This window comes from Carassius gibelio, chromosome A20 (genome assembly GCF_023724105.1).
Source record: "Carassius gibelio isolate Cgi1373 ecotype wild population from Czech Republic chromosome A20, carGib1.2-hapl.c, whole genome shotgun sequence".
NCBI lineage: Eukaryota > Metazoa > Chordata > Actinopteri > Cypriniformes > Cyprinidae > Carassius > Carassius gibelio.
In genome coordinates, this window is record NC_068390.1 from 16,545,755 (window position 1) to 16,606,702 (window position 60,948).

Here is a 60,948-nt window from a genome sequence, read left to right on the forward strand (position 1 = left end):
AGTTGATGGAACCACATACGATGCATCATTTACCATTATATATTTGATCCAATTAAATTTTTGGTGGAATTATTACTTTAAGTCAATTTAGGGTGTATGAGAGTTTGTTATTGCATTTTTCTGTGATGTTCAAACACCAAGGTGCCTGCAATAAAAGACACAGTTTAAACATACATCTCTATGGTTATTGCTGTGTATTATAAATTGAATCATATTATCAAACATTAGCTCAAGTGATTCTGGAAGAAAAAAAATAGAAAGATGAAACATATGAAAAACGAAAGCATTTAATTTAAATGTTAATGCAGTCTATGGGGACATCTAAACATCCACCTGAATGACACTCAAGAACAAGTGCTGTCAATGTTGACAGTCTGTATTCCAATCTTCCAGTTATTTTGGACCTCAGAACAACCAATATCCAATGCCTAATGCTTTATGGTTTTCCTAATGCTTTATGGTTATGGAGTTTTTCTCCATCTGTATATTGACAACTGTAAAGTAAGGCTTTTGAAATTGAAATTATGTGGGGAAAAACTATTTTACTTGAGCAAATTTTTGGTTTATTTGAGAAACAGGCACCCTAAAACCATCTTTATAAAAATGACTTCCTAGCTGAAAAGCAAATGCCTTTACAGTATTATTCGCACCTGTCTGCTCTGGGAGAACTCTTTTACATTCAGTTAGCCTTCCTGAGCTCAACTGAAGAGTCTCCCCTGATGAGAAGCTCTCGGAGCAGTTTTTAATCATACCCTGTCATTCATTGTGATGAGGCTTGCATAGGTACAGCCCCAAAGGTGGTACTGAGGAACAGAGCAGTCACACCTGCCTGTAATAACACATCCAAACTCTAGAAAATCACAGCATGGGTGTAAAATGCAACTACAGGCTGCCAAAACCCAGTAGATGCTGGGTGCTGATGCACTATTTAGGGAGTCACGGGTTACGACAGCACATGAGATAATACTTGTTGACCCTTGGAGTGATTTGCTGAGAACTTTGTGTTACAGATTTTGAGAAAAAAGAAAAAGGACCTCTCTTTTCTCTGAGAGTGAATTTCTGTGGCAGAGTATGAATGCCACTGAAAAATAAAATGGCAGAAGCAATTATTTATTGTCTTGGGTCCAAAACAAAAATGTAATTACATTAAGTTACTTTTCAAATTGATAAATTATATTTTAAATGCAACATTTAAGCTGCATTTGTACGAAGCAGTTACAAATTGCTTTTAAAATTCAGTGGAAAGTTCACTTGCTGTTCTCACATGTGAATGGTCCAATTTTAATTCACCCGATAAATGGATAAAGAAAAGCATTTTGCAAAATAATAAAGAAAGGCAGTTGGCAAGTGTATTAAGAAAATAAACAGGCAAATGCATTTGCAACAAAGTAATTTTTAGGTTAATTAGTAAATACTAATTACTTTTAAATGTCATTTTAAGCATGAATTAAATTTAAAGATTTAAATGCCAGTTGGAAAAGTGGCTTGTCAGTCACCTTACTGTTTTATTTATTATTATTTTGTTGTTGTTGTTGTTCTTGTTATAATTAACTATATTGTGAATTTAAAGGAAAAGATTACTCTGGTCTGTTTTCAGGAAAAAAAAAGATAAACTTGTCAAGTTCTTGCAAAACTCAAATGGAGCAGATTAGTGAAAAATGATGGTACTTTGGCAAATAGGTGAAAGTACTTTTGGACTGTCAGTTGTGAAATGCATCTCTCTAAAGATGTGGAATGCCATTATGATGGTAATATCCATTGTGTTATGAGTATCCTCTTATACGCCACATGGCTCATCTCAGTAGCAGTTCCCAAGATGCTCTCGACTCTAATTAAATTTCTCACAAACAGAAGTAGGACACCTCACCTCTCGCATACATTAAACCAATGGGTCTCATTCTGTCATTTGTGTATATATATATAACTGCATAAAAAATAATTCATAAATCATAAAGTTAAAAAAGGTGTTCAATATATATATATATATATATATATATATATATATATATATATATATATATATATATATATATATATAGTGTGTGTGTGTATGCAAATCATATCAAATCAAGCTGCAATGCGAAGCGTATGCACATCTAAAACATAAGAGCCATTACACCCGACAACTCTATTTTCTCACTCTTTATTTTTTGTAATGTTTCCATCATTTGACACTGATGATGTGAGAATTAAAAAAAAAAACGAGAAGTGGGTTGCTTCGCAAAATCTGCTGAAATCTACATTCCATTGTTGCTAATGTCAGAGCACTCAATCACCGTAAGTACTGTTACAAATGTAGTAGGTGCAGAACGCATCGGTGCTGTTAATTATTCTGTTTATAAGCTATAATTGAGGATAATTTTGTTTTGTGCAGGTGCGACAGCCTTAAAACTATTCTAACATTTCTGTGCCATTACAAGCATGTCTATTTTGTCTCATCAGAAAAGATAAGGTTCCCGATGCAATTACAAACACATAATTAGATATCCTATCATAATGGATTTCACAGCTTGCATTGAGACCCATGCTGACTAATGTGAACAGACACAAACAATTCCTCTTCATTAAATCTTTCCTTCCTCCTTTACAACCGTAACCCCAGAGAGGGATTTTCATGACATTGTGACCTTCTCCTTCTATTTGTATCCTCCTCATTGCACCATAATGTCTTCATCAGGTTCTGAAGGCATGGCATCGGTGCAGTGCATCTGTACTGCCAGGACGAGGGTGGAGAACACGAGTCCCTGAAGCAGGTGTAACATTGGCCATAAAAAGCAATTAGTTGGGTGAAATCATCAGGACTGACCAAACACTTGAGTGCTAATCAACACTAAGCACTTGTCCAGAGCAAGATTTGCAAGTTTGCCTTTGGTAAATAAAGTTAAACATGTATGCATTAATGCATAAACAGAAGAACAGGGTTGTGCAAAATTCATAAATGAAGACTTGTCTTCTTTCCAATTCATATTGGCTATACCCTACAGGAAGTTGAATTGGAATGTATTTTAGTTCATCGTAAATACAATGCTGGTCAGAGGTATAGAATAACGGAAATTTCTTCTTTTTTATGTTCATAAACTGTAAATATAATCAGACACAAATCAGTTATTTTAAATTGTAATAATATTTCACAATATTACTATTTTTACAGTACTTTTGTTCAAATAAATGCAGCTTTGGTTAGATCTTAATTATTACAAACATTTGACTGGATGTGTATGATGAAGTAAAAGCAAAATTTATAGAAAATCTTAAGTTCAATTCAAATCCCAGAATTAAAAAGCATTATCAGTTCTATTCTGATATACACAACACTGATGATAAAATGTATACCGTCTTATTTTGAGCTTTTCAATTTTAATTGAATATTAATTTCACGTAGTGTGTATATATATACAGTATATTTATATGTGTGTGTGTGTGTGTGCGTGTGTGTGTGAACTGAAATCAAAAAATAAATTAAAAGTTAAACATATTAATGAAACTATTAATCGTATATAAATAATCATAAAATTACACTGACCCTGGTTCACAACCAAAATAATATTTACAGTAAATACTGCATTTTGTCTGTGCAGATTTGACTGAGATTGAAAGGTTGATGTACAGCTCATAGAGGCAGTAGAACTTTTTTTTTGTCAGGCCCATAAAATGGCTGAAGAAGTGCCAGGGGGGTCATCAGCACTCATTCATCTGACTTACGACTGTTTCCTCACAGGAGAGAGCAACAAGAAAACGGTTAAAGTGGGCCATTTGTATGTGCCAGACAGTGAGTTCACGCAGCCTACTTCTTTTCACTGTGCCCAGTGGTCTGTAGCAGAGCCCCCTGGGAGCGATGTGTGGCTGCGCTGAGGAGCTGACACCAGCTGAAACACCTGATAAACTAGGTGTGCCATCAAACCCAAACCTGAGGTATTATATAGGGCTGATGAATACGGGTGCAGGCACAGTCTCTCACCCTTTGTGCTATCAAAAGATCTTCTGTGATTTTTCAAGTTGGCAAAGGCTTTGAAATTGTTCTACTGTGTTTTCTTCGGTCTGTTAAAGGGGTCTGCTACACTGTGGGAGTGTGAACTGGTATTCTCAGTTCAGTCATCTATCCACAGACCAATTATTGACATCGGTCAATTAATACATCAAGCACAATTATGTGACCTTTAGTGAAAACTACATATAATTAACTGGTGCATACTGCTTCAGAGCCATTCTGCTTAGTGTGGGAAGTGTTACAGTACATTCAAGAAGTGTACATACAAATTCAGTACAGTATACAGTATAGCATATTCTTAAATGGTACTTAAATTGTAAGTTCCTTTTCACAGAAATCACAGTTGTTACTGAGACGAGCTACTGAGAAGGAAGCTACAGAGAGTAAGGTGTAAGTTGTAATCATTGGGGGGAAAATTCAAACAAGGATCTACATTTACAGTAATTACCTATCTGCTCTGTGTCTGCTCGCTCATATAAATGGTACAAAAATAGAGTTGCTGAAAAGGGCTGTGCAAAACAACTTAAGAATAATAATTACACTGAAGCAATCTTTCCTGGACTTATAATGGATTTGACAGCCATGTGAACAAAGCATCCTGGGAATCTGGTTTAAAAAAAAAAAAAAAAAGGAAGACAATTTTGTTATAACGTCCAGGACACAAAAAACTGTACAACAGTGATACATTCTCTGTAACAAGGGTCATCTAGAGACATGGATAAAGAAGATAAAACTACCTCCATTGGCTTTACCTCTGATGAAAAAAAAAACAAAAAACAAAAAACAGGAAATCCAATGTACAGAAACTACTTAAAATAATCAAATAAAATTTCATATCACAGCTAAATTGGTCAGGACCTTGAGTCAGCATGATATCACACAAACAGTAGAATGAGTCACTAGAACATGTTTCAATAAAGGAGAGTTTGCATAGTTCATGACCTGCTTCAGCATTAACCACATCACAGCAGCAGTGCCCACTGGATCAGCGCAGAGCAAAACAAACCTTAACAGAACGGTTGACAAAGAACAAAGAAGGAAATCTTCAAACTAAAATAATGGCACACTTGTTCAGCTACAAAATCAAGCTGTCATAGGGAAATCTCCAGCAGTGCTGAGATACATCATGGACCTCATTGGCTTGGAATGCATCTGTTATTCTCTGGTGAATTTTCATGATGGAAACAGTGACTTATTAACAAGTTTTACTCAGATTGCCTCAACTAATACTTGACCTGATTTAATCCTTGGGTACCTGATTTGCATATATATATATATATATATATATATATATATATATATATATATATATATATATATATATATATATATATATATATGCTACTAATAAAAAGTTTGTGGTCTCTTATGCTCATCAAGGTTTCATTTATTTAATCAAAGATACAGTAAAATTAAAATAACTGCTTTCTACTTTAATATATTGTATATATGGTATATAAAATGTAATACATTCCTGTAATGTCAAAGCTGAATTTTAATCAGCCATTTCTCCAGCCAGTGTCATATGAAACTTTATACATTTTTTTAAGGTTTATTTCATTAATAGAAAGTTCAAAAGAACAACAATTTCTATTTGTCATAGAAATCGTATGTAACATTGTAAAATATTTTTGCTGCACATTTGGTCAATTTAATGCATCATTGATGAATAAAAGCATTAGTAATAATAAAAATAAATAAATACTGACCCCAAACTTTTGAACAACATACATAAAATAAAGGAAACCTGAAAACTAAGAATTATGATCTGGATGTCAAAATTTTCCATTGAAACCAAAATTGCAATAAAATAAAAAAAAATCTTTGTCTTTTTGATGTGACTACTTCTTTGAATTTAGTATAAACTGAAACAGCATCAGGTAGTCTGTACTGAATAATGCTTGATCAATCAGTATATGAAAGAGGCAAATGACTCACTGTGGTCAGTGTCAATCTGCATGTGAAGGAATGAGTGCAGGCACAGTTCCAGACTAATAACAGAAAAACACAATTATTGCCCAGTAATGAGCTATTGCCACCAGTTTCTGTTCATGCCAGGTACTAAGAAGCCCTTTCTTCTCTTTCATATTCCATGTGTGCATGAAAAACGTACCATACTGCCACATCAGATAGTTCCAACTCTCCTTGTAAGACCTTATATGCACAGAGGCTTGCCAGCACTCACCACTGACAACAGAACTGCTTGTTTGGACACACAACATAACCGTGGTTGGATTCACTACCAAATCTGCAGCTTTAAAGGTGCCATATGCAAAAATTGAGGTAAAAATATCCATAACATGACCTACACGCATCAAAAGAATGAGAAGAAATAAGGGCGATGATGTCGTAAATAAAAATGTCAAGTTATAGTGCTGCAGAGATATCAACCTTAATTAGCATTAGCATTACTAGCCCCGGCCCGACAGGTGTCGTAATACCAGTTTCGGCCATGGGAGGCGGTATGCGGGCAACATAACCACCAGCCAACCTGCAATACACAAATAACTTGCACGGCTTGTGGGCGTGTACTTGAACCTGATGTCAATCGTGTGGAAAGTACAGCCCACTACTTCATTTCAATTCAGGGAAGAGAGAGAAATGATGTCTCAAGCCCTTGGCAAGAGACCCCTACCACCACCACCCGCTACAGGGAAACAACCGCGCTCGGAATCACAAATCAAATCCGATAAGAAAAGGAGCCGAACCAGAGTAAACATCGGCACTGCTTTCAATCGCTGGAGACAACTGATGGACCATAAAGAAATGAGGCTCGACTCCGAACTTGCAACATTTCTAACAGTAAGTTAGATGCTGTTAGTATTTCGCTAGAAGTTTGTTTTATATGTTTGTGTATTTGTTTTCGGGAAGTTATAACATAGCAATGTATCGAAGGCTGTTCGATAAACGTGCTAATGTTAGCGATGGCTAACCGTAGCTGCATTTGATAATTAGCTAGCTATAACTTAACGTTACCCATTTTATTATATCATAACTAACCTGCTCTGTCTAGTCTGTTGGTCTCCATGTCCTCTTTGCTTCGTGGTTTTTCTGTGCGTGAAAAAATTGATGTGTGGCATGAAAGCGAGTGAAAAGAGTCAATTGCGTGTGTCTCACGCTGAATGCTTGAGAGTTGGCACATTATTTCCCAAGCAGAATAGAGGACAGGTTGATTATTGCTGTTTAGCGTTTGTATTAATCCATGATGTGTCCCTGTTTGCGTACAAGGACATAAAAAATTAATTAAAAGTGATACGTGGACCAAGGTGTCTGAGATTGTTCATTTTAAGTAAAGGATCATAATATTTCTGCAGCGTCGTGAGCAGAGAGGCAAGAGCGATGAACGCACAGTTAGGCTTCGGCTATGGCTGTAGTGTTGTTGTGAAAGTAGGGGCGGAGCATAGAGACTATGCCGTTTCTCGTTTGTTACTCGAGTGTAGAACAATTCACTTTATTGAGGCATACTGCCCCCATCTGTTATGGAATGTGGAGTATGACTTGATTTATTTTGCCAAACATTACAGATGGCACCTTTAAGGGTAGAAACACCAAGCATACGATGCACCCAGCCAAATAAGCGATCTGCTTACAAAAACATGAAACAATACAGCTGCTTTATTTGCGTTCATTTCAGAGAACATACATTATGCATCAGAAAACATGCATAATTTAGGGGAACAAGCAGAGGATATGTCTGGTGCTTAGCCAAAGCTGCTACCTCCTTATAGAGCGACACAAAAACAAATTCCATCTTGTGGAGGCAGATGGTGGACAAGGTGACAGGGTGCCTCTTATCCAAATTGCAAGCACTTGAGTTAATGTTGTCATGAGAACCTTGGCAAAAGGCCATTTTCAGATATCCCTTGAGCTCAGCCCTGGCAAAGATGCCAAAGGTGATCTGGTGGTAAGGCTGTGGAGATGTTGAAAAGTAGAAAATCTGCTGTGTCTATTCCTTGTAAAATAGACTTTATCTGATTGCTGCTAATACATGTAAAACCATTCAGTCTTATAATTCTCTGATGGGTTTTAGCTGCTATAGACCTTAATCTTATGCATAAAAGAGCATGCTTGGAGCTATTTTGTTGAAGTCTCTTGGAACTCCGAAAAGCTAACATTCTGTTTACTGTACATTCTGAAAAACTGCCAATGTATCCCACTTGTCATTGGGAGTTTACACAAATGCATAATTTTCATTTTTTATCTAAGCATTCTGCCTTTTCATTTGAGCTCATCTGATTGGATTCAACAGAGTCATTAAAATCATGGCAGATGAAAGACATCCCTAAGAACAATGATGTGTAAATATAAATATGATGATAGCTCTGTGAGGGACCCCTTTCCTTTAATATAAAGGCCCATTTATACATTTGAGGAAAAGCATGATTTTATAAGACAACATGCTGCAAAATTAAGACAGTAAATTTCACAATAAACATTGTTATGGGGCATCCCCTTAATGCACAATGCACCTCCCTAGATACAACACAAATACAATGTTATTGAACATTCACTTTCTGACCTGGCTTTAAAAAAAACAATAAAACTATAAAATAATTTGTACTCATAAAACATTTCAAAAGCACTTTAATGTTTTTTTTTTTTTACTTTTCAAAGCAGACTCCAGCACTCTCTTCATTTCCAAAGCAAAAACACTTTAGATGGTGCTAAGAGCTTCCCTGCATTAGTGAAAACATGTAGCGCAGATGAGTGGTGACACTGGGTCACTCTGCCTTCGGGACACCCTGACTCACCACAGCTGTCACTATTTACTGAGAAAAATAAATAAATAATAATAAAAAACGAGTACAATCAAAACAAAGAATCAAATGGGCGTAGGAGCCTACTGAAAACCTATAGATGTTGACTGAATATGAACTCTGAAGTTCATTTAAAAGGCAAAACTCAAAACCATGAACTAGCAATTGAAAAAGACTGACATGAATCATTCAAGCAAGCTTGATTTTGCACTATGAAAAAAGTGGTTGTGTTCTTTAAAACGTCAAGTTGAAAACATTACAGCCTAAACAGCACATGCTGGTAACACTTTAAATTAGGGAACATATATTCACCATATACATATATTGATCATATACCATATATATATATATATATATATATATATATATATATATGAACATATATTCATAATATATTAACCTAAACCTATCTGAAATTAAAATCATGAAAATTGTTATTTTATTACTTATTTATATATATTGTATTTAACAAAAATGTTTCGCTTTTCATAAGAAAAACTGGTTGTCTATAAGCTGGTCCAGTCCACACATCACACATTTAAAATGACTGAAATAATTGAAATGTACAGAAATGTAAATTAAAATAAATATTTTTTTTTTACATTTGCTACAGACTTGTTTTCTCCTCAATTATCTCTATATAAATATCACTGTCCTTCTCCTCATGACGTCACAGCTCTGCAACATGTGTATCATCTTGAATTTCTGAGTGTTGCACTTTAAATACAACTTTGCACAGCCCTTGATATGCCCAAAACTATTACAATTACAATATTCCGGACCTCAACTAAAGGGCACACGAGTTGAAGCAGGAAAGATCTTTGCAAATTCTGAACAAGAATCTTTGTTTTGTTTGCAAATATTGCAATCAGATACATGTAGTCTCCTTCATGAGGTGTGCTGTTAATCAATTAGAGCAGCTTAGCCTTGACAATGAGCAAATTACCATCCCTAATGAAATAAAAGGTTTTTTTAATACATAGATGGCATAGCATTCTTTATATTGTTAACTTAAAAATGAGGCATAATGGCTGATTTGCCCTCATCCGACTTTTTAAAACGAGGTGCACTGCAGCATCATGAACATTTGCCAGAAATTGACTGAATTAATATCATTCCCTGATTACAATTGAAAATAGTCCAGTCTGAAAGCCCCTGATAATACGCAGCTGTGCTTGGCGTTAGTTTATAAGAGCGCCGTTTGTCAGTTTCCTAGCAACCAAAAGTACTATATTTTCACTGCATGTTGTTCCTCTTTCCCCCGTGATGTACTCACTTGATATTTATAGTGTTGGCCGAACTGCATACAGTATGGTATCTGCAAACCAAGCATTGTTGTCAGACCTATCTGTATAGGAAGTCTTTCACTGCGAATTTCTTTAAATGCACGTTTTTTTTTGTTTTTTTTTTAAATATAAGGCAATATACATGATGGTGTAAAATAAGCGCAACAGATATTACAAGTAAAGTGAGAGTTTGTTTAAAGATCCCACTTTATTTATCACACAGTACCTCCATAATGACTGAGGTCACATCTGAAACTCAGTGAATGTATTACGAATAAAATACGGCACACTATGAACTATTGTTAGGATATGCATAATCGCACATTTCTAATCATGTAAAAGTATTACGATCTGTAAATTGATAATATGGAACTCATGTAAAATGATTCAGCTAGAGACATGCATGGTGGATCCCATGCAGTTGCATTCATCATGATTGCTGGAACGGAAGCAAGGGACAGTCAAACCGTCTCAAGCGAGTCTGTTACAACATGGCTGTCCTCTACATATCTTTCCAGCCTCAGGGCAGCATTGCTGTACTTCACCAAATGCTTCCGTTTAGCACCTCATGATGGTTTTGCACCCATCATGTTGCTAACCCGCTGGCTATTTCTGCTCCATCTGCCTCCTACCGCCAACAGACCAGCTGACTGTATAACACAGGGATGGAAATACATGCAGGTGCGTGTCTCTGAATGTCAGTCGCAACTCTTGACTATTACAGCGGCACATTTCAAAATGTCAAATGTTTGTTTGGGTGTAGTGTTTTAGTTTGACACGTTTGTCAAAAAAAAAGAAGACAAAACTTTCTCCCTGAAGCCAGTGACTAGTGATCACATTTATAGCACTGCATGGCCTGATTATTTACTCAGCTCTAGCTTAGGGGGAGGGCATTGTGATGAGGGTCATTTTTACTTCTCAGGTATGTACTGACCTAAATCTGCTTCGATAAAAGGCATTGCCTTACAATGAAATCACAACAAGCCCCCTTCACTGCCTCTTTGACTAAATCATCCCCAACAATGTGAAGGGCTACACCGTGAATATGGAAAGGTATGACAACATCATGCAAATTAAAATTCATATATACTGGATAAGTGTCTGGAGATGGAGCTTTGCTAAATTTGTGCAAAGCTGAATAACTTAAAATGCCTACAATGGTAGAAATATTTAGAATAATGATTAACTATTGGGGAGCAAATGCTAAATTGGCAAAATAGTGTAACATCTTCAGTAAAAGCTATTTATATGTAATGATTTTAAAAGCTTATTGGAAAGCAAATATTTTATTTGTCAAATGTGCAATAATCAAGCAAACAGTGGTACATATGTTGACAAAGAAAAAGTATTTTTCTGCAAGTGGCCTAGTGGTTCAGTACAATAAAACACTGCATTGCTGTGTCACATTGTATTGTGCACATTGCCATTCAACAAACTGAGCTGAGGCAATTGTTTAACACACTCTCTTAAAATGTCTTTCTTAAAAACAGCTTTAATCACTTTAGCGGAACAGTTCTGACGGTTCCTTTAAAAACAAATGTTTATAAAAATAATCACTCAGTTTTGTTCCTGGAGCTTCCTGCACTGTAAAAAAAAAAAAAAAAAGAGAAAAGTCCCATTTTTTTTTTTTTTTTACCGGTATCACGGCTGCGGAAAAATAAATAAAAATCAAATTAAAGTAAAATATCGTAATTGAAACAAGGAAAAAATATGTAAAATATATATTTTTTTTCTGTAAAACCTTTAATGAAAATTTATTTCAAATTATTGTTTTTACACTTTATTTATTTTATTAAGATATTTTACTTTAATTGTATATTTAGGACAGCTTTTAATGTTCCACATAAATTTTGCAGAATTATACACTACAGTTTGGGAACAGTAAAGTTTGGGAACAGTAAAAAGAAAACAAAAAAAATTATGTATATAATTATAATATATATATAATTATAATATGTATATAATAATATGTATAATATATGATTATGTATATATATATATATATATATATATATATATATATATATATATATATATATATATATACAAACACACACACACACACACACATATGTTTCTAACAGAAAAGGCTTTCATTTCATATATATGTATATATATATATATATATATATATATATATATATATATATATATATACATATATATGAAATGAAAGCCTTTTCTGTTAGAAACACATTGTTGCCTACTATATTTGAAAGTATAGCATGATTATTATTGATTATTATTGTTTTAAATGATTGTTTTATCAGATTAATTGTAGCTTCCTCTACAATCTGTTATGCTGGAGAAGCATTGTGACATACGTTAGGTATGGAAAGACTTCCTACCATGTTAGGGATGCAAAGGTTGCCAGGGGTTAATTAAAACCACTAACCCACTGAGGAGGAAAAGGTACGCAGCTCTTGGCATCACGGATGACTTGTGCAAATGATGCTCCGCCTGTCATGTTCAAAGGCAATTTACAGCCCTCTTGAAACTGTGCAGCTGTCAAGCAACATTCCTGAGGCCACTGCTGTCGCTTCAATTATCACAACCTTAGGTGCAGAGTAGTGCCCTCCAATTCCTGTCCCATCTGGATTGCCCAGGAGTAAGGCATTGTACTGATGAACTCTGTCAGTAGAAAGAGAAAGACAGGAGTACATCAGCGAGACAGAAGAGGATTCACTGAAAAGTAGACAGATATGTGGGCACAAATGTGGGAGAAAATAACACTGCTTCAAATGATCAGTCAACAGCAGTGGTTTACTGGCAACATTTAACTGTAGTGAATAGTGAGTATGTTTCATAAGAACACAACCCAAAGACTATTTGACAACACTATTGCTGACATTTATAGTAGCATTTGAGCAACTCATGTCACGGTAGAGCTATCGGCCTCAATAGAGCTGTCTCAAAGTTTTTATTAAATAACCACAGAAATATAAAAAAATTGTATTTAAAGCAAATACATGCAAACAATAATACTGTAGCAGATAAAATAAAATAAAAATGTTCAATATTAAAGCTGCAGTAGGGAACTTTTGACGCTCTAGCGGTTTATAAACAGAACTGCTTGCGTCTTGCGGAAGAACATTGTAGCCGGAGCTACTTCTCTCTGTCTATGTCTATGAAGAATCACAAAGGTACTGGGTTACTCCGCCGCGGTACCCCCGAAGCAATCTAAAATAGTCTGAATATAAACACTTATTATAGGTGTACCGTAGTGATTCAGGACAAGCTAAAAACACGGTTTGGAAAATGGATTCATGGTGTACTCGCTTATTATGTTCATTTGTTCTACATTTTGAACACAAACAAAGTTACGGACCGCAGCTCTGATTGGTTGTTTTTACCGGGAGCGCATGGCTTTCTGCAAATGGCAATAGGACCACTGGGAGGAGCCAGAGGAGCTTGATTTTTTTCACAGATTATCTGTCTCATATTCTACTGGCAGGACATAATGACAGGTTAAATAAATATGTAAAAAATATTTTTTTACAAAAGTTCCCTACAGCACCTTTAAAAGAAGGAGTTCATTATCAGAGAGACCTTTGTTTTTAAAGCAAAAACATGCAAACAAGAATGCTGGGAAATAAAATAAAATAAAAATTATTTAACTAAACCACAGGAATATTGCAAATATTTTAAAACCTGCACCTGAGTTTATAATAATGCAAAATGATACAAATGATGTTGTGAAATAAAATAAAAAATAAAATGATTAATTATTTCAATAATAAAACTATTTATAATACATAAACAATAAACAATATTTATGTTTTCATAAATAACCATTTAACCATTTCATTAAAAAAATACATTTTAATGCAAAATCATGCAAGAATGCTGTGGTAAGATAAAATTAAATAATTTACCTAAAATTGTATAATAATTTTTATATAAATATAGAGATGTGGTACTGGGTTGGATTTTAATATCAAAAGACGAGGAGTTGATTATGAGAGTGGCCATCTTTAGGGGTCAAGGATGAATTTGATTGCAATCAGTAGGACACATCTCATCTGGTTTTTCCTCATCCTTAACGTTTTTTACTGCCATTCTATCTTCAAATAAAGTAAAATGCAGAAATGTGTTGAGGAGAGTCCTCGTGGGCTTGCGCTGGATAAACATGCATATTGTGTTTTGGAGTGGAGGGCCATGAGAAACCTTCTGAAGGGATGGCAGTAGGTCAAGATGTACTTCACGAGTCTCCTTAAAATGAGAATGTCAAATAAGTGATACGGTCTCATTCAAAAAGAAGAGAAAGCAGAGCAGAGTGAAACACACAGAGGGAGAAATTTGCAGCTGTTCATTTATCTGACATGGATCATTTGTGATCTTATGAGAGATTTTTTACAGCTTCTGTTTTTGCCCCCGAACAGCGATTGAAGTGCGGAGGGGGATTTTCTGTAATGTGTCTGAATCAATTCTCGAAACATAAAGAGTCAATCTCTGGTTTGATGGGCTGAAGTACAGACTCGATATGAGGAATCCACAGCAAGATAGCAATTTTGTTCCTATAATTTAGGGAATAATCAATACATGGAATGCACTTGATTTCTCTGATTCTTTACATTACAATAGATGTTGAGGGTATTGATCAAAATGCAGGTGAAATTATATATTAAAATATATTATCTATGTATATGTCTGGGGGGAAAAACATGAAGAAAAAAAAAACGGGCTGATCAAAGCTCTGCCAGACAACTGGTGGTGAAAGGGGGAGAAACAGGATGAACACAGACAAAGCACAATAAAATGAGATACATTCTCTGACAAAGTCTAATAAACACCAATATATGCTCTGTCCTTTCCTCTCAAAAACAAAATAAACACATAACCACATGACAGCAGTGAGAAAGCAGCAGTTAAGAAAGCATCTAACTATAGTCATGGATTCGATTGCATGAGCTCAATGCAATTCAGCACTTCAGTCAAGTAAAGTCACATCATGTTTATTTATATAGCATTTTCTACAATAAATTGTTTTAAACCAAACAGCTTTAAAGTGTCTGTGTTGTTATCGAATATAATAATACTTCAGTTTCTGACCTTGAACGACTCAACAGAGGAAATGAGCTGGAGAAGATTTCCACATCACAGAGGACAGACTCTCAGAGCAGACCTACTTATTACGTTATCGCCACGGACCAAAGGTAGTACAAAAAGTTGTTTACCAGCTGGAGCCAGAACTGTCCCTTTTTCTGGAAAGTTTTATTTGGCAAGCTCTTTTGAAGGCCTGAAACAAACTCCCAAAAAATTGCATTTTTCTTTTCATTTTCTTTCACAGATAACAGCAATAATTATATTATAGCATTAAAAATAGCTGTATACTGTTATTAAAAAGTTTACGCATATTGGAGGCCTAACCAATACAGAAAGCTAAACAGTTATTTTGGTAATTACCAGTTAAGCGCAGCAGTAGCACAAACCTTACAAAATTGGTTAAAAACCTTACATAAATTTGTTTTAATAAATGTGTTAATCACAGTAGGCTACATAGTGAATATAGTTTAAATCTCTTGATCAAAAATTAAAACAATAAAGATAATAAAGATGAATAAAATCACAGTAATGCTTTGCAGGAACATGCGTGGCATGCACTGTGATAACAGTCAGTCTGCTGTTGTTTTCTATCCTATAAAAGCGTCTGATATTTATATTCAGACAATTACATGCTGCTATCCCTTCACAGTTCCTACTCTGGTAAATTACTTGACTATTAAACCTAAATGTTAAACAATAGATATTTCAGCACAATGAATGTTTTTGCGCTGAATATTGTCTCTTTTGCCTCCCTGTTCACCGCGCTAGCGCTTTTTCAGTAAAGATTTCAACTTAATGATGACTCTCATAGCGAGCCTTTATGCAAAAATGGAAAGGCTTATGTGAATTTGTTACATTTACAGATAAGGATATGACTGGTAACTAAAAAAAAATGTTGCATTGAGGACGCACACACGTAACTTTAAAAGCATTTGTCATGTTTTGGGCAGCTTGGATCACATGATCACATCATATGATTTTTTTTCCTGCAGGAGCTCATTCTGTTTCCTCCGATATTTGTAACTGCATTTTTTTTCCATAGAAAAGTGTTATTCAGTGCTGTAATTTGATGCGACCGGCTGCAGTTGTACATGCACAACTAATCGATAATGAGAATCGATTTTCACTATCGATAATAATTGATTTTATCGATTAGCTGTTGCAGCCCTACTATTTATCATCTCTAGTATTAGTTGGTAAAGTATATACTTTTCAAAAGCAGTCTATCTGTGAAGGAAAAAAAAAAGAAAACAAATAGGCTACTTGTTTTTATACAGTACCCCAGAAGAGGCACTTCATGTTCTCATTTCCATGAGAATGAGTGTCTGCTTTGTCTCTTCTGTGTTATCAGAGGCTTACAATGACTTAGGATTAAATGTCTCTGTTTTTCAATTTTAGTGCTTGGTGTCTCAATGTGTCTTTGAAAGCTCCTCAAAATAGACAAATCCTTGGATCTCTCAAAAACAAGCACTTGAAGATGCAATCATTCAAACCGTGTCGATTGCTGTTACTCATTCTATACCTAAAACTTCAAACAAATAACTAGAGCTGACGATTTAACACTTTGATTTAGTTCATAAAAAAAGAAAGAACAATGTGCATTTAATCAAGACCTGCATTTACTGTAAATTCCACACAGTGACCAAATAATCAATTTGATGCATGTTTACATAGATTAAAAATGGCACATTAGATGCAAGAATGTGTCCCTGCATCAACCTTAGAAACACTATAAAACGCAAAAGGCATTAAAAGCACCATTTGGGTTCCTTAGACCACCACAGTAGCAGAACCCTCTGGAGAACCTCCAGGCACCCTCTCAAACGGGACAATCCTTTGAAGAACTGCATTACTGCCAGACCTCTAAATAGTGTCAATGTTTCCTTCAGTTAAAGGAAACCTCATTAAAGGAAAGACTCTGAGGTACTTGAAATACGTAATACGTAAAAGTTCCTCAAGTGCACAATACCTTATGCAAGTTTTTTTAATTATATTTTAACATTTATTTTATTCCCGTGATGGCAAAGCTTAATTTTCAGCACCCATTACTCCAGTGAGTATGATCCTTTAGAAATGTTTCTAATATTATTGTGGAAACTATTATTTTTATCATGTTCAAAAGTATGAACAGTATTCATTTAAAATACATTTTTTAATGTTGTACTGCCAGTTTTTATCAATTTGATGCATGCTTATTGAATTAAAGCAATAATACTAATAATAATAAAAAAATGGACATGCCCCAAGCTTATATATGCATACACACATAGACATACACACATAGTCAATCCACCTATACAAATAGGTATTTCATATTATTTGCAATTTATTAGATAATAATATGGATCAGTAATATCATGTATAAAAAAGCTATTTTTACCGGTCATCTTTCACATTGTTTACAGATAGCCCACAACAGCTACATCATTTATCCTTGCATTCAAACATTCAAAACACTCATTAAATTCAGGAGAAATGTCACCACAGAGATGTTACTAATTCAAGCGTACTGTAAAAGATAAACACTATTTTTTAGATTCATATTTCAGTGTGTTATTCATATAATGCTCTGGAAGCATAGATCAAATGAGACTTGTTGATGCCACACAGTTGTGCAGACAAAAGACACTGTAATTCAGAAGTGTTTCATGTATTGCTGGGAGATCAAAGGCTTGAAGGCAGTGGATTTATAGTAACAGAGTTCCTGCCCACTCACAGAGCAGTCTGAGCTGCTGTGGAATCCATTAGCACATTACACTGTGATCTGGAGAAGACGGCCAGAAAAACCCATCTCACCAACTCCCATCTTTTCTGCCTTAATGCAACAATAATAAAGAATTCTGCTCAGACCAAACCATTGTGAAGAGAAGGAATGGAGGAGTATACGGAGAACAAGAGATCATTTTCCCATGTAATGTGCCGACTACTGTACATGTTTTAAGGCTTATATGCTTGATAGAAGGGAGGAAAAAAACTGACATATTCTGAGATGATAGTGGCGTTTAGATGTCAGGTCAGTCTCTAAATCATTTATCAGCAATTACTAAGCATTTTCTCTCTCATGCCTCAGTACATACCAAAAAAAGGTTGTATTTCATATCTAATGAAAAAAAAAATGAAAAAAAGATAACCCTAATATCAAAAAAGCTCTTGCTAAGCATTAACTGTCTACATTCACGCTATACATCATGCAGAGAATCAAGATGAAAGGTCGTCCCTAATTAATAATGACCCCTTTTCTGAGCTATTATGGTGAATGATGACATCAGGGCAGGTAGGAGTTTCATTTCCCAGTGGAGACTATGCTCAACTCCTTCCCGTGTATAAATGAGTGGCCCTCCCTTTCCGCACCTGAAGATGAATGTGCCTGAGCCTATGTTCAGAATTAATAACAAGCTGCAAAGCACCGCAAAGCCCCATTGTGCATGATGGAGACTTCAAAATGACTTTTAAATTAATGCCTTATCCATCAGTGATGTGAGATCGCCCTAATACAGGACATTTTTGGTGTATTTCTCATTCTCTCACCCTTTCACGTTTGGTTTGTGCTCTTATTTGCAGCAGTGTGCTTTGCATGGCTATAAGGAAGGTATAAGGAAGGTATATGCGCATGAAGCACCAAAGTATGGTAAGGAAATGGTGGGAAATGTTCCACTCCAGTGGGTGCTGTATACTTGAATTCAAATATTTCATGACTGAATGACACCTTATAATACCCAATGTTCAAATAAACACAGTATGAGAAAAGTCAGCGAAGACTTTTTGCTATAAATGTATAGATATATTTTAAAACATTTACTGTCATATTTTGTTAATATGATTTTATTTTATGATGTTGGTGCTGTACAAAGTATAATTTTTGCTATACAGTTTTGTTTTGTTATTGTACATGACTGTACATTGGGAAAAAAGTAAGGTAACACTTCAGTATATAGACTATTTCTCACTATTAACTAGTTGTTTATTACCATGCATATTATTAACATACTTGCTGTTTATTAGCACTTATAAAGCACACATTCTGCATGACCATTATTCTACATCCCTAATCCTACCCAATACCTAAACTAAACACCTACCTTACTATTAATAAGCAACAAATTAGGAGTCTACTGAGGCAAAAGTCATAGCTAATTAATAGTGAGAACTTTACCTTAAAATAAAGTGTGACCAAATGTAATTCTTACAGAAAAAAACTACAAACTATTTTCCTTAAAGATTATTTATTTGAGACCAAAAATAGTTTGTTGCACAAAGTACAGAAGCAGCACAGCTGTACTTTATCTCCTTCCATCGTTTGTAAGTTGCTGAGGCTGGAAACAGAAGAGTCTTTTGCAAGAGGAGCGTAGGGATTCATTAAAAATGAAGTCAAATTTCAAGTATATTCGCTCTGGCAGCATATAAGACGTTGGGGATATTGTAGCCAAACTGAAGATGCTGCTGATGTACTGAATGAATGCATTGTGATGCAGAAAGGTAAAGGGAGTACAAATGTACATCTTTTTTATCGTTAATAGGAGATTTATTGAAGTAGATCCTTGCAAATTGGTTCCAGCATTCAGGATGTGCACAGGTAAAGAACCAAAAGATTGAAAAATAAAACATACTCACCGAGGCTTGTGGCTGTGCCGATGCCTTCTCCATCTCTCTCAGTTCTCAAACGCATCCTCCATCGAAAACAAAGAGTCACCTGCTTTCTTGTAATAATGTTGCATATAATATACATTTTCTTACACAGACTGACTGTTTTGCTTCATAAGACCTCATTGATCATCAGGAGCACAAGGTTTTGATTTGGTCTTTTTTTTTTTGATGCTCAGAAAGCTATAGGCAGCCATAGACTTGTATCGATTGAATTGCCAAGGAGAACAGTTTCACCTAAACATCTTTACTGTTCTACTGAAAAAAAAAAAGTCACCTACATATTGGTTGGCTTGAGGGTGAATAAATTAACAGCAACTGAACTATCCCTTTAAGCTAAACCAGAGGCATATACTGCATGTTTATAATCAAGATTAGTTTTTCCATACTTAAGTGTTTTGTGTGAAACTGAAGGAACACAGCAAGTTAAGCTCAGTTGGCTTCTACAAAATTCTCCGGCAATGCACCGCTGTGCGGATGAATCTGTGATCACATCAAAGCAGATCTGTACTGAACATCCTACTGCACAGGTAAGGAACATTTCTACCACTTTTGTTCTGACTAAATGAAAACGTCAGTGTTTTAAAATAAATCATGTTACTGAAGTTGAGATCTAATGATTAGCTCAGTCAGTTCAGATCACAGGGATCACAGAAGAACTGCGGTCTTTTAAGAGCAAGCAGAAAATAAGCGCAATTTACGACAAAATGAGAAAAAACAACAAAGGAACCTCGATACCTGTCTAAATCAACCAAGCATGTGCTCTAATGATAGCTAGCTATGAACTGAGCCACTGAATAGTCTAAAAAAAAAAAAGTCTTCAGCCTCAGTCTTTTAACCCTTCAGCTCTCTGAGTTGTCGCCAATTTCTCAAAAGCTGTGCCGATATTCACTCTTGTTTTAGCACAGTCTATGTCGCTTTCTCTTTTACACTATACAGGCTTTGCACAGTTCAAGGTTTCTTAGTCTTGGCAACAGGTTATTCCCCAGGTGTCATTGTCAACAATTATTGCTGTTTAGAACTCTATAGATTAAAAGCAGCCGTCTAGATGACAATTTTGAATTCTTAACTGTTGTAAGCACACGATACAAACACTCCACCCAAACACAGCATCTAGTAACCAGGTCTTTCTTTTTGTTTATGGACATAATGTAACTACAAAAAGACAATAGATGTCAAACTGACATTTCCTGCGAAATCGAACCTGACAGCTCAAATTATAAATTGTTATTATAACCTTAACACTGCAAATCGGGGTAAGGTAAGACGACAGATCTGAACTCTGATGTTTTATGTACTTGCACAATAATTGATTATTGTTAACTTTTAACCAAATAAAGTTACAAATCGCAGCTCTAAGGAACCATGGGAGTCAAATGTGTTTTTTTTTTTGTGCTAACATTGACACAAATGCTGCTGCTTGAACTACTGAACTGAAATTAGCAATATTTCTTTACCCTCAATGGTACTGCTAAGTTCTTATGCTCACAAAGTGTGAAGCACACCTAGACTCAGATCCCGTAAAAATTACAATAGGTTAAACAATTATTAAATGAATATGGCTTCTGCACAGGATTTACAAAATATTCTACTCAAGGAAAAATCTTTACTTACAAATTGTGGAAGTTGAAAATATCTTACTTTGTCACTCAAGTCCTACACAAAGAAAACCGCTTGAATTGGACAGGCACTTTAATTGCAAAATAAAATGTCTATTTATGGCACTTCAGCTGCATGGTCTCGAATTTGAGACACCTTGAATTCTCAAACCATGCAAAATTGTTTAAGTAACATCACAAATAACATTTCAAATGATGGCATGTCATGTTTCTAAAACTCCATGTCTTCAAACATCAAAAGTAGGTGGAACAATCTCATCTGGCCCTCAGTAAATTTAGACAAGGCTCTGACTGATTTGAGCTTTAGTATTGGGGTGTTACTGTGCCCTGGCTTCTCAAGGCAGGTCACTCACATCCGTCTGAATGATAGTTAAGGGCTCTGTTCCTGCCAAAGGCCCTTCATTTTCTCGTCTGCTCTCAACCTCTAAAACTCACAGTGGAGTGGAACAGCAGACACATCATTTGAGCTGACATTTAAGGTCCCAAATTTAGCAGCTGAGCTTCTGGTTTCTCCTACATGTGGTGTGAAGCAGCACCTGAGCTTTGTGCCTGAAGTACTTGTCAGTGTGAATCGATTGACTTCAATTGATTCGTTTGAAATTTGTGGTCAACATGAGCAGAAGGTGAGAATGAAAGTTTTTATTTTTGTGTGCCTCTCCAGGACAGGCTACAGGTTTTTGGGTTAGCTGGAAACAAGCTAAAGCCTGTTGCCTGCAACATGATCCGCAGATACAATGAGTAAAAGGTTTATGCATGTTAAATGACTGAACTGGTAGAATTTGAAACAGTAGGTTTTCTTGTTTAATTTGATATAATATTTACTCAAAGCTTAAAAAATAGAAGCACAATGGCAAGTTGAATTGCTACTTTACACATGTACTTACTAGACCAGAAACTACTTTATTTATTTTTTAATTATTAGTTTATAGAATCTTTGAAGTTCACACATTCATTTTTTTCCTCAAATTGTTTTGTTTTAAAATAATAAATTTTGTGTTTTACCATTTTTAATGTAAATACAATTAAAAGTGGGTGGAGCTGGAGGACTGTGTTGATATAAAAGTAATTTTAATTAACAAAATAACTGCATACAAAATATAAACTTATGTCCAAGTTTTCCAAATGACACTACAACTGATCCTGTAATGGGGTCGATTGACTCTTAGTATTGGACTATACATTTAAACAGCTTAGGGATCAATTGTAGATTTGAAATTGTAGGTTAAATCTATCCATAGCATAAATGTGGAGACATTATATCAACATTTAAAGACATGTAAGCCAAAAGTGAAAATAATTTTGGTGCCCATTGACTTTTGTCATTTAGTTCTTTCATTTGCATTATTCACTGAGACTGTAAAATCAAATAAACAAGTGCTGATTTAATTATCTCAACAGGTGCTTGTTGTTGCTTCCAGAATGCACTGTGATCCCGTTTATGAACCTTTCTGTTTGTATTTCATATAAACTACAGCCTGCATACTGCAACTGATAGCTTGATTATTTGTTTAAGATTTGGTCGGTCAGAAAAAGCAACTGAATCCACTCCTTGATTTTTGGCCTTGTGGAAATAGATGCAGTGTACATCCCTCATCACTCTGTAGATGTGCGTTGTGGTCATAGTCTTCTTAAACTTCTTGTGTTTGCTGTTTCTCAGAACAGATTAAAGGAACGGATCAATACAGAGCTGTTAACAGACTGAGAGGAGAAGAAAAAAACAGTATTAACAGTTTAGCAGCGAAAATGCAGGACCACCATGAAAACTTGAACTGGAAGAAAAAAATGACCATCTTACACTGAAACATGCACATGTCAGTCTTCCATTTGCTATGAATATGCTCTGATCATTTATTTGGGACTATTAAGTAAATCTATTTATATTTTCTGTAAATGCTACACTGAATTGTTTAATTATCACCAAAATTAATTTGTTTAATTATTTCTGTCATTTGCTTTTAGGTAACAGAAGATCAACCCCTGATTTATATTGGTTTCCTCTGAATTGTATATCTTAATATATTTTCTGGAGGAAAAATAGCTTATTTCTTTTCTTTTTTTTGGTAAGAACAGCCCTTCTGTTTTATCTCTGTGGATGCATGTTGAATATCTAACTATTTAAAAAATTTCCATTGTGTTTTTATTTTCAGTGCAAAGTCAATATACTGTAATCTGCAGCTTTACTGAGGTCATCTGTGCAAAGCAAATAAGCAGGATTTTAAGGATAAAAATAGGCATTTTAAGGATTTAGGGGTTATATTTTCATTGTAACAAAGTTGTAAAATTTGATATAACTTTACACAGAAAAAGTTATTATTCTTCCCACTAAAATCACGAAGGTGCACTCATAGTACTTTGAATAGGAGAAAGACTAAATATGGTGGAATAAGTCCCACCTTCTAAATAACTGGTAAATAATTAAGTTAGAGTGTCATCACAGTTGGGACAAGTTAAAATTAATTTGGGTAATCAACATTATGCCACAAGTGTTGTCAATTACACTTAACTAGTAGTCAACCTAGACGATTCCTTTGAAATTCAGACAGAATTGTACGCCTACTGTTGGGGAGTTTGGAGAGCAGGTGTCTAACAAGTATGCTTCACCATCATTTCACATCAACAAATGTGAAATGACATGAACTGGGTAGCAAAAAGTCTCAGGGAAACAGATTACCCAGCGTATGTTTTTTTCTTCTTCTTTTTTTAAGAAACAGAGCTGAGAAAGCCATTTGCAAACATTATTCTTTGACAGCGGTAATGAGCCAACAACCAAACTCATCAATGCTGGATGAATCCATGGGGCAGAAATCTATAACTCCCAGTTACTGCGAGTTATTTGAATCGGAGAGAGAAGAAGAGTGTGTAATATGGAGGAAATGACTATTGATTCGGTTGGGCTAGTGTGCATACCACTCCCTTTTGCAAGACACAATCATTTATAGTGATGCTTTAGAAGTATAAAAATACAATACATTGTCCCCTCTTGTATTTTCGTCTTTAAAGGCATAGTCAGACCTCAGGCTATTCTATCAATGTCTGGCCCATTAAATTTGCCTTGAATCGACTGAAGAAACCTACATTATATGACCCTAAAACTTGGGAGTACTGTGACTCTTTGTCCTGTGGGTTAGCAGTCTCATTACAAGGCACATTGCGAGAGCAACCGTCTGAAGGAAAATAAATATAACTTCAGCACTCCCATATTTATAAGTATCTTTATATGAATTGACTTGAGGTATGCATGAGGTAAAATAAATAAATTTAAAAAGAGGTTGTCAGTCTTATTGTATGTCAGGTATGATCATCAACAGCTTGCAAGTGTTTGCTACCATTGTGTGAAAACCAGGAGTACCTTCTGTGTGAACGCTAACATGTCCTGGGATTGTTCCCGTGAATGGTCCCAGAATGGGGGCCTAGTAACATTGCCGGGATCAGTCCCGGAACGATCCCGGTGTGAACAAAAGCCAGGACCAATGCTGTAAAGGACGTCTCGTAGTTATGATGCATATTATCGAGTGACTCTTTTACTAGGTGTTTTAAAGGCAGATCAACGTTCACAATGAACAAATATGCAAATATTATATGCAATATGCAAACTGTAATGAAGCAGAGATCAAGGAGTTCCTCACTATCTGCACTGAAGCTGAGATCGTTCACCAGCTTAGTGGAATGGTACGCTCCACATTACATGTCACATGAACCAAAAATCAAACAATCCCAGGACAAATCACTTGACACATTTTCTGCATATTTTCCAGAATCTATGTGTGAAAGAGGCTTTAGAGAGAAACCCTGATGATATCTTAACTCAAACAAGTCTCTAATAAAATACCTGCAATCTTACAATAACACAGACATCTTAACAGGAAACACTGCTCACATTGTGCAGTTAATCACAATATATGTCATGTTTTCACGTTGTGATATAGGTCAAATGGAACTGTATCTCAAAAGTTGTTTCAAAGTTCAAAGGGTCTCAAAAAAGTGCGTAATCAAGGGAGTCAATCAAGTGTAATTCAAATCTGAGTTATGACACAGTTTAATATTTTTTACTGGATAACTTAAGGACAAGAAAGCTAATGATATGCAGGTTCATGTTACTATTACGTTAACTATTATCTATGTGGATTTTTTTTTAAATGTTGTTATTTTTTTTTAAGTTTACTGCAATTGGGAATACTTCATATTTTGTAAGCTGCTTTAGATTTTGTTATCGAGAGAAAATAACGTAAAGCATGCCTGAACTCAGCACACTTTCTATGTCACTGGGACATTGGAGCTGTAAAGTCCTTCATGATGGCCTTGACAAAGTCTTTGACAGTAACCCAATGTCAATGTCCTGACGACTATCGAGAGTTTCTGAAACTCCCAGATCATTGTTTCTGGCCTTGATTTCTTGTTTCTCTCTGAAAAAAAAACATACAGACAGACTCTTATTCAGCAGCCCCAGAATATCAGAGTTCAGCTCAGTTTAACAAGAATATGATTAAGGTCAGTCCAATAACAATTGTTCAGAAAGATGGCATAGAAAAAAAAATTAAAGGGAAAAAACAACCCAAAGACATAGCCTATATAAATCCACAACTCTTTTCCTGCATGCAATGAAGAAAAATAAACCGTAAATGCAAGTGGTGATCCAACACAGTGGCACAAATATCCAAACACAAATGTATTGCAATAATAAGCCAAAAATTCACACTACAAAACACACTGTGGTCTGCACAAACCATGCATATCTCTGTTGAAAGTGAATATGCATTTAAATTGTGTTAAATTTTCTTTTGCACATAAATTGGTTAATGGTTTTCAAGGATGAGTAACTACCTGTGTGCTAAGGTCATCCATTTATTGGACAGATATTCTCAAGCAGGGAAAACAGAAAGTGCAAAAACAGCTAATCATGGAGATTTTCGTAGGGCAATTTTTATTATTTTACTGATTTGGTGTTATCAGCTAATGCAATATGAAGAAACTTATGAGCATCATATGAGGCAATGTCATATGATGTTGTAATTATGACTTGCCAAAAATAACATCTATAGATATAAAATACTTAAAGCATATCACAATGTTTAAATGTTTAACCTATGTGTGCTACTAAGCACATATCCAATCGTTTGTGTGTAGAGTGGAAGTTGAATCACGCTTCAGGACATCAGTGGAAACAAATTAAATTTGCCATCATTATTGCTCATAATGGTAAGAATAATACATCATTTGGAACTGTAAATGGTCTATTTTATTTGTGTGCACTCACAATATCAACAAATTGTTGTGCTTTTGTAAAAAAAAGAAAACAAACATGATCGGTCTTGAGCAGGGGTGCTTCACAAAAATGAACAGAAAATCAGCAAGTGTTTTCCTTACAGACATGATGAATATATCTATATATAGCTTTAAATGACTACAAAATGAAATAATTTGAATGCAAAACAAAAACACTTTCATTATGTAATCAAAGATGCATTTCTTTCTAAAGGTGCGTCCAATGATGAAATATGAGTCAAAATTTCATCTTTGCGACACTAACTCATTAATTTACATTAAAAACATTAATTTATTAATAAATAATTCAAATATCTCCTTACTATTTCCCCCCCAACACATACATAGCAACTTTTGCGTCAAGCCTATTAAGCATGCTCACGTCATGTTGCTGTGTGCCGTGATCATGAAAACACATCCTTTACATGCATTTTTAAGCACTGTGGTTTAAAAAAAATTGATTGAAACTCAAAAAGCAGCACTACATGTGTAGGCTGCCTGTTTCTGAACATGAATTCAATGAGTTAATTTGGAAGTGGACCAAGAACACCTGTTCAGCTGGGTCTCGGTGCGGTTGTTTCGTCTGCACCTGAGTGCGATTGCTTTATTTATACCTTTCCAAAAGATCCGCACCAAGAGGGGAAATGAACTTGAATTCGATTCAATCAACCCAAACAAGACAGGTGTGAATGTGTCAACAAAACACGTTGGGAAGACTTATTTTTCTTCATATTGATAAACTTTCATTTGCCAGACAGAAATAAATAAAGTTGAACATGACTGCCGGTCTAAAAATGTTTGGCCCGTGTTAATTTCAAATAATGTGGCATGAAAATTCAAATGCAGCATCAGAAAACAACATTAACTTTTGTGTCTATACCGGACGTGAGCGGCACAGTGCAACACTATGCAACAAAATACAATATAACTTATTATAATCAGTAATGCTGTCTACACTGGATGCGACGCAGCGCGGCAAATCCCCAAACAGAAAACTGCTGACTCTTTCTTTCACGTGCTGCCACAAAGTTCAAATGATTGGCAATGCTTTGTCGCGTCCAGTGTAGAAATTATGTAACAGCAAAAACATGGCAAGTGTGAAGAAAAGAAAAGTGGACACTGAAAATAGATGATTCAAATGTGAATGGGCTGAACAGTTTTGAGTGAGTGAGTGAGTGAGTGATACCATCTTTGTTATGGAAGTTGGTTCGCTGTGAGTTCACGGTTTTAATGTAATTTCTATTATTGCTTTTTTTGTATGTTTTTTTCCTGCAGCGATGTCGCAGAAAATAAAAACCATTTCTAAAATAAAATTACGTGTTGCTTATTGTCACTTGTCGCTGTTGCGGGTGTTTAGGACAAAAACTACATGGAAAAGATACTTTGTGTCATGTCATATCATGTCTGGTCTAAGTATAAAAATATTAATGCTGACAGATCTAATAATTTAATCTGCAATTAGAGAAAGTGGAGAGAAGAGATCCAGTCTGGAGATGAGCAGATTTGCAGTGATTTGCATGGCAGACATGGAGATCCAGATATTTTTGTTTGTTCATTTGTTTTTAATATTCAATAGGCAAAGTTCTTCTGAATCTAAATGCAAAAATGCTCATAATTGTCGGAATAAAACAGACTACTGGGGTGTGTGGGGGGGGGGTCGGAATATTTATCTTGTGACCATCTATTGATTATTTTAACAAAAGCAACAATATTATAATTGTAATAATATATATATATATATATATATATATATATATATATATATATATATATATATATATATATATATATATATATATATATATATATATATATATATATATATAATGGCCTAATGGTAATGGCCTTCTGCAATATATGGGTAAAGCTAACTTTTTAAATAGGTTGATAAAACCAAAGAGACTTCATTTGTGTTTTGGCTTGATAAAGCTCAGTGGGTATGAATTGGCATTTAAGTGTAATTCCTTTCATGAGTGCTTAGAGTTAATGTAGCAGTCAGAGCATTAACTTTGAAAGAGACAGGCATTTAAAAGTTAAAGAGACAGGGATTTAAAAGACCCATAATTATATTAAAACATTTTGTTCTACACATTCACTCTTTGCATTGTATACTTTTTTGTTCAATCAAAATGTGGACTAAGCTCACAGAGTTTAGAAAGCTGGATGATTCAGTTCCATCTAATTTCTTGCTCCGTAACTTGACAAGTATGGTAGTCTACTCATTCTGTAGCCCATACATTTTTCTTTTTTGCATTTTTACTTGTGCTTTTCTGGATGTTGTCTGGCAAAATATACCTCAAATTACATGGGTGCACAATATATATATATCGGCCGATGATTAATGCGCATCTCATCAGTAAAGCCAGTTATCGAATCAGTGGTAAATTCCATCGTTCACCCCTACCTCAAATACAATTGTTCTGTAGAGTGGGGGAAATATGACATCAGAACCCGGAAGTGTAATTTGATGCAGGTTCCTTCGAGATTTTCCTATGGGGTTTTATAATGGGGTTTTTCATTTATTAGTAAAATAACTAAAATAGGTGGTACATAACCTAACTTGACAATACTTTTACGTTTTGTTCTACAGTGTAAACTGCACACACACACACACACAGCCCAAATGTTCTTATCTAGTTACTAATTAAAAACATACGTTTTCAAAAATAAACATAAACTGCTTCAAAATTTCTGTTTTGGGTATGGATGTGTGTTATGTTTTAGAACAAAATGTAAAAGTATCGTCAAGTTATGTTTACCACTGGCTTTATTTTACTCATCAATTGAAAAACCTCCATTATAAACCCCCATAGGAAAATCTCAAAAGTTTTAGATTGAGTTTATTATTATTATTATGAAATACAAATGGCACTGTTTGCGTTGATATGCCTAGATTATTAAGTACAATGATTAGCTGTTCTCTGATCAGAACAGGCTAATTTAACTATGCATAAAATGCTAAATGCAAAGTCAATAATCATCAAGATTCCGCTCAGCTAATGTGAAATTAAGATGTGAAATTAACTGTAGTGTAAATTTTTAAGTGTTTAACCATCTGGACCAGTGAGGTTATTGCTATGGCAGATTAAAGGGACAAAATGTACAATAGAATGACAAAAGTATACTGCATAACACTTCAGATAAAAACTAACTGAGAATTTCTGAACATTTGAAAATGACCAAAAGTTTACTGAAAGGGTTGCAAAAACAAATAGCCTACAGTATGAATGACTCAGCTCTTAGAGCATCATGGCACAAGTAACCAGCACAAATGAGAAAACAGTTGGAACTTCTGATGAAGAATATTTCCCAGCACCATGAGCTGTCCCCCAAAATGTGCTGGGCCTAAATTTTCACTTTTATTTCAAGAACAGTATGTACATGTATTTATTTCAGTGGACCTAATGAAAAATGATAGATTCAAAGGCCATTATTTAAGCACACCTGGGGTCCTTTGTCGATAGTTAAAGGAGCAGGTCTGCATGAACACAGTGGAAGCACAGGGCTCATTCCCATGTGGCAGCACTCAAATATATCTGACAGAAACTTGCCTTTGAATTGGCAATGCCCATCACCTCATCCACAGAAACCAACCTCTAATCAGCCCCACCAGCAGATCTGTTTTGAAGAAAAATTCTCGCTATGCCCGAAAGCACCTACCACTGCAGGTTCACCTGTAGGGTGACCCGTGTCAAATTCCACCTCATACCACCTCTTCTGCTGGGAGCCTCTGCTGAGCAGGGGGCAAGTTAAGTTGCAGAGATGGTATCTTTAGCCATGTCATGAATATGGATGATTTTAGGGAGCAAATGAGGAACAGGAGTTGGTTAAACACCTACAGTATTAGTCTGATGTGAACTGTCATATTATTTCACTCAGGAATTCTGAGAGGCCTACTCTCTGTTAATTTCACACAAAAGTTGTAAAATAATTTTATTTATTCTGTTATAGTATATATAGCACATTCTCCCAAATGCATGTCAATGAAGATGGAATATTCTTTTCATTTTAATGAACATTTTTCATACAAGTAAATGTATGCCTGTTCATACAAGGTATCAGGATCAAAATCTAAACAGAGCAGTATGAGTATAAGGTTGCTGTTTATCGAAATGGAAACAAATAATTTATGAATTGTATATCACAGAAATATTTCAGGAAAAAAAACCCATCAGATTATCAGATCACCACAAAAAGAAAAGTCTGTCATCATTTATTCACCGTCTTGTTGTTTCAAACATACATGATGGTTTTTCCTGTGGGGAAAAATATTTTGAAGAATGTAAAAGCTGTTTCGTACGGTGACCGAGAGAGTGCAATGCGCTGCAAAAAAAAACACAATTCTGCCCATACAATGAGAGTCAATGGGGACCAATGGTTGAATGGGCACTGCCTCTTTGAAGAAAGAAAGAAAGAAAGAAAGAAAGAAAGAAAGAAAGAAAGAAATATTGTTTTTCTAAATATCTTCTTTTGTGTTCCACAGACTAAAGCAATCATACAGGTTTGGAACAAAGTGAGTAAATGTTTCATTTTATCTCTTTAAATGTCATGAAAACAACATTTCAAATGGCAAAAGTACATGTTTTCCTGCACCACAAGTCTACCAGTGGACCAAAAGACTTTGGTAACAGCTGGAAACTGAAGATATGCAGGAAAACACTTTCTGGTGTAACAGCCTTAAACCACTCTCACTTAAACCATGAGGTCTTTTTATCCTTAAGCGCATGCAAGTTTTTGCCAGCTTCAAATAAGGATTCTGGGTTGGAAGTCAAAGGTGTTTGTTGACTTTCAGATCCTCGGTATGTTTCTTTTGATGAAATTCTTTGTGGCTTATCTTTCAAATGTTTCATTTGGGCAATGAAATAGAAAAACAAAAGCGTCTGTGGGGATATGAAGGAATGTTGTGAGGTTTCTGCATATATGAACAGGAGCTAAAGTGAATACATGGAGATTGCAATACACATAATTTTTTATGCATTTTACGTTTTTCAATCATAACATCCCTGTCGGTTTTCTTTGCAAACCACAGAGATACTGAGCAAATGAGGCACAATTTATACCCAGCCAAGTGTACTGCCCCTTGACACACAGTACTTTTCCTATATTCATTGCACTTCTGTTTCTTGATGCAATAATTGATTTACTATTGCCAAAATGGTAATAAGGCACAGTACCACATTTTACTTTGTGTGTATGAGGTCAAATGAGTCAATGCAAATCTTTCATTTTCTGCTATTTCCTCTTGAGCTTTTACAAGCCCAAGGCTAACCATTTCATTCTGTCAGAAGGTTATACAGTATGAATGTAAACAGCAGTCGTGTTCAGGCCTAAGTTGGACTGGTCTTCAAAGGTTTGTTAAACTGTAATGGCCTCTACAAAAATGTTAAATCATTGAATCTTCTTCTAAAGTGTCCACAATAGTATTTGTTGAGGCACAACTGGCCACAGCTGCACATTTTTTCACAAACGATTCTCTATCTGTCTGATAGCAGTTTACAGATGGACCCCATAGAATGTACCCCAAGGATATTCATTTGCAGCCCTAATGTTCTGTGGCAAAAGGACTGAAGTAATTTCAGCTGAAATAAATTGAATCTCAAGCTCATCGGAAGATTAAGTCAAGCCTGCAGGTACAGCCGCCTTCCTTTCCAAGCAAAACAGACACTAGGAAAAGGTCTGAAATCTCAAACAATAACGTAAACACTGCCAGAAGGGAAAAGTGAAATGAGACTCTGCCTCGCTCTGTGCAAGTCAAATGTGCTGTGGGAGATGTTGTGATTGATTTTAGTTTAAAGCATGTAGAGCAGCTGTTTGCTCTGAGCCTGTTTGTGAAAAAAAAGGAATGTTTGGACACATGCCACCACAAAAGGCAGTGGCCTATTAGATGCCATACTTTCACCCAGGGCTTAAAGGCTTCCACTGAATCAGAAAAGTCAGGTTTTATACCACACTGTGCTACAGACACGTCCTCCATTGCGCTTTTAATTACAATCCCTTAGCGATTTGACCACATTCTAATTCTCCCCAGAATTAATCCACTGAGCTGACATCAGCTAGCCTGTTCAGTCAGATATCTTCATGTCACTCCTTTTTCTCACCCTCCCCCCTTTTGTGGGAACTTAAATTGTGATCCGACGGAGCACATAAAAGGGGATTTTGAGGCACATCATTTCTGCACTCAGACACAGATACATCGGAGCATTTCCATCCTGCTGTATCGACATCTGACTCATACTTTTGATAGAAATGCAGCCTCCTCTATTCTTCTATTACATTATATACATTATATAAATAACAGAAAATAACCATATAACCTCTCTATTTAGAATTCTCTGAATGAAATGATGTTTCAAAATCTCTCTGAATCTGTAATGGGTCCCACATCTTTTTGCATCTCTAAATTTCATTTTAATAATTAACACTGAAGCAGATAAAGGATGTTAATAAATTGTATTGTGTCATCGAAAGCGACATTAAAAAAACATTACTATGGTAGCTATGCCTAAAAGAAACATAATTCACTGAGATAATGAAACTAGAAGGTGTTTATTACAATCCTTTTTTCAAGTCAACGGGTTTTTTTTTTTTTACTGTACAAAATCAAGGGTTAACCATTTAGAGGTTGACCTGTGACAAATATAAGATGAAAAATTTAATGAAAAATAAGACTTTTATCCTGAAAACACTTTTCATAGTCATTGTTTACACATAGACATAAGGGACGAAAAAAAACTCCCTTTTTTTTGAATGACCAAATCATCCCTTTCCCTTCTTCTTGAAGATTCCTCTTGTTCCTTTATACAATATATCAATCTACACTTATTTTCCACGGACACTACAACTACTGGAAAAACTAAATGAATAGGCTACTTTGCTGTAATATTTATCGTCAATATCCCCAGCGGAGCTTCCCTCACGAGATGTGAAATCGATACGCTTTATAGCTCTAAGAGCTTCGAACCCACGCAAACCTGCTGTCGTATTGTGTTTTATATCGGCTAGAGAGTAGGATAAACTGAAACACATCCACGCGCGCTGGACTCATAGTGCATTTTTCGTGTCCTGTTTGGAGGGACACACGATGGAAAGTCCGTTCACTCCGTCACTGACAGCATTTTCACCTTGTTCTATCAGTACGAAATATTGACTTTTATGGAACGGGAATTTACAGCAGTAATCTACCACTAAGGTTATTTGATGACTTCATAGTATAAAACCACGGAGACCGAGAAAGATTGTTGTGTTTTTAAAGCTTCTGGCAAGAAAGTTCGCGCAGTTCTGAGCAGCTCAACTGAAAGATGCGCGCGGATTTATACTGCTATGAGGTGCGGTGTACAGAACCAGGCTTTTAAAGCTTCACTGTGTTACTGTCAGTAATTTTACCTGCTTTTTATCAGGTACTGCCCCTATTTAGTAAAGGTGGCTATCTGTTGTTCGACAACTGCTTCGACCACTAACGTTTAGCAGGTTGTTCTTTGTTTCAGTGCTCGTGTCCATCCTTAGAAATCAGAGGTGTTGCTGTTTACCGAGTTTACCGGTGCTTCACGGGCTTCTGCGATGCGAGAGTCGGATTCAAGCCGTTTGACATTTCTTTGGAAAGCCAGTCGACTGTCAAATTGCCATTGAATCAAATCGAATGAGCCGGCACCTGGATTGCTCGGTCGCAAGGTAAGACATGGACATTTCCAAATACGAGGCTGAAATGTGTCATAAATATGGTAGCTCACATTGAAACTGTCTCCTGGAATGAACAGATATTGTCAGTGTATCGTAAATACCTTGCTGAATTAGTGCTATGAGTAATACTGTAGCCTACAAATGTTTAAAATATAAGCAGAGCTCTCGGCCAGAGCGTATTAAGTTTGAATGCCTATGAAGTACATTTTTATATGATTATGCATGTGCTCTTGAGTGAAAAGTTTATGTTGGCTGTTTATCGTTACTGTACACACTGTTATATTTTGTGTTGACGAAAGGACTTGAAACCCAGTGCTCAGATGCCAGAATTAACCTTTTTGTTCCTCTGTTTACTTTCCACTGCATGACACACATAACTGATATGCAAATTTGTTTATGTACGATACTTCTGCCAGTTCCAATGTACAGCTGTGTAGTACACTACTCTGTACAGTTCACAAGGAACATCCAGATGTATTATGCAAGCAAAGCATATACACATATTCACATAGGCTACATACAAACCAATGTGCATATACATTCATGCATTGATTTTCATCTTTCGGAATTTTAGGATTATGGATTATTCAGCTCTCATTCTCTGGTAGTTAAATGGTAATGGTATACTGCTGTAGGTGCCCTGTAATTATTCACTTTTGTCAAAGGGGAAAGGTACTCTTAAAAAGCAATTGTTCTCTCTTCTTCCTGCTCTGATGTTCCCCTTCATCCACTGGGTGCATGAGTCACGAGCCAGGATGTATGACCATGAGTGAAAACAACATCAACAGATAATTATACATATGCATATTAAATAAATACTAGAGTACAAGTAGCCTCTTAGTATTACAAATCCACATTCCTTCGTTCTTCTATAGCCCTCTCTTGTGCCAGGATTGTGCAGAGGGAGATTAAAGTGCATACATGAGTAGCAAAAGTCTCCATTATCCATTTTACCCAACACATTAACACTGCTAAAGTGTGTTCAGCCTCTATCCTATTAGAATTCAGAAGGGCCGAGACTCATAAGGCTTAATTGACTAAGACACCTGAGTGCTGAGGTGATTTGATTGCACCTCAGCACAAGGAGGAAGGAAGGTGCTACAATCAATGAGGAATGAAGCATGTTGCACCTCTCACTGTTTTAAATCCCTTAAGTTAAGAGTAGAAATGCTATTAAAAACTATTAAGGATTGAAATTTGAAACTGCAATTTCTGAAATGGAAAGATTGATTCAAGTATATCATGACAAAAACTATGAAGTGGTTGTTTGTTTGTTCTAATTCACTGTCAGTCTGATTGATTGCAGTATTTGGTACCAGTATTTGGTAGTTTTATTTGTCATGCAAGAAAAAAATGAAAACATTTGCGTATTCATAATTACCGAGGAAACCTTCTGTGTTGTGACCCTCCTCATTAGTGACTTTTATAATCACATTTAACCTATTAGAGATAAAAATAGAACAGCTGAGATAAAAGGTCTGTGTTTCTGCATAATGGTCTGATATCACATGTTGACTTACTGCTGTGAATCTGTGTGGGCTGACTGGATTCTAATAGGGTTATTTAACCACGGTCATCTCAGTTTTACTTGTTCTTGGAATGTAAACAGCCTTTTTCTATGTATATCAAAGTGTTTATTTCTGCCTGTACTATTGGATGCTATTCAGACTCTTCTCATCTGACCTTGACAAAGGATATTTGCACACTTAACAAGTGTTTCTAGGAGATGCAAATGTATAACTGCACACACACACACACCACAGTCATGATAAATAGCTAAATAGTGGTTGCCATGATCACCATTTTAAAAAGATGTTTGCTATTTGAATGTTTCCGGGAAGGAATTTAATATTTAATCTTTTCAACTTCCTGCGATAAGGCTCCATACAAAACATATTCATGAAGCTAACAAAGAAAGTAGAAGAGAAATGTTTATTGTGAATCTTAATGGGCCTTTAAAATGCTTTAAAAGGACTCTCTGACTCAATTCTGTACAAGACAGTTATTTGTCATTTAGAAGACACTTTTTATCCTAAGCTGAATTGCTTTAGTCTGAATGATGAAATGAATCACGACCAATTCTACTTTTCAAATGTTTCAACAGAGCAAATGTGACAAGCTATAGCTTCCTATATACTTTAGCTTGCTCAATTGAAACTAGACATAACTATAACATTATCTATACAGCAACAATGTCATGTGAAATTATGTAAATATGCATAAAATTAAAATGCTAGATGCCCTCTACAGTACCTTTCAATAAAACCCGGTTATCTGAAAAGTGTATTAAATTTAATTTATTGTCAATTGATCATTTTAAATCATTTACATTTTACAATAATATTGGATCATTTAAAAATTAAATAACATTTACAAATATACAATTGAGTATAAATAAAAGCTGTAGCTGTCATTTTATCTATCTCATTTCTTTTCGACGTTATACAACTTAATTGCTTCAGACTTACATAACAAGCCACAGAGTCCATGCACACACTGTTCATTCTCTTCCACCAGTATATTTAACCACAAATAGACCTTGTTTTATTTAGGCAGGACAAGAAATGATAGCTAGCATGGGAGAGGAAGCAAGTGAATGTGAGTAATGGATTTGCAGCAGCCACTTTGTTGAAGATGCAGGTCGAAACTGTCCAGGAATCAATGTAGCGAGAGAGAGAGAGAGAGAGAGAGAGAGAGAGAGAGAGAGATTGACATTCAAATAGGGAAAGCTCCTAGAATAACTAATCATCAATCTATTCCCTAATTCATAATTTGATCTCTAGAGACTAGATTTAGAGTCTATTTCTAGCGTCCTCTTTTCATTAGTTAGCTCTGATGGTGTAGTATTATTGCACTGGGAGACTGTGCTCAGTAGATGCTGACTTTGTTGAAATGAGTATTGAGAATTGGGGGATCTCAAACAATCTGGGTGAAGCATGAAGTCAGCATTCCTTGACGCATGATCAAACATTTGACAATCCGCAGAGGCATTGGCACAATCAAATCAAAATCTCTGAAATAATCTGCTTTCTAGCTCATTGTGTTGCTATTTTAATCACAGATTAATGGGGAGATGGTAAGAGAGGGCACGCCAACCACTGCAGCCATGTGCCGTTTTCTCCATCACAAGAGAGTTATGACAGGATTTACATCCGAGTACAACTGATGGTGTTCAGTTCAAGAGCATCATAAACCTGCGAGACTATTTAACTTCACATCAGTCACACATTAAAGATACTGATACATATTAGTCTAAGGGTTAAGACAGCACATCTACAGCCCACCCACTGACCGTCTGATATACACTGCACACAAAACTGGAAAGCAGTTTCTCAATCTGGCAAGAACTTATGTGATTGGCTGACTTTACACCGCTAAGGGCACACAAGTTTTTTTTTTTTAATCAGACCACCAGGAAGTCATGTTTGCAAAGCCAGACTAATGCGATGTGGAAAAACTAATCAAATGTTTAGTGACAAACTCTTTGAAAGATACACACTCTTTCTAGATTTCTGCATGCAGAAATATTTCTGTAAAAAAAAAAAAAAAAAAAAAAAAAAAAAAAAAATATATATATATATATATATATATATATATGATTAGTTGATGATTAATTAATTGTAATTGCTAAAAATTTATTGATTCATCAGTCCATTTCAGCTCAATTGCGTTTTGTAATCATGTGAGCAGATGGTAGAAACACTGTCTCAACATGAATACAGTCATAGGAAGGCACCACAGCTGACACTCTGCATGTCATGACAAAACCTGCACTAAAGTAAAAGACAAAAAAAAAGTACATTGCTGTAGCTCAGACAGAATGGCACTATGGGAATGCATGGTAAATTGTTTTATATATTCAATGCAGTGGAAGTCATTTTAGATCAAATCTTCTGCCATATGCTTAAATGTAAATGATTGATAATAGACTATGCACACCAACTACCTACATATTTCTCCTAAAATCTCAGTGCTACATAAGTGTCTGGTATTGAATTCTTTCATAGTGGACTTTGTTAAATTTCTAATAACTGCCATACATAATTACAGTATGTTATATATATATATATATATATATATATATATATATATATATATATATATATATATATATATTATTAACTATACTACACATAACATTGTATTGACAGTTAAATATAAAGGATTATGAAAATTGACAATGCTAGTTTTCTGAGACATGTCTGTGAAATAATCTGTTTATTACTACACAAAGATTTCTCATTTCACTGTTGCCTCAGTGTTTTCTGTCCAGTCATTCACAAGATTGACGTACCATTCTTACTTTTTCATGCTAGTCTATTATTGTAAAATAAATAATGTCAGACACAAAATATCATAACATAAAACTGACATAAAGACAAAAGTCAAAATTCTGGATAGCCAATTGCCACAGCCACTGGCCACATTTGGGTTTGCTTTTGTAACAAATATGTTTACTTTACCTTCATGGCATATGAACTCTCAGTCATGTCATGTCCATGCAGCAGGGTTATCAGTGAGTGTCATGGGGCAGCAGAATGAAGTTAATTGAAATCTGCCAGATAACCACAGTTTGAGAGGAATGGGACATAAAGGTTTTTGAATGTGCATGAAACAGCAGAAAACCATAGAGAGAAAAAACTCTCTCTTGACATGTACAGTCACTCACTACTCTTATGCAGAGCCCCACAATCTGCATTATTTATGTCACAGTCCCTAATAAGAGTCTTCACAGATCAACTGTAGCTTAAGCCACTCTTTTGTGCATCTACATCATTGTGTTAACTGCTTGGCTGCCTTCCTGCTGCCCTGCACCTCTCTATTCTGGCAGTTCGGTCTTATTAAACTTTCCTCTGCATATGCTCAATAGTGCATTTCTTCATTTCTTTTCCTCACTTCTCTCTCCTCTCACTCCTCCTACAGCTCACGTCCTATTGAACACATTAGCACCTGTCACATCAGTTCAGCTCCTTCCCTTCATTCTCCATCCGGCTGTTAAACACAAAGTCCCGGTGCTCTGTTCTTCTACAATGGAGAGCCTAAGTGAGCTTCAGAACCCTCTTCTGGATAAGAACAGCAAGCATATGGTGATGGTTGACTATGGCTATGGGGGAGACTTCCACAGCAACCAGTATCAGGAGAACATTATAAACTACTTTGTGAATGGTGGAAGTGGAGGAGGTGGTGGTGGTGGCGGTGGAGGTGGGGTTGCAGTTACGGGAGAAAACGACAAGGCTAGAGGCCAGCTACTGGATGCCACCTCTCTTCACTTGGCGGTGGAGGCCTTTTACAAGCCTAACTTCATCCTATACAAGGACGATGTGAGTGGCAAGGGCAAGGATTACAAAAACGAGTGCTGTGAGACCACCTTCATGGAGAAAAAGGACATAGCGGTAGAGACCCCCAGTACGGAGGACCCACAGGCTAAACTGCTGGATGAAAACGAGGTGAAAATCCAGACAGTGTCTTACGAGGTGGAGGAAGAGGAATACGTGGAATATGAGGTAAGGTTTCTTTGAAGATATGGAGCTGAACTTATGTTGTTCTGTACGGCTGGATTAATTCATCAGGTCCTTGACAGGTGGCCTTAAAGCATTGCAGCTCAATTCTCCCAGGGAACACCAGCTTCTAGTTATAGCCTACTTTATAATATAAGAAAGGCTTCACATTTCAAAAGCCTGTTCTTCAAAGGTTTAATTTTCTATTTGGGGTCTGAAATTGCTGTTAAACATCACTTTATGCTATTGGAACATCTGCTGGCTCTATTGGATGATGTGTGACAACTACCACTTTAATTTCTCAGCAGATAGGCAGGAGCTAATGAGAAGGGTTGGCCAATGTTCAGTGCTGCTGATGGGATGTAATGGTGCTGGATGAGGGACCGTCACCCTTAAAGCTCAGTGACAGTAATATGTATTCAGGTCATGTGCAGGATTCTGGGCCTTTTGGAGTCTCACAATGGATGTAGTTCCATGCTGAGCAGCTCCAGTGCTCGCTGTGGTTGTCTGATGATATTAAAGACATTCTCTGCATGTGGGGATCGGGACCTCTGGCCATACGGTGTGGGATATCTTCATGATAAGTGCTGTGGTTTACACTACACATTACAAAATATGGAATTTGTAATTTTTAAAATGTAAGCATATAATGTGAACCGAACCAAATTGAACAATAAAAGTAATAATAATAATAATAATAGTATATATATATTTTTTTTACATTTATAATCCATAAAATGAAAACATGATGAGTGGCATTTCTCATCACAGCTTTCCATTGATCACAGCATGTGGCATAGGATGGGAGTTTCAAATTTTCAAATTGTATTCAGAATACAACATAGATGACATATCAAATGTTTAAACTGAGAAAATGTATTATTTTAAGGGGAAAATAAGTTGATTTTAAATTACATGGCATCAACACATCTCAAAAAAGTTGAGACAAGGACATGTTTACCACTGTGTGGCATCTCCTCTTCTTTTTCTAACAGTCTGCAAATGTCTGGGGACTGAGGAGACAAGTTGCTCAAGTTCAGGAATAGGATGTTGTCCCATCCTTGTCTAATACAGTCTTCTAGTTGCTCAGCTGTCTTAGGTCTTCTTTGTCTCATCTTCCTCTTTATGATACGCCAAATGTTTTCTATGGGTGAAAGATCTGGACTGCAGGTTGGCCATTTCAGTACCCAGATCCTTCTTCTACGCAGCCATGATGTTGTAATTGATGCAGTATGTGGTCTGGCATTGTCATGTTGGAAAATGCAAGGTCTTCCCTGAAATAGACGACGTCTGGATGGGAGCATATGTTGTTCTAGAACTTGGATATACCTTTCAGGATTGATGGTGCCTTTCCAGATGTGTAAGCTGCCCGTGCCACACGCACTCATGCAACCCCATACCATCAGAGACGCAGGCTTCTGAACTGAGCGCTGATAACAACTTGGGTTGTCCTTGTCCTCTTTAGTCCGGATGACATGGCGTCCCAGTTTTCCAAAAAGAACTTCAAATTTTAATTAGTCTGACCACAGAGCAGTTTTTCCCTTTTCCACAGTCCATTTTAAATAAGCCTTGGCCCAGAGAAAACACCTGCGTTTCTGGATCATGTTTAGATATGGCTTCTTTTTTTACCTATAGAGTTTTAGCCGGCAACAGTGAATGGCAATTTTTCTCTGAGAAACTCCTTTCGGAAATTGCTCCACTATTTTTCCCCACAGCATTGGGGGAATTGGTGATCCTCTGCCCACCTTGACTTCTGAGAGACACTGCCACTCTGAGAGGCTTTTCCGGCCTCTTATTGCTACCTGTCCCAACGTTTTTGGAATGTGTAGATCCAACGAAATCCAAAATGAGCCCAAATTTGGTATGACATTTCAAAATGTCTCACTTTCAACATTTGATTTGTTATCTATATTCTATTGTGAATAAAATATAAGTTCATGAGATTTGTAAATTATTCCATTCCTTTTTTACTCACAATTTGTAATGTGTCCAAAATTGTTTGTATAAATGTAAAAATAGAATAAATGAGCATGTGCATTTAAATATCCAGCATAGACCAACACAAATAATTATTATCACAAATTTTCCTGCAAAATTATACAGATTTTCCCAAAAATCAGCACAGATGTGAAGGTGAAAAAAAACAAGTCTCCAGATTCCATCTGGGGTTATGTCAAATACAAAGTCAGTACAGTGAGCTAATGTGAGATCAGAACGATTCATCTGAATGGCTAATGATTAATAAATCAGGTTCACACAGTGTCTTTACATCTCATAATAGGATACTCATAAGCATTCTTTGAGAGACAATTCTACAGTGCAGTAGTAACATGCCTGCGACACTGAGGCTTGTGTTTCTTCATTTGTATTCTATAGCTTTAAGATCCCTCTGTTCTTCCTCTGTGGCAATGATAAAGTGAACTTGGGAGTTTGCCTCTAGAGACACCTCTGTTGTTCCATTCTTGTTCTTTATACTGAGTGTTGTGAAATATATCTTGCGTGTAACAGGAAAGTGCGAACTGTGCCTTAGTTGTCCTCACCCTTGGAAAGTGCACACACACCTGTCAGAGCTTCTCATTTGAGGGGTGGATTGACAACAGATCTTGTTTGGATGATCTCCTCTGGTGGAAAAGAGCCAATAATGGGCCTAATGTTTTAGTTTAGTAACAGGATGTTATGAAATCAGGATTTTATCTTCTTAAACCCCAGTTTAATGCTTTTAAAGCCAATTTAGTTCACCTCACCTCACACTTTATAAGCGTTACCCAGTACATAGACGTTACATTTCTGGTGAACATGAGCGTTACATGAGTGGAGTGTCTGCATGGGTCGTGATCAGCTGAATGGAACAAATATTCATAGAACAGAATATTGCGTGGTGAGTCACACCACACAGTATTTAACTTATGTGCTAAACTGGAATATCGCATTAAAAACATTTGCGAATAAAGAACCCATCGAACAAGTCAAAGAGAACAAAAACATTACTTCCTGATAAACTGGCACTACATATCTCTAAGAAAACTAGGACAAGCCACTGAATACGTATAATAATTTTCATATGTAATAAATTACTTGCTCTCCAGAGAGAGCAGACATAACACAATAAATGTGGTCATTGCTTTTAGAGGTGGATGCCTGCTGTTTGGGAACGCAGTCAACCCTCTATGGACACCTGGCAATTTAATCGCCATTAGCTAGTAAATATTTTAGTTTACACGCCAGGCTGATATATATAATAAAAATGTGTAAAATAATTTTTTAATATCTGAAAGTAAACTATTAACATCAGTCAGTCAAGCTTCATAATAATCAAGTATTATTTAATAATAGAACTTTAGCAATTAGAAGTCAACTTGATAACCACGTTTGAATGCATATTAGTAATTTTAACTGAACATTTTAACTGGACTGGTGATGGTGCTTTTTTGGTCATTCAGTGTTTCTGTAAAGAAAATTGGGAAAAAACTAACAAAAGTAAGATAGTGATACAAATTCTAATAATAAGAACTATAAAACACACCCTTTAAGGTTTACTAAGGATTAATGAGCTGCTGGATTGATGAATATTAATCAGGTTTTGTGACTTGAACTGACTCAAACTGATTTGCTGAAATCAAAACAGGGATGATAATAGGTGAGAGCCAGCCAATGAGATTGCCGTTTGCACATTAACTCCACCCACTACACTATTCTTAAAAAAAGAAGCGTACGGTCACACCGGTGTGATCAGTCTTGGCTGGTCCCTGAAGCGTATGGTCACACCGGTGTGATTAGAACTTTCAGTGCATCACGTCATCAACTGCTAAATTTAAATCCATTTTCTTTGACTGGCGTAGAGCCAAATCATATATATTTACTTGCACATATTTCAGAATCGGAATATCAGATATTTCATAATATAGTAAGCATGTTTTGGGAAAATTTTGAAAAAATGGGAAAAACGAAATAAAAGAGATCCATGTGTCATACAGATCTATTTTCAGCTGCGTTGTGTCACATGACAAGCAGGACACATTGCCATGGAAACAATAAGGCGATGCATTCTAAAATAACGGTCGTCTAAAAAAACTCACTAGGTCTCAGCTAGAATATTTTAAACTCATGTGCGAAAGGGTTAATGGTATTCTTGATAATAATTAACTTACCCTCATAGCATATTTTTAAAACACTTATAATATGTTAAAGCCTTTATTATTTCTCAACTCTATATTTGTGCAGTAAAATTTACTTTTCATTCAGAAAAATGTCATCTGGTTTAAGATGAAATTGACATGAAATTACTATGGGTGACCCCAAATGCAATAGTCAACATTTGAAGTGGATCAAAAACTGTCATCAAAGTTGTCCTAAAACCTAAAAGCGTTCTTATCTTTGGACAACTTTGATTAACTTTTTGATCCACTTCAAATGTTGACTACTGTACTCGAAGATTCAATGCTTTGATAGGAGGAGCCTGATTCGACTCCCATCGACTCCTCTCACAGTCGAATATTCGTGGGGTGTTAGGATCATGCAATATCGGCTATATGGTGGTGCTCAAATGTCTGATTTCACAAAGAACTACTGGTTTTCTCCCAATATGTTAATATACAGCCTATTAAATTAATGCAGTTAATAAGAATCTGAAAAGAAAGAATCTTCAAATAAATATTTTAATGTGCGTGAATAAATCCAACCACCCCTAAAGATTTAGGTTTCACTTTCCATAATCCGTGACTGACAGAGGAGCAATTTGACAGCAGGGATTTAAAACTTTAACCAGACTCAAACTGACACAGGCAGAGTGAAAGACTGGATCAGGTAGGGCACAGGTGTTTTAAAAACATTTCAGCCAGTTTATATATATCGTGTAGCCTATAATTCATCTTGTATAAAATTAATTTGGTTGAGTTGCTCTACAGTAAAACGCTTCATTGTAGTGTTGTCATGATACCAAAATTATTGTTTCGATACCGATACCTAGTCAAGAATTGCGATTTCGATACTTTTCCTGAAAGGGGAAAATACACTCTCAAATATCATTGCTGTGCTTTATTTTAAAACCGGGACAACATTCTAATCATATAACACACTAATAAATTAACATATGAACAGCATATATGTTAAACATTTGAACAAAATATTGGCGCTATTAGCAGCGCATGCGCAGCTCGTGAACAGCTCTGTGAACTGTTTCATCCTGTCAAAGAGTTACTCAAGATGTGACGGAGCATGTTATTTGTTGAATGTAGTGAACGAATCCGCCCTTCACTAAACGAGATCGAGAGATATTCTCATTCGTGAGAGTTGAATGAACTGATACATCTCGTTTATGAACGAAATGAATGAGTATACAGGGTCAGTGAGCCAAGCATGTAAATCTCGATCAACAATCAGCAGAAACGAAGCACAGTTATAGGTGCTGTGCAGATATGCTCGTTTTCATATTTAGCAGCATACAGGACATAACTCCACGTTTAATCCCCGATTAATGTGAATATTATATATGAACTGTCTGACCAAAAAATTAAAATGTTAATTATGCAAGAAAACCTTGTGCTTTGTTCATCTGAACAACTGATTTAAACTATTTAATGCGATTATGCACACATTTTAGTAAAGCCAAATCAGTTTAGCAAAGCCACTAATGCAGCCATCTCGCTGTATCGCTTTTTTGCTGCTTGTGTGAGGAGAAAAAACACAGATGTCCATAGGGAGGCACTGGAAGCGTGCGTTGCAGACACTGACATGAAATACGTCTCTTACAAATCTGGAACGTAGTCATTCTTTGAAGTATCAATACTAATAAATTTAGGAATCATGACGTTTTTAATTTCCGAGAATCGCGATACTTTTGAAGTATCAGTGCACCATGCAACACTACTTCATTGTAGTAGGCCTACTACGGTGATTATATCTTAAATGCACAGAGGAGCAGGACAATGCAGAATGTTAATAACTACCACCGGAACTGTCAGACATAGGGCTGTCACTTTTGTGAAAAAATTATTTTCGATTTAAGACATAAGTGTTCATTGAATCGATTGTAAAATCGGTTTTCCATTTCTAAAAAAAGACGTTTCCTTTTTCAACGTCAAATAACGGACGAACGTAAAGAGAGCACTGGAAACGCAGCAAATATATATAAAAAAATATTAAAAAAAAAGTCAGCAAATATTTCTTATTTATTGGCATGAAGTTTCTGGCAGAATAACAAAAAGCAACAGGAGTGCAACATTCTCAAAAAAATGTATATGCAGAGGGCTTCCATAACAAAAGAAAAACATCACTGCAGGCTTCAACCCGGCTGCATTTATGATTTAGGCAATTCAAAAATCTCCAAGATTATTTCAAGTAATGATTCAATCCATTTCAAACAACTGTTAAAATTTTTTTAACTTTAAATGGACTTGAGAACAGGCCATGCCAGAATTCTTTATTTTCTTTTTCTGCTCGTTTGTGAGTTTTGTTACATCTATATTTTTTAATTGTTTAATTATTTTAAAATTAATAGTGTACATATTTGGTTAAAATCGATTACCTATTTTTGGTTGATCCGATCGATTGTGCAATCGATTTTCGAACTAAAAGTGACAGCTCTAGTCAGACATAATTATAATGAGAACATATTTATAATAAAACGTGAAATTTTAGAATTTAGTTGACGTGTTTCTGCACGTTGTTGTATGAAAAATGCATCTACAATAGGAGTTCATTCAGTTTCTATCTGCGAGGTGTCCGTTGCACATTTCCCTGTGTGTTAATGTAATTATGACTGTTGAATGTCTGACTTGTATTTTGCCCTGCCCCAAAACATATGATTTGACTCGGTCGAATATCAGTATGATTCGAAAATTCAGATTCGACTATGAAAATCCTTAGTAGGGGACACCCCTAGAAATGACCTCTGTAACCAGTAGATGACAGCAGGGGACCCCTCATTTCAAGTTGCCAAAGTCTCCTGTCATTTAAAAAAATAAATAAATAAGCCCAGACAACAACACCCTAAAAGGGTAAATTATTTCGATCTCTAATTAAATTTAAAATAAAGAAATTTATTATTAATGGTATAACAATTAAATAATAATGCATTAAATTTTGAAATAATATTTTATTTAATTTAAAAACTAAATTTTTAAGTGTAGAAGCTGGTAAATATATTCAGTCAACAGACTTGTTGCTGGTGTAGTTTTGTTACTCTGAATTTAGTCTGAATAATTTAATGCACAACTCTGTTTTTGACATTGGTTCGTCAGATGTTTTGCTCCGTCTGTTGCTACAGTCATCACTGTCAATCATAGCAATGACTCATGGCATAATTTAGCGGATTAACTCGCTTAACTCGTTTGTCATTCCTGAAACTGTATATGTGAACGTTTGGTCCTAATAGACAAACAAAACATTTCTTCAAATTGTGAATGTATTATGTAGAGAACATGAGCAAAGGGTGCTTCTTTTATAGCACACTGGATTTTGACAGTTGACTGGAAATTACTGAGCTGGCTTATCTAAAACAAGGAAGTAATTATGCATGGTCAAATAAGTGTATGTTTTCAGTATGATCAGCTGTAGATGCCCTTAAGCCAGTTGTCTCATGATCTAACAGCTGGAGTGCTTTTGATGATAGGCAATCTGCAGCACTTAACTTTCCAGTCAATAATATCATTAGTTTCTTTTACCATCCATTTGATAGCATCTGCCATCGCACACCATCTGTGTTACTGTTGTGTCAAATAAATAACTCTTTCAGTTGTTAGTCATTATATTTGGGCAAAGTTTTCAGAGAATGTGCATGTCCAATTGGTCAAACTTAGTTAAATGATAGGAAAAAGAAGACTATTGCTATTTAATTTACTTGCCATAAAAATATTTTGCTATGACGATTGACTGTGAAAAAGCAGAAAAGGCTGCATTGGGTTTTCTGTATATAGCTATATAGCTACTGTCAATTTGTCTTAATTTCTCTCTTTCCGCCTGCAAACAAACTCTCACAGTTGAAATGTGGCCACACAAATATGTACTTTATGACAGAAAGAAAGGCAAATTTCATGTTCTTCAACCTCTAATCATATTCTGCAGAAGATTTGATGCACTTGCAGTTTCCAGCATGCCGAATGCTAGTCTCGAGATGAATTTCAGGGCCATCTCAAAACATCAGCTGCTTATGTGGTTTTATACTGTATAAAGCTCCTAAAATACATATGATAAAGTAGCCTTCAGGTGAAAATGTATTTGCAAAAATAATTTTGAAAAGATTATAATGCCAATATAAGTTTGTGATTACTGAACTGGGCGTCATAAACAAAAAAAAAAAAAAAATCTTTGTTATTTTTTTTTGTTGTTGTTGAAAAATTATTAAAATCTGGTTGTACTTGTGTTTCCCCAGCATCAGAGCCAAGCGTAACCATTACATTGAACAACTAATGGTTTTTCTCTTATCCCCCTTTGTAGTCTAAATGAAAAGCTTTGGCACCAGGCAATTAATTAGTCTTTAAATTATTAAGACGCACAGAACTCTGTCAACACTAACCCATTCTTAATCTCATTACTGCTACGCTGAGTTCCCAGGTGATCAAAGGCTATTTACACAGACTGAAGATAAATCAGCTTGCTGTGTATTCCACAAAAAATAATTTATCTTAACGGTTGATGGATAGGTTAGCAAGAATAAACATTGCAGAATGCATTATTGTACTAATGCATCTCAGATAAGAGGTTGCAAATATCAATTACACAAGGTTATCCCAGGCTTCTGTATCAAATCGAGCCCAAGTACCCATAAATTACTACTACAGTCTTGAACTTTATATTTTTACATTTTTCAAGCCCACATGACAGCCTGATTATTTTCTCAGTGATTAAGAATCGCATCCTGGTTCTTGAACACAGGTCATGCCATATGTAAGTGTGGTGGGTTCTATAAATCAGCCCGGCCTTATTAACCACTCATTAAGTTTTTTTTTTTTACTTGTCTGGTGTGAGCTAGTCGTTAATCAACCCCCCGTATTATATCCTCATGACCTGCTTCTGAAATGTTGCCAGCACCTGGCATGACACAACTTAACTACTCTGTGCCCTGCCCATGAGCCAACTGCTTATAATCTATGAGCAGCCCCATTAAAAATGTTTGCAGCTGTTTTTTTAGCGATGCTATGACACCTACGGGGATAATGACCCCCCCCCCCCCCCCATGACATCGCTGATGCAGTTACCTGCCCCTTTGTTGGTATATAATTGCCTCGGAGAGCTTTTCACCGGACAGCTCTTTTATTCCAGGATCCACCCCACCCCCAAGCTTTCCATCAGTTGTTGTTTAGATCGCCTCATTCACTTTCCATCCTCAACATCAATTTCCATTTGTGCAGCTCTCTCTACAGACTGCTTGAAATCAGACAGATGTGAAGGGAGACTGCGGCAAAAGAAGAATTCATAAATCTTTGTGTTTGTGCAGTTCTGAATACGACTGCACAAGTTGCATTTTGCTTTATGAAAGGGCAAAGACCAGGCCTGAACTAATTTCAATTTAGTCTCATGGGCGAAAAGTCTGGTCCTCATTGCACCTTATTCTGACCAAGAACCATCTGCTTGGACAGAAGGAGTGTGCCTGAATTCAGAAAACAAAACAGAATACAAAGTTTTGTTCATGCGTATTTGTTCATGCATATTAAACAAAAAATCTGATGCTATTAGCCTTGCAAACTTTGGCAAATACTGCAGTTCTTTATCAAATGTGCTCATTATATAAACCCGTTACCTTCTGAACTTGTTAAAAAAAAAAATTGTGCTTAGCACTCCAACATAACAGCCACAAAAAAAAAAAAGAGATAAGAGACTAAATTGCCAAATTAAAAAAAAAAAAAAAAAAAAAAAAAACAGGTGTTGCTGAAGCTGTGAGACCGTAAAAATAATAGTAATTGGTATAACGCATTTAGAGGTTTTCTAGTGCAATTTAATAAAAAAATATTTTAGAAACACTCTACTGATCAAATGTTTGGGGGCAGTAAGATTTTATTTAGAAAGAAATCAATACCTTTCAGCAAGGATGCATTAAATTTATCAAAAAAAGTTACAGTAAAGATATTTCACAAATGCTGTGTTGAAGTGAAAACGGGAGTAAGGGCTGTAGGAAAAGTCAGCTTTGTCATCACAGAAATAAATTACATTTTAAATATATAAAATAGAAACAGCTATTTAAAAAATATAATAATATTTCAAAATATTATTGTTTTACTGGTTGTTGTTGTTTTAATAAATTAATGTTCCTCTGGTGAGCAAAAGAGACTTACAATTTTTTTTTTTTTTTTTTTTTTTTACAAAATCTAATGAGGCCCAAACTTTTTAATGGTAGTGTATAAATATATAAAATAAAAAAATCCTTTCCTGCACCGTTAGCGTTTAGACTTCAACGAACACCCAGCCAATCAGAAATCATGCCATTTGATTATAATTTCAGTTTAACATGAAACAATTTTACTCCTATTACGCTGCCATGAAAACGTGTTGGACAGAGTAACTGGAATTTGGATAAATTTGATTAAGCAGCTAATTACAAATGTATATCGATTCAATTTCCTCTGTTCAAAAGGAGAGCACTCATCCAGAGCCCTTACACATGACACACACATAATAAGTTTGAAAATGTTGACATCGATCACCTTGAAAATGAGATGAAGTTCTATTAGCAGAGCAATGGATCGCAGAAAGGGGGAGAAGGACAGGGTTAATCGTGCTCATGCTGGGGGAGGCATTTTGGTTACATAAATTACATGCTTTCTTTCCTGTGCCTCATGCCACCCTGAAAGGATAAAACCATCCATTAATCTGTCATTACCTGTCAGGAAACTGGCAGGCAGTGACAACATCTGCCATCACCCCCCGCCCACCCTCTTTTAGGAGAGGCACCTGAGAGGAAGAAGGTGGGCTTATCGGGGGCCAAGCTGTGGGACTCTGGCTCTGGGGCTTAACTATTTGACACTGCTGGCAGATTACTCACATTCAGCTTAGATCAGTAATAACATAATGCACAAATTTCATGCCTTTCAGCCAAACGCAGAGATGATGAGATTGTTTTTGACTTATCTGTTTTTATTCCATTTTTTGGATAGTTCAATGCATTAGGCATTTGAATCAATGCAGGGTTCTAAAAGGAAAAAAAAAAGTAAATTTTCTTAAAAAAATGTCAGGCACCGGCGGTTTGAATTTAAGCTTCAATTTTAGCTAATTTTACAATGATTACAAAATTTGTCTAATTTTTAAAAAAGGTTGGTATTTAATGACAAATTTGCATTATTAAATAAACTATTAATTATAAGCTTTTTTTCCCTTGTTGTGCCTGAAATGGAGGAATTTTGGTCAACATTGATAATTAAACAATATTTAGTAAAATGTGCTTTTGTGCTGAAACCTTGGCTGGTTTAGGCCAGTCATGGCCTAAATAAATAATGATGACAATAAATGTGCATACTATCATTCCTAAATTCTGTGACATTAGTCATTTCCAATACTATTTAGAGCAGATAGGCTGGATAGTAAGCACATTGGGATGCAGGGAAAGTGTCCATCTGAATGGGCCGATTAAATACTGGCTCTCTTGATTCGTTCAAAAACTGGTTCATTTAAGGAATGAAACACAGTATTACAATGCACTGTTGTATTAAATTGATAGCACATTTGTGCTCGCGCATACAGTATAGGCCTACTGATATTCAGAAAAGCATGTTGCTTGTGCAATGAATATAAAAACATAAAAACTTGTTCATGGGCATTTTTTCTTTAATTGCTTGAATTATAAGGTTGTTTTACTTGTATTCTAATAGGCTTCATCGCACAGTGAATTCTTTTGGACTCTCAAGACAAATCTTTTGTTTTGGGTTTTACAAGGTTGATGGCTCGATCACATCAGCTCTCCTATCATCTCTCAATCCCTCACAGTTACACATACAGCACAATAACATTCAAAATGTTATTCAAAAATCATACATTTTCTGCTGTCTTCTTTTTAAAGAAATTCAAAAGTTGCGCTTGAATCATTTTGGGTGAAAAATGATGAAAACTTGCTTCTGCTTGTGCGCAGCTTGTTACGGAACCGAGTTCTGATTGGCCAGTCGCCGTTATTCGTGAATAATCTTAAGTAGATAATTTTAACATTTAATTTGCATGATAAGTTTAACATGATACACATTATTAATAAAAAAGGAGATGGTAAGGGGGGATGGTGGTTTTACTAAGAGGATACTTTTTTACCATTTTTTTACAACCAGGGGATGCATTTCATTCGTGAGCTCACACACATTGTTTCAGTTTCAAGAAACTGCTTTTCCACAGCACACAGCAGACCGAATGACAACTGCCCAATGAAATATTTATATTCTCTTATGTAATGTCAAAGTGTTCGGCTATAAGCAATGATAAAAAGTGTAGGTTTGACAACTTGTTATATAGGCAGGCAAGACAAGTTTATTTATATAGCACAATTACACATTTTTTTTTCATTTACACATTTACACATACAGCACAAAAGAAAGTAAAATAATCATGAAAAAAAATCACATAAGTAAAACAAGCAATTAAAAAACTTAAAAGTGATTTTACATAAAATACAGTTAATACATAAAATACAGTCCAATCAGTTCAGACATTCAATAAATGCACAGCTAAACAGATTAATTTTGAGTCTAGATTTACAGTGGCTAATGTAAACTCTTCTGGAAGTGTATTCAAACTGCGGGCGGCATAATAACTAAAAGTGGCCTCCCCTTGTTTTGTGTGAACCCTTGGTATTTCTAATTGACTCGATCCTAGTGATCTGAGTGGTCTGTTAGGTTTATATTCAGTGAGCATATCTGCAATGTATTTCGGTCCTGGGTCATTGAGTGATTTATAAACGATTAAAAGAACTTTAAAATCAATACTAAATGTAACTGGAAGCCAGTGTAAGGACCTGAGGACTGGTGTGATATGCTCAGATTTTCTGGTTCTAGTCAGAATTCTCGCAGCAGCTTTCTGGATGAGCTGCAGCTGTCTAATGGTCTTTTTGGGAAGGCCGGTGAGGAGACCATTACAATAGTCCACCCAGCTGGTAATAAAGGCATGAACAAGTTTCTCCAAGTCTTGACTGGAAACAAAACATCTAATTCTTGCAATGTTTTTTAGATGACAGTATGTGAATTTAGTTCTGGGACATCGAACTGTTAATTTCATCAGTACATTGGTAGAGGGAGTCATTGGGGCTGTATTCATTTGGCGATAAGGATATGCTTTTTTGGAACAAATACAAGCTAAACAAGAGGGGTGCAAGAATTGACCCTTGTGGGACTCTGCATGTCTCCACATACTCCGTATGATAATTAATACATTGACCCACGCATCACTGCTAGACTGAACTGTGTGAGTGTGTGTGTGTCATTGAAACGCAAATTTAGCTGCAGCCAAGTGACTTTGTGCGACCCACCTTGTTTCATTCTATGACCCACAAGTGGGTCGCGACCCACAGTTTGACAACCCCTGTTCTAGACCAGCAGAAAACATGACAATATCCAAGTGCACAAGCCACTTAACTCCCTCCTTATGGAGAAATCCAATCTAACATCTCATGTTAGTTTATAGAGAAATAGGCCTATTATTTTTAGATAAAACACCAGAGACATTGCAGCATATTGCTGTGAATCAGTACAGAAATATTTTCCTAACAGCTTTCCTCTCTGCACACTCTTCACAAGGCTGCGATATTTTTAGTTACTCAAGTGAATCACTAGTATCAAAGGAGAGAACTGACAAACAATGAAAAATTCACAAAATGTTGTGGAAATGCTACAGAGATTCAATACAAACTCTGTGAACAACATCTTAACATTGATTATCACAGAACAACATCTTAACATTGATTATCACAGAAAATAATTTTGACATTTGAAAAAAAATGTATGAAAACTGGGCCGGCAAACTACTTCGTGGTTTCAGTTGTGTTCACAATGTAAAACAATCTATATACTTTTTACATGAATTGTATATTTTATTTTTCATAATTTTAAGTACACTAGCACTCAAAACGATCCTGTAATTATCCAGACTACAAATACAACACTTGTGAACAAATCAAAGTATGCTTACTGAATCTTCTTTCTCTTTATAGACGGATTGCTCCAGCGACAGTGAGAGTGAGGACAACTTCATTGTCATCCCTCCTCGTGATCACCTGGGCCTCGCTATCTTCTCTATGCTCTGTTGCTTCTGGCCTCTGGGCATTGCTGCTTTCTACTTTTCTCAGGGGGTAAGTACAGAGCCCCCAGACCAAATCCACAGTCTAACCATTAAGCCTGCTAAGAACCTGCACTAACAAGAATCAGACAAGTTTAATTCTTCAGCATTTTTTCATCTGTGCCCTGCAAACAAGCTTGCAGTCTCACAAGAGAAAATAATTTGTGATCTCATTCAGCTGCTTAATAATACAGAACAGGTGCCTCATTAGAATACCCATCATACAAGCAAACAGCTCTACTTGTGTGACTGCAAAATTATCATGCACTTCTCTAATATACATAGAATAAACAAGAATGCACTGATCACATGGGTGTGACAAGCATGGGCCCTCTGATGCATGTTTTCAGCTCCATTTTCACATTTGGAGCAGAAGGCATCTATTTTTCTACTTCAGAATGAGTCTTTTTATTCTTATCTATAGTTTACTGTGGCAGACACGGCCAGAGTGAATTATTTTGTCAGGAGCTAAGTGAATTCTCCCAGAGTAATTATGATGACGGTGGTGTTGTTCAGTGAAGGTTCCCCAGAATGCAACTTGTGTGTGTGAGAAGGATGGAAATGAGATCTGGTGGAAATGTGAATGTTTTTTCACCTTCTTCTGGCCTGGAATATTCCTCCGAGAACATACTGAACGGATTTTCTCACCTTCCCCGCAGCATAGGGTTTAACTCCTCCTCCTCCTCAGCATCCTACACTCCTACAGACTGAGAAAATGGCTTTGTCTTAATTTTATAACAAACCAAATGGTATATTTACTAGGGTTGTCGAAATAATAATTTATTTGATGCATCGCGATGCAGACAAGGACAATATGGTATTGGTTCAGCAATAGACTATAACCAATTATAACATACTGATGCTTTTATGATGTCACTTGTCACTGCACGGAATGATCAGTAGAGGTCGACCGATAGGGGATTTTGCAGATATCGATAGCTAGGTTGGCCCACACTGGCCGATACCGATTAATTAACTGATAGTTTTTAAAATGGATACTGAAGAAAAACTAAAATAGTGCTTTATAAAAAATAAAATAAAAAAAACAGTACTGAATCATACTAGTAAAAATAATAGACATTTATCAGACGCTTTTATCCAAAGCGACTGACAGTGCATTCAGTCTATATATATTTTTTTTCATCAGTTTGTGTTCCCTGGGAATTGAACCTACAACCTTTTGCGCTGCTAACACAATGCTCTATAATAATAACTGAGCCTAGGAGAACTCACTGGTATCACACACACATGCTGGACGCGTTGAGTTCAACTCAAGTAGTGGTCTAAAACAGTTTATTTAATCACCAAATGGACACAAGTTTACTTCAAGAATGAACAATGAGGCATAGATAAGTTTGAAGTTCAGTGTTTAAAAAATGGAGCAAATTCAAAATAGAGTTCTATATTATAGCTCTATAAATGAAGCATACAGACTTTTTAGAGCCACAGAAATACAAACGTTTCAATGAAAATGCTCAATATACAATTCATTATGTACATTACCAATGATTTGGGGTGAATACAACATAATTTAATGGAAACCTATGTGAATGGTGCTTTGTGGCACAGCAGGATTTTCTGTTTGCTGCATTTAAATCCGGTTTTGAAGTTGCTCACTTTGTTCAGTGTGCAGCATCATATGTCTAAACAAATAGCATATGCTGTCAGTGATTTCAACCACTAGAGGCCGCTTTCATATATTGTATATTGTATAATTAAAACAGACCCTTCTCAGCCACTCCAGGAACAGACGCAAACCAGAAAACTATTTTTTCCGTTAAACCGAATGTTCCAGCAATCAACTACTGGTGCCGATTAATCGACAAAACCGATACATCGGTTGACCTTTAATGATCAGTGTATGACATCAAGTACAGTGAGAGTGATAAAAGAGCAGACGGATCCTTATGATTTTTGGGTCAGTGTCATAATTTAATACACTCATCCTATGCAGCGCTGCTTCAAATTGCACACCTAATGGCAGAGGGAGGCTCGACACGAGTAATTAAAAATGCTCCAATTACTTTAAAACCAGACATCTGGCCACATTTCGTGCTTTTATGAAGAACCTGAGCATGAAATAGAGAAGACACACGCTGTGTGTAAATCATGTCACGCACAATGAAATATGCAGCGGGTAGGAATGGGCAAATGAATCCTTGTGAAGCACTGAGTCTTTCCTCTGACTGTTTCAGGAAACGATTCAAAGCTTCGAGTGTCTCAAAAACAGAGCCATCTGGTGGTTCATAAAAAATATATCAGCCAAAAGCCTTTGAAAGACGCTCTGTAGAATAAGACATCTACCACATATTCCACACATCGATTAAAGTTTGTGTTTGTTGAATTTTTGCCTCTGATAAAATCATAAAATCAAACTGTGCAATTCAATACCAGTACAAATATCAATATGATGTAATAGAAGAATAATGTACACGTATGAATTGCAAATGACAAATATTTATTTTTTCTGAAATAATTTGTATTCTTCATATATCTGACTGCTTGAATTTATTGACAAAATTGTAGAAATGTGAAGTAAAATTGAAAATTCAGGATTCAGTGCATCGTCAATGTATTGTGATATGAAATTGAACTGAACAGATGACATGATAATCATAACTGAAACTTGAGACTAGTGGTTCACACCTCTAATATTATCACAGACTTTAACCATTGACAGACATTAAAAACAAGACCAGCTGACAGATTAAAAGTGCCAGTTCTCTCTCTTCTACAAAAGTGCAACTAAAGATGAACAAAGACATTTAAGATTTTTTTTCATGTCATGTAAGCATGACTTTAATATAACTTTACATTTTTGAAAAGTGAACTGAAGACATTTGAATGCTTAAGGGTGCACTAACAACATGCTTAATGAATGTGTCCAGAATTTTGTTATTTTCTTTTCTAGATACATTCAGCACATCAGAAATGTGGCAATTCACATTGCTTCCTAAAAGGCAGCATTCATTTTCAAAAAGGTTCATAAACATTCAAAAAGGTAATTTTCTTTGTGACACTGCCCCTTCAAAAAAAAGTTTCATATATTTTTTAAATGTTGTAAAAGCCTTTCATGTTTGTCTTGGTGCTGTGCGTAAGAACATGTCTGATATTCCATTCAATCCTCATCAAGGAAGCACTATATAGGTCAATGCAATTTACCCTTGAATGGAAAACAGGTCAATGTATCCTTTGATCTGGCTTCACTCTCACCACTCCCTTTTTTTTGTTCCAGACCAGCAAAGCCGTGACCAAGGGAGACTTCCCATTGGCTAGCATCGCATCTAGACGAGCCTTGTTCCTAGCCGCTCTCTCCATCACCATTGGGACGGGGGTCTACGTGGGCGTGGTGGTGGCCCTCATCGCATATCTGTCCAAACCAGGCCACATTTAGCACAGCCAGGAGAGGGCTACAGGACTCCATGATACTAAACAACCCGCACTGAACATGTTTTTCTAAATGTCTCATATCTTATCCCTTCCCGTGGACTGGCTGTCCCCCCAAATCAGAGAAAGGGATGAACCAAAAGAATAAAATATAAATGTAAGCTTCACCTTGTCACACCACACTGCATAAAACTTAACTTAGTCTAAGAGCAGTTCAGGTGAAGAATATAAACTACCGAAACTAGCAATCCAATTAACCAAACCCAAGGGAATCTATTCCAGAGGACAAAGGATCAAAAGGGACAAGTGCCCTTGGATTTGTTTTTCCCTTTCCAACTGTATTTCGTTCCAAAACCTGAAAGAGAATTGAAGCCGTTCTCAGTTTCTCTCACATTACTTACTAACTCCGTTTAAACCCTGTATATGTGTGTGGCGCAATTAAACCAGCACTGCTGAATATACCAACTGCATTTTATGAGCTCCATTAAAAAGGAAAGAATATTGTCCAAAATAAAACTGCTTTCTATGTCGTAAGTGAATGTGGAGTTCAAGCACAAACTTAAATGCTTCTGATCATGTCACAGAACTACAGGACAAGAAATAACTATCAAAGACAACTTGGTCCACCTCTGTGAATTGAAACTCATCTGTGACATTCAACGTCACTTATACACAACCTGTATTTCATTCCCACTTGTTAAGGGCTCTATGCTTTGTATGTAAATCCTGTCTTTTGTTTTGTCCAAAGTCCAAATCTTCATTTTGACCCAAGATAAGTAAACATGAATGAAGAACAACAAGTGTTTATTATATATTGGTATGGATTTGCTCGACTTTAACAGATTCACCTTTACTCCCAGATGTCTGAACTGAATATAAATGAAATTACTTTACACATGGATGTTATCAATATGTTTCCTTTCACCACCCAAATACACCACTTAATGTCCCTTATGATTAAAAAAAAAATCTTCAGAGTTGGCAAAATTCAAGACAGATGGTCAGAAATGTACGATATACTATCCTCAAGTCCTAAGATGGATGTTTGAACAAAAAGGCAGGTTTAGTTTTCAGGTGAAAGGCACTCAGATTGAATCTATTAATAATGTATTGGATGTCTCTGAGCCCACAGGCGTGGGAACGAAGGCACAGGGGATGTTGAGCTAAAGGTCGACTAGTCTATTTCAACAACAATGGAGACTGAATCTGTTGTAGTAATCCACATAAGAACTTCAAAACTATGGGTTCTTCGGTGGCTAGGTAGTGATTCGGGGCTGGACTTGAATTCCTGTGGTACAGACCTCATTTGGAAGCTGCTAGAAAGAAACTGGCAACATTTTGAAGTTAGCCAATTGTATGTAACCTCCAAATTGCTTCTAATGTTTATTTGAAATACCCAATACTATTGAATACCCAGATTCTACACAAGTTTGCATATTTACAGTGAGGTATTTTTTTTTTTTTTTTTTTACAAAATTCAAGTATCCTCTTAAAGTAGGGGTCACCAAAATCTGTCCTGGGTGGCCGGTGTTCTACATAGTTTAGCCCAAACCCAAACCCTAATCAAGCACACATGAACCAGCTAATCAAGGTCTTACTAGGTATAGTAGAGAGTTACAGGCAGTTGGAGCTGAACTCTGCAGGACACTGGCCCTCCAGGACCGAGATTGGTGATCCCTATCTTAAAGTTAGGCTAAACTCCAACCTCAAAGTCTCTCATTTTATTCTTAAGAAAAAAAAAATAGGATACTCTTAAGAAAATTCTTAAAGAGCATTTTAATAAACCTCTTTAAGAACCTTTTGACTTTTTTCTTAAGTAGATTTTCCTGCCCCTGGATTAGGCACAAAACAAAATAGTTGACATCCTGGTACTTACAGGTTGCAGATGCTTTTTGAATTCTGAAGGAGCTCGTCAACAAGGACTTAAATGTGTGTAGAGAAATGTTCATTGTGAAAAGAGCTAATTGGTAAAGGTCATGCTTTACAGTCTTCATGTTAAAGTGTGAAAGAAGTACAAAAGAGATGTACTGATCAACAATTGCACTTGCATTTCTGTTGTGAGTGTTAAGAAACTTCTGCCCGGAGTAAAGTATTGTTATTGCTATTATTATTATTCTGATGAATTATATCAATGTGTAAAAAGTGTAACCTGGACCACTGTAATATAAATTGTAAACAGATGCAATTGATTAAAAAATATTTTATTGTGACTAAAACTCAATATATCAGGGAATTTTTTTCTATTTTTGTGTTGCTTTTGTCAAGATTAACAGATTTATTAATTACCAGTGCTGTTATCTGAAAGATTATTGAGAATGAACTCATTGAATCACCAAGCTTTTCTTAGACAAGCATATGCAGAAATGAGGGTACGGTTGAGAATTGTATAGCTAATACACTGTTCATATCTGTGTCGTAAGAACTAATTACCCTTAAAGGGATAATTCACCCAAAAATGAAAATTACCCCATTAATACTCACCTTCAAGCCATCCTAGGTGTAGATGACGGTTCTTTCAGACAAATACAATCAGAGTTATAATAGCAGTGAATTGGGGCAGGGTAGTTTGTGACTTGTTTTGTTTTGTTCTCTGCTCTGCGCTTCTGTGTAAAACACTTCTCACTGTCCAACGTCCTATTTTTGTGTGAACAACCCCTTTAATGCTTAATATACGGCACCAAAATGAAGCTCTAAATAGTCCAAAATGAAGCAACGGAGAATAAAATAAATTCTCATACCAGTCATATCAGAACTTTTGTAGGTTTTTATGCCACCCTACATTCACATACTTGAAATAGTACGTAGCATAATGCACACCATTGAATAATAATGCCTGGAAGGTTAAATGCAAACCTCTGCTGCTTTCTCTTAAGACCTGCTGGTTTCGTTGTGGTCTTTAGCAAGTGCATTTCCACTGCAACCGCTGGAGCGTTGAAAGCCAACATGGGACACTTGCAGTCTCTCAGCGCAGGTCATGCATTAGTCATACCTGACATTTACAGTTCACAATTAGCTTCCCATAATGGCCTAGTGTCTAGTCTCCAGAGCATAGCTGGAAATAGCAAAACAGAATCAGTTTTTACAAAACACTATACGCTACTTTGCAGCCACTGAGGCTTGACCAAGTAAATCTTTGCTATTTTTAAGTGTAGTGAAAATAAAATTAACATGTGGGTTACAAACTATAAATTATCACAAATTGGCATTAATAAAAATGGTTTTCACTTTCCATCAAAGTCTCAACTGATACTAATATGCTATCAAGCCTTTTTACATTTTCTTTCCTCATGTGTTTGCTAAATTAATTTTTAAATGAACAGTGTCAGCGTCTGCCCTCCCTTGATTGTGTATCAGCCTCTTTTCCACATTTTATGTTTCCATAGTGACTAGTCATTTTCAGACATTCATTTTATGCCACTTGCAATGATCAACACCATAAGAATAGTTAAATTAAATAAGCATTTTACCTTAGAAAATTTGAACTGCAGTCATTTCTATCTGATTTGTGTTTTGTTATTGTCACTCAAATGGTGTTTTTAAGGCTGTATG

At 35.9% G+C, this 60,948-nt stretch overlaps 1 protein-coding gene across 3 annotated transcripts; it reads left to right on the plus strand.

Annotated features, from left to right (window-relative positions):
- The first annotated feature begins 33,583 nt into the window (after positions 1-33,583).
- Positions 33,584-58,867, plus strand: LOC127938146 (synapse differentiation-inducing gene protein 1-like). 3 transcript variants are annotated; one of them, XM_052534574.1, is made up of 5 exons: positions 33,584-33,996; positions 34,084-34,267; positions 39,200-39,780; positions 53,888-54,025; positions 57,248-58,867. In XM_052534574.1, exons 3-5 carry the CDS (start codon positions 39,307-39,309, stop codon positions 57,404-57,406), a joined length of 771 nt encoding a protein of 256 aa, XP_052390534.1. In that variant the 5' UTR covers positions 33,584-33,996; positions 34,084-34,267; positions 39,200-39,306; the 3' UTR covers positions 57,407-58,867. The 3 variants fall into 3 exon arrangements, with proteins under 3 accessions (XP_052390534.1, XP_052390531.1, XP_052390533.1); XM_052534571.1 differs by having other exon boundaries at positions 33,584-33,924; XM_052534573.1 differs by having other exon boundaries at positions 33,584-34,267.
- The last annotated feature ends 2,081 nt before the right edge of the window (positions 58,868-60,948 follow it).

Excerpts from the sequence above, each read along its gene's own strand:
- LOC127938146 (XM_052534573.1), top strand. The coding sequence starts at position 39,307 with ATGGAGAGCCTAAGTGAGCTTCAGAACCCTCTTCTGGATAAGAACAGC. Across the intron at positions 39,781-53,887 it reads AGGAATACGTGGAATATGAG|ACGGATTGCTCCAGCGACAG; the intron begins GTAAGGTTTCTT and ends TTCTCTTTATAG. Across the intron at positions 54,026-57,247 it reads CTTTCTACTTTTCTCAGGGG|ACCAGCAAAGCCGTGACCAA; the intron begins GTAAGTACAGAG and ends TTTTTGTTCCAG.